Below are 72,089 nucleotides of genomic sequence, written 5' to 3' on the forward strand. Positions count from 1 at the left end.
AAAAAAAAATAGGATATCCTAGGTCCCTGATTGAATAGCTGATGCCAGCTTGTTGGCCCTCCCACCCCCTTAGTTGCCCTCACCCAAACCAAAGAAGTTTAGTCGAAGATGAAAGTGTACTAGCCTGCAAAATAGCTCATTTTTTCTGTTCTTATCAGCCTGCCTAGCTACTTAGCTCATAAGTCAAATACTTAAGGAACCCCTAAGCTAACTAGAATTGCAATGTATTGTGGGCTGCAACAAAATGACAAAGGACAACCCTTAAAAAAGCACCTAAAGCCCCTACCCAACAACTGATATGCAACATCCAGGAACACTGTGACCCCATAGTACTCAGCCCATGAGGAACCAGGGGAGGAAGCTGGGCCCTAGGGGATACATTGCATGTTGTAACCATGCTGGGTGTCCCTGCCCACCAAACACCCCATCTTTCAAGACCATCATTAAAAAGTCTTGCTTCTACTGTTCTCCAGATCTCTGAGTCCATTCTTTGGGTTTAGATGGGCAAGTCTGTTTCTCACCACCTGGTGGCCCATACAGGGATTTCTGCACCTGCATGCAGTAAGACTCTGGCCAAGAGGGGAGACACATCCCACTTGATTTAGGTGACCCACACTGTCCCAGTGTCCTTGTACCCCATAGAAGCCATCGACAAACCCAAGACTGTTATTCAGGAGGCAGCAAAACTGACACAGGGAGAAAAGCAGGCACCGTGGCAATCAGGCAACATCATGCATGAGCCAAGTTAGGAACACTGGACTGTATGTACTGCCTTGGTGGTTGAGCATTGTTGGAGGTCAAGTGTGTGTGACTGAGATGTATCTTAAAACACAAAGCTAGTGCAGAGTCTCAATCCACAGCTCCGTTCTGCATGAGGGAAATGGCCGGAGATAGATGAAGCGATTCTCAGGGTGTGCAAGAAACCTCCAGGTGTGGGAGCTGAGTACACAGGGAGAAGCTCAGACACACAGACTAACCATAAATGTGAAACAGGACTTCTCGGCCTAAGGAACAAAGGAAAGAGGGAACTAAAGAGACCCCCTCTGACATTCCCCCAGATATTCCGTTGGGAAGAATGCCACAGGTCTGGAGGGATAACCCTCAAACTAGGGACAAGGAAAAGCAAAAAATAATAAAGTATTACTGTTTTATCTGGCCCAAAGAGCCCATTTATCAGCCTTTGATCTTTCGGCTTATGTTTGGCTCAGATGAGGATTGGGTGTGCCAAGCTTTGATTCTCTATGTAAATGATAAAACCCCATCCTCAAGAGAGGAGATGTTCCCCCTTAAACAGGAAGAAGAACACAGTAGAGAACCCTCACCCAATGAAAAACCCTGGGATTCCTTAACATGCTCCTCCCAACCATACATCTCAGAAAGTAGAGGACAGGGAGATCAGGGAGCAACAGGAAGGCTAGAGGAAGAGAAATCTGGGGGTGATGAGCTAAACCCAATTCTCCCTTAAGTAGCTATCCAAACTTAAGAAAAAAATTAAAATAATGTAAGAAGGACATTGAGAATTTCCCTATTCCTTCTAAACAGCAGATGTCTAACATGTACCTTCTTAGAGAAGTTCCCATGGGACAGGGAGGAGTTGGATTTGTAAGTGTGTCTTTAACAAGTACCGAGGTTAGGAATTTGAAAAAGGAAGTAAGGCCACTCTTGGAAGATCCCCCACAGTTTAGCAAAGCAACTGAATCAATTTTTAGGACCCACTTTTTATACTTTTATACTTATAATGTCAATCATAAATATTCTGCTTACTGGGGAAGAGAGGGGAATGATTAGAAGGGCAGCCATGACCATTTGGGAAAGACAGAATCCTCCTGGGGAAGAGGTCCTGCCAGCGGATCCAAAAATCCCAAATGTGAATCCTGGATGCAATAATAATAACCCCAGGGACTGGGTCCAAATGCAAGACATTAGGGAGCTAATAATTAAAGGGATTAAAGAGTCCACTCTTGGGACACAGAATGTATCAAAAGCATTCACCATTCAATAAGAAAAAGAGGAGACTCCCTCTGCATTTCTGCAGAGGCTCAGGGATCAAAGGAGAAAATATTCAGGATTAAATCCAGAGGACCCAGTAGAGCAAGACGTTTTAAAGAAGGTTAATTATGTGACTAAAAGCTGGCCTTATATTACTAAGAAACTGCAAAAGATTAATGGATTTAATGAGAAACCGATTGAGGAATTAGTGAGGGAAGCTCAGAAGGTTTTTCTAAGAAGAGAGGAAGAGAGACAGAAACAAAAGTCAAAGATCATGGTTTCCACTGTAGAGGAGGTAGACAGAGATTAAACAAGGACCCCTCTCAGAGGAGATGAGGGAATACTAGGTCTCAACAAAGAGATCGGAGGGAAATGCAGGGAAAAACTCCTAAGACTGTAAGTGGATGTTACAAATGTGGGAAACCAGGACATTTTAAGAGAGAATGCCCAGAGTGGAAAAAGGAAGAGGAGGTGATCCCCCTTATGACTTTTGATGAAGAGTAGGGAAGTCAGCGGCTCCTTCTGAGTAGGTCCCACCAGGAACCTTTGATAAACCTGAGGGTGGAACCCAAAGGGGAAGAAATGACATTTTTTGGTCAACACTGGAGTGGCTCACTCCTCCCTAATATACTAACCAAGGGGCGTAGAACTCTCCAAGGAAAAGTTAATAGTATCAGGGGTAAAGGGGGAGGGAGTTCAGGTTCTGATATTCAAGAAAATGTTCATTAGGTAGGGATCAGAACAAATTAAGGGGTCATTCTTACGTTTTCCCAAAGCAGGAACTAACCTCCTGGGTGGAGACTGGATTATTAGATTAGGTTTAGGATTAGGAGTAGAGGAGGGACAAATAAAAGTAATGATGGGCCTCTTAACAGAGGAGGAATAAAGTAAAATTGATCCCCTAGTGTGGGTTAAGGAAGGCAACAGGGGAGGATTAAAAATCACACTCTTTTCTATAGAAGTTGTAGGGAACTGGCTTGTGGATGACGCTGCTAAGCAAGCCTCCCTGGAGGAAGAAGTTAGACTGTTTAGCCTAATCCCAGATATCTCTAAGGTGGTATTATGACCCCAATTTTCTAAAGAGGAGGAGGAAACACTGAGCAAGATAGGGGCCACTCAAACTGAGGATGGGAGGTGGGTGCTCCCTGATGGGAGAGAAATGATAAGCAAATTCGCAATGAGAGAACTGATGTCCATACTGCATAAGGGAAACCACTGGGGTCCTCAGGCCTTGTGTGATGCAATACTCAAGAATTATGGGTAGAGAGGGATTTATACCCTTGCTAAGCAAGTATGTGGGGGTTGTGTGACCTGCCAGAGAATAAACAAAAAGGTAGTTAGAAAACAGGCTACCAGAGGAAGACTTCCTGGGTTAAGTCCATTTCAAAGAATTCAAGTCAATTTTACAAAAATGCCTAAAATTGGGAGACTAAAGTATCTACTGGTAATGGTAGACCACTTCTTTAGCTGGGTGGAGGCCTCCCCCAGCAACTGCCACTGCCAGGAATGTGGTCAAAATAATCTTAGAACAAATTATACACATATTTGGCCTGATAGAAAATATTGGACAATGGGAGCCACTTTATCTCAAGGGTGCTAGGGGGAATTATGGAAGGTTTACACATTAGATGGGATTACCACACCCCTTGGCATCCTCCTTCCTCTGGAAAAGTAGAAAGAATGAATCAAACTCTCCAAAAGCATATTACTAAACTAATATTAAAAACTAAAGTGCCTTGGACCAAATGTCTCCCAGTAGCACTCCTTAGGATTAGGACAGCCTCAAGGAAAGACTTAGGACTGTCCACTTACAAGTTATTGTATGGACTCCTATTTTTAGGTAGGACTACTGACCTTGGAAACCAAAGATCAGTTTTTAAGAGATGATATACTGTCCATATTCTCCACCCTGTCATCCCTTAGGCTGAAAGGACTTCTAATTCAAACGCTGCCTCTTCAGTTCATGGGTCACCACTTGCAGCCTGGCAACTCAGTGCTAATTAAGACTTGGAAAGAAGACAAGCTCCGCCCAAGCTGGGAAGGTCCCTGTCTAGTGCTCCTGATCACTGAGACAGCCATACAAACAGCTGAATGGGGGTGGACATCTTACAGTAGGGTCAAGAGACTGGTAAAAGAACCCCTGGAAGAAAAGGAAAAGGGTGAATGGGAAGTGCATAGATCGCCTAAGGAACCCTTAAAGCTGACTCTAAGGAAAACCTAGAAGGAAGCTATAAGCAGGCTCTGTCATTGAGGGTGGATGTAATTAGAATTAATCCTACTACCAGGGGTGAGAGGGTACACAATTATTGGATGGAGCCTGTTGAAAGAAGAATATCCAATCAAACTAACAGTCAGCATAACCAGAACCTCCATCCCCCAAACCATAAAAGTTCGATGCCTCCCAAGCCTTAGGGACTTAGGGAACCAAACGCAGCTCTCCCGAGCAAACAAATATCTATGTCCTAAAACAGGCTGCTACTGGGGAAAGCCCTTTGCCAGCTGGAATGAAGTCTGGTGGACCACCTAATTGCGAGGCTGGGTGAGCCATTCTTCCAAAAACAAACCCTTAAAGAATAAAATACATTTGTATAAGGGCCCACGCCACTCAACTATAAAACTTTAGAATGCAATCCTATATTAATTACCATAAACAACCCAGCTACTCTAGACCAGGAACCTTGGAGGTATAGATTAGGAATAGATAGCTCAGGAAGCGATCCTGTGAGACAGTTAGCTTTCTCTACCCTGAGCACATCCCGGAGCCCCGAATCCACCAGAGCCACCTATAACTCCTGGCCCTATTACTTCCTTTAACCCACTAGATAATAACCCTAAGAGAATAAAAATAATTAAGGTAACTGACTTGAGGCAGACTTTAGAAATTGAGACTGGATATGGGGATATAAATGCCTGGGTTAAATGGGTCAAATTTTCAGTACTAGCTCTTAATTGAAGCAACTGCTATGTATGCTCTGCTGCATGGCCTCAGGCACAAGTGGTTCCATTTCCCCTAGGATGGGATACCAATCCTGAGGGAATGTGTCACATGTTGGCTGTATACCAGGACAGGGATGCATGGGGAAATAAGATTTGCCAAAACCTATCATTGCTGTTTCCTGCCTTGCAGAGATCAAACCGTAGAGCAATCCCTTCGTTCTCCATAGGGAATATAAAACACTCCTCTTGCTGCTCTAGGCAGGAGGCAGAATTCAATAAGCCAGCTAGGGAACTCTCTACTTGTACCCACATCCCAAATGTTACTGGTGAGTCAAACAAAGGCAACTACTCAGCTCTTTATATACCCTGGGCTGATGTCTGGTGGTATTGTGGAAAAAAGAACCTCTGTGACCTGTTACTGTCCAATTGGACTGGGACTTGTGCCTTAGTTCAATTGGTCATTCCATTCACCCTGGCATTCCATAAAATCTCCCAAAATCCACATGGCCACCAAAGTCAGAGAGATCTAACAAATTCTTTTAATTCCAACATTTATATTGACTCAATAGAAGTCCCTAGAGGAGTACCTAATGAATTTAAGGTCCCAAACCAAATAGCTGCTGGGTTTGGATCAGCACTCTTCTTGTGGTCAACTATTAACAAAAATGTGGATTGGATTAATTACATCTATTATAATCAACAAAGATTCATCAACTATACTCGAAATGTTTTCAAAGGAGTGGCTAGCCAGTTAGATGCCACCAGCTGAATGGCCTAAGAGAACAATTTGCACTAGACATGATCTTAGCAGAGAAAGGGGGCCTATGTGTCATGCTGGATGGAAAGTGTTACACTTTCATTCCTAACAATACTACCCTGGATGGAACCGTCACAAAGGTGTTACAAAGGTTAACAACTTTAGCCAATGAATTAGCAGAAAATACCAGAATACCTCATTTACTAATTGGCTAAAGAGCTGGTTCGGGAAATGGAAAGGAATGGTAGCCTCCATTCTAATGTCCCTTATAATAGTGACTGGAGTCTTAACAGCTGTAGGGTGTTGCATTTTCCCCTGTGTTAGAAGGTTAACCCAAAAATTAGTCGAAATAGCCATCAACAAACAAATGCCCATAACATATCAACTATTATTAGAAACCAAATCAGATCTACTCTCTTATAATGAAAAGTCAACAGCTCTTAAAACAATTTAAGGACCAAAGGATACAAAAATAAATGTGGAAATGGGACCAATAGGAGTAAAAAGAAGAGGAGGAGGGAATTGAAGGAAATAATGCATCGATGTGCATTGTAATCACCTGTAACTCTTGTTACAAATGCAAATTCCTAGAATCCCACCTTAGATATTTCTGACTCGGTAGACTTGAAATTTATACGTTATAACCACTAGCAGCCAATGATCCTTGTGGGACAGAAACACATACCAGGGAACAAGGAACAAGGAATGAAGCCAAAGGTCACAGCTTGCCTCCTTGGTTCAAATGGGAATCAAGCCCGAGAGTCTAACATTGTGGCATGCGCTCTGAGGATGAGATGGTTCATCCAAGTCTTTGTCTAAGGAATATGGAACCCTCCACGAAGCATATGATTTATACAATTTCAAAATGAAGTTTTATTATTTTAAACCCTGTAACTCTTTAAAGAATCTTTATTTTGCATCAGTGTACATGTATCTATATTTGGTTTTGCATACAGTTGTCCAGAAATGCATTTATATAATTGAAGTTTAAGTCCAAAAATGCTAAAAAGCTGGCAAGTGTTTAGTTTTTTTCACATTGTTTTCCTAGCTACTGTGTATACACCAGCATATTAAGCTTTATGTGCCATGAGAAACTGACTTGTCTCTTTAACAGTACTCTGATTGGGGATCAAATTACTACTTCTAGGTGAATGGCAGGACATTAAAAATGTATAGTTTCAATTAAATTGAGATAGTTACTCAGACGAATTAAACCAAATATCAGAATTATGTAAAGATTAAGAATAAGCTTCTATTTTTTCTTAAATTGTATGGGCAGAGGAAGGCAAACAAGCATGGCCTGCTTACTTCTGAAACAACTAGTGTGACTATGCTCAGCCTGTGTATTAACAGGCAAAGATATAGTTGAAGAATGTTAGCTCTTATTACTTTAAGGGAGGCATTTAGACAATGCCCTTGTGAAAAATAATTATGCTTAGCACAAAGCATGTGGAAAGTGCTTCTGAGTAGATAGGCAAATTATTATTTTTTAATGCCAGGGTTCTTCTGATGAATCCAAGTTATTTTTTAAGAGTGTAAATGATTTGCTTTATTATTATTATACTTTAATTTCTAGGGTATGTGTGCACAACATGCAGGTTTGATACATAGGTATACATGTGTTATGTTGGTTTGCTGCACCCATCAACTCATCATTTACATTAGGTATTTCTCCTAATGCTATCCCTTCCCCAAGACCCCCCAACCTCCCAACAGGCCCCGATGTGTGATGTTCCCTGCCCTGTGTCCTAGTGTTCTCATTGTTCAATTCCCACTTATGAGTGAGAACATGTGGTGTGTGGTTTTCTGTCCTTGTGATAGTCTGCTGAGAATGATGGTTTCCAGCTTCATCCATGTCCCTGCAAAGGACATGAACTCATCCTTTTTTATGGCTGCATAGTATTCCATGATGTATATGTGCTACATTTTCTTAATCCAGTTTATCATTGATGGGCATTTGGGGTTGGTTCCAAGTCTTTGCTATAGTGAACAGTGCCACAATATACATACATGTGCATGTGTCTTTATAGTAGCATGATTTATAATCCTTTGGGTATACACCCAGTAATGGGATGGCTGGGTCAAATGGTATTTCTAGTTCTAGATCCTTGAGGAATCGCCACACTGTCTTCCACAATGATTGAACTAATTTACACTCCCACCAACAGTGTATTTCTCCACATCCCCTCCAGCACCTGTTGTTTCCTGACTTTTTAACAATCGCCATTCTAACTGGTGTAAGATGGTATCTCATTGTGGTTTTGATTTCCATTTCTCTGATGACCAGTGATGAGCATTTTTTCATGTCTGTAGGCTGCATAAATGTCTTCTTTTGAGATGTGTCTGTTCGTAACTTTTACCCACGTTTTGATGTTTTTTTTTTCTTGTAAATTTGAGTTCTTTTTAGATTCTGTGTATTAGCCCTTTCTCATATGGGTAGAGAGCAAAAATTTTCTCCCATTCTATAGGTTGCCTCTTCACTCTGATGGTAGTTTCTTTTTCTGTGCAGAAGCTCTTTAGATTAATTAGATCCCTTTGTCTATTTTGGTTTTTGTTGCCATCGCTTTTGGTGTTTTAGTCATGAAGTCCTTGCCCGTGCCTATGTCCTGAATGGTATTGCCTAGGTTTTCTTCTAGGGTTTTTATGGTTTTAGGTCTAACATTTAAGTCTTTAATCCATCTTGAATTAATTTTTGTATAAGGTATAAGGAAGGGATCTAGTTTCAGCTTTCTACATATGGCTAGCCAGTTTTCCCAGTACCATTTATTAAATAGGGAATCCTTTTCCCCATTTCTTGTTTTTGTCAGGTTTGTCAAAGATCAGGTCATAGATGTGTGGTGTTATTTCTGAGGCCTCTGTTCTGTTCCATTGGCCTATATATCTGTTTTGGTGCCAGCATGATGCTTTTTTTTTTTTATTATTACTGTAGCCTTGTACTATAGTTTGAAGTTAGGTAGCATGATGCCTCCAGCTTTCTTTTTGCTTAGGATTGTCTTGGCAATGCTGGCTCTTTTTTGGTTCCATATGAACTTTAAAGTCGTTTTTTCCAATTCTGTGAAGAAAGTCATTGGTAGCTTGATGGGGATGGCATTGAATCTATAAATTACCTTGGGCAGCATGGCCATTTTTCATGATATTGATTCTGCCTATCCGTGAGCATGGAATGTTCTTCTATTTGTTTGTATCCTCTTTTATTTCGTTGAGCAGTGGTTTGTAGTTCTCCTTGAAGAGGTCCTTCACATCCCTTGTAAGTTGGATTCCTAGGTATTTTATTCTCTTTGTAGCAATTGTGAATGGGAGTTCACTTATAATTTGACTCTCTGTATGTCTGTTATTGGTGTATAGGAATGCTTGTGGTTTTTGCACATTGATTTTGTATCCTGAGACTTTGCTGAAGTTGCTTATCAGCTTAAGGAGATTTTGGGCTGAAACAATGGGGTTTTCTAAATATACAATCATGTCATCTGCAAACAGGGACAATTTGACTTCCTCTTTTCCTAATTAAATATCCTTTATTTCTTTCTGTTGCCTGATTGCCCTGGGCAGAACTTCCAACACTATGTCTAATAGGAGTGATGAGAGAGGGCATCCTTGTCATGCGCTTGTTTTCAAAGGGAAAGCTTCCAGTTTGGCAAATTATTTTTTAATGCATGTATTGATATATAATTTACATACATTAACATTCACCTTTTTTAAAGGTACAATTCAATAATTTTTGGCAAAGTTACTCGATTATACAACCATCACCAAAATCCAGTTTTTGAACGTTTTTATATCTCCATAAAATCCTTTGTACACATCTATAGTTAATCCCTATTTTCACCCCCATCTCTGAATACTACTAATCTAAAGCAAACTATTATTAAATACCTTTATTGAGAAAATGATACTCTTCTTTCAGGTTCTGTTGGCTCAGTCATTATGGCAAGGAATATTAGAAAAATACTGCAGGAGAGCATTCTATCTACAAGTATATCAGGATGCTTGCACCTAGTACCTAAATATGTTGAGAATAACAAATATTTGGTAATCTGTAAGTTTAATGGTTATATTTAAACCTAAAACAGAATGCGTGGGCTGAGAGCCAACATTGGCAGGAATCGCAATGCCTGAAAAGACATTTACTAGTAATTAAAACCCAGATGGAGTGTCAGCAGTTTGATAAATTTACCTGGAAGCAAACTGACCTCTGGTGAAGTTTGTAACCTGTTTCAAATTGAAGCAAAATTGTACCATGATGTGCAGTTGACCAGTGGTTAAATGGTCTATATTTCATTGACCTACTAGCTGCTTTCATGTTATGGACTGAGACTTTTAGAGACCTTGGGATAGGATAAATGTATTTTGCATGTGTGACAGAGGTGGATTTTTAGGAATTCAGAGGGTGGACTTAGAAGACAGGATAAAGACCTTCTCAAATATGTCCATCCTAACCTGTGATATGTTCCCTTACATGGCAAAAGGGAATTTGCAACTGTAACTAAGATGATAAACCCTGAGGACAGGGAGATTATCTGGGTGAGCCCAGCTAGTCACATTGAGTCCTTAAAAGAAGAAAACCTTTCCCCGCTGTGGTCAGAGATAATAGAGGGAAGGGTCAGAGAGATGCAAGGTAAGAATGCAGCAGGCAGCTGCAGGCTTTGAAGATGGAGAAAAGGGTCACAAGCCAAGGACTGTGGACAGCCAGTAGAAGCTAGAAACATGAAAAACAGACTATCCCACAGCACCAACAGAAAGGGCACACAATGCTGCCAACTCCTTGATTTAACCCAATTAGACCAATTTTGGGCTTACAAGCTATAAGACTCTAAGTTAACACATCTTGTTTAAGCACTAAGTTTGTGGCAATTTTTTATAGCAGCCATAGAAAACTAATACATTATATTAGGTGACTTAAAAACATCTCCAAAACCATTTCCCTTACCTGTAAAATTAGGATAATAGTACTGATAGAACTGCCGTGAGGATTTGATGTGATGACTGTAAATGTTAGGCACTGTGACTGGTGCCTAACGACTATTTAGCAATAGGCTCAAAAATGTATTCACCCAAGAGCTTCTAAAAAGAGGCAGAGTAAACAGTTCTTACCACAAGCCCGATGGCCCAGACTTTTATCTAGGGCCTGGTACCAACAAGATATATGTGAGCTTAGGCGACTCATATTCCCTCTCCCGGCTGCAGTTTTTCCAAATGAGGAATTTGAACAGAAGATTTATTTTTAAGGGTACCACCTTCTCTGACATGGATGAATAACATAAAAGAAAAGCCATAAAATTTTTGCGTTCAAGTATGAAGAAGTAAAAGATTATTATAGGAAGAATTCACTTTAATATTCAGAATGTAAAAAAGCCCTTTGAGGATAGGAGAGGCTTGAGCTAGCTGGCTGCTTCCACTCCACTCTAGAAGAGAAAATGGTGGGAGCTGAAATATCCACTCCAAAAGGCTCCAAACCCCACATCCCACATGTGTGCATTCCCCTGGAATTAAGATCCCAGGCAAAGCCCTGGGAAGACTTTCACATAATAATCCCTGGAGTTATTTCAAACATGAATCAGGACACTTAAAGCATAACAAAGAGATAAAAGGCCCTTTTCTAAGTACTATTTGGAAGCAGTTGCCAAATGGCAAAATACCTTTGACTATTTTCTGTTACAGAGTTCTGTCACTGGGGGCTGTCGTTGGAAAAAGCAATGAGCCAATGAGAGTGAGTCTGGAATTTTGAGTTGAAGGAAAAGTTGTGTCCACGGTAGGCCCTGGAATATTTCTGTTCAGCCTCTCTAAGAACAAACAGACTTTTTCCTTGACAGGTTATATCAACCCCAAAGTCTAAAGCAATGATCAGGTCTGAGGGCAAATGATAGCTTCCCACTGGAAACCAGGTTGTCTTAACAGGACAACCAGGGTTTGAGTAGGCTTTGGAAAATGTCCGGCCTCTGAAGAGGATCCTTTGGTAGTGGCAGAGTCGGCAGAGTCTGCCATAGGGGTCCCTCTGTGGGAACCAACCTGCAGGGAACAGGCTGCCGTGCTGGATAGAACAGGAGACTGGGCTTTTCCTTCTGCCGCTTTTCAGACTTTTTTCTCCCTTCCTGGCTTTAGGGAGTCCTGGACTGGGACATTCACACCAGGGATTTTTGTAGCTTGTCAAGCAATTTAGCTGTTTAATTTAGACTTGCCTATTCCTTGGGTTAGAAATATTTAACTTTTAGCTCTCTTCACTTCTTGTGATTTAAAAAAAAAAAAAGGAAAAGTAACTTGGGATTCTTAAGAAAAGTACATGAAAGGTGGGAGGAAAGGGGTTCTTTTCCTTATACACAATTATTGTGAATATAAATTCATAAAATTATTTGATGGGCAAACTGATAAAATTAGTTTTATTAACCGTATATATCCTTAACTTAGGAGTTCCCTAGGAATGCGCCCTAAGGAAATAATCATAAAAAGCATATTAATATGTGAAAAGGTATTCATTGCAACATGATTTATTTGAGTAGCAAAATGGCAATAACCTAAGTATTCATCATTAGAATGGCTAAATATATTTTAGCACAACCACACAAATAGAATATTAATCAGACATTTAAGATATGGAATATTTATGATACATACTATATGACAAATATATTAATATTTACATAAAGAGAGATTTGGAAAGATATCTAGTTTATAATTTAACTTAAAAGACATGTTGGACATTAATAAATATAAGCCACTTCCACAAGGAATACTTATATTTCTCTATTAGATAAAGCTATAAGGTAATCTCAAAAATGGTAAGCTGATTGACAAAAGGTAATCATTGTATGTATTACAATTTCAATCAGCAACAATTATACCACAGCAATAATAGATTAATTATATCATGTTCTCAGCCCTGGAAGAAGGTTTGGTTCTGGGTATTGGGTTGAGGAGGAGGAGAGAGAAGGCATGGGAGAGGTGGCTGTAGAGATAAGAGGATCTGCTAAAGAGGGTCTAGGGAATGGAGATGTACAGTAGCCAGCTCCCAAAAGGAGAGGATGTAAGATGATGCCTTAGAAACCTGCCAGGAGACAAAGGAAGGGGACAAGAAGACGCCTACCAAGTGTACCTGCCAGGAGCTAGTGGGTGCTGCTTCACCCTGACAGGATGGGGGATGGGACCAGGCCTGAAAGCTTTTTGACCCTTTGCAAGTTGAGTTCTTTTTATTCTTATATCACCAGGTGCCTTCCCTTAATCCTTTATGGTTTTTCTGGTGTGTAATCATGATGGATTAAAAATGGCCACAATTCTCTACCACTTCTCCCATCAAAAGGTGGAATCTAATTCTCCCGCTGTGTGATATTGAGCCAGCCACGTGACTCGCTTTGGCCAAAGGGCCATGAACAAACTTGTCTCAAGCAGAGGTAAATAGGTGCTTGCGCATTGAGGCATGTCCTCTTGGAGCTCTGCTTTGAGCTAGCCATGCTGTAAGGAAACTTCTAGCCCCCTGGAAGATGAAAGGCCATGTGGACAAGGACCAAGGAGCCCAGGCTGGTCTTTGTGCTGGTAGGGAGAGCCAGCACCCCCTACCACACATGTGAATGAGGTCACCTTAGACAATCCAGCATTTGATTCATCATCTGGCATCACAGAGGTGAGCCCAGGAGAGACCACAATACCCTAAAGTAGCAATAAATAATTTGTTTTAAAGCCAAAATTTGGAGTATTTTTATGCAGCCATAGATCATGGATATAGGGGTTATTAATGTTCCTTTTGTAAACTCCACTCAGTCTCAGTTGTACTATGAAATAACACTGGTCATACAAACAGAGATTAAAACAGGGAAACAGTGAGACTGAGGCCAGACCATTTTACATTTACCACCACTTCCCCAAACCTGGAAAGGGAATGCCCTTCCAGAGCTCCTTTCTGCTTGAAGCTTTAAATCTTTCAAAGAAATCTTACCTTACAAACCATTTTACCCTGTAAGGAGCTTATGAGAAGCCTTTTTGATGCATGAGCAGAGAAAAAAATGCCATTATTTAATAATGATAAAAATTGGATGACACTTCTTAATCACTTGCAATGCAGTAGGACTGGAATAGGCACTGTCATCCTCATTTTACAGATGGAGAAACCGAGCCTCAGAGAATTTGAGTAACTTGACCAAGCTCACACAGCCAGCAAATCGCAGAGCCAGGCTTCAAATTCAGATTCGCTGATGATAAAACCCTGACTGTAAAAGCCACTATCCAACCCTTCCTCTCAAGTTGTGTGCCAATTTCCTTTTATTTTCCTGAACAATCCACTCAGATGGGAAATGAGTCACTTAAGTTTCTGAATCTGCTTTCTCACATATATAATTGAAGCAGTGACACTGCTTATCTCATCGAGTTTTGATGAGGATTAAATGAGATGGCAAGTGAAAGCCCATAGACAGCGTACCTGGCGTGTCATCAGCAATTAGTGGTAAATAGTTGTAGTGACAACAATGGCAGCAGTGAGGGCAGTGGAACCAGCAGCATGATTAGTCTCGAAGGGAATGAGAACTCACTGGTCTGGTTACATCAGTTGCTGAAGGGAGACGGTGTTTCAGTCTTTGACTTAGATCCACAATTCAATGTCTACTGCAAATCCCTCAGATGTGCCTGATGCTTGTGGTGTAAATCACCAAGACTCACACTTCAGCTTCTGAGGATGAGGGGACAGGGAGGCACCAGGAATCACTCCCACTGCAATGAACAGACCTGCAGTTCTTTGCTTATCAGGGCCCTTGTGAGCTGCTGTAGGATCTAAATTCAATGTTTCTATTGGGCCAAGACAGGTAGGGGTCCCGTGCAGAGTAGTGCACTGTGGGCTCTGTTGACCATCACCTGGACCCCAAAATTGTGTTTTGGCTCTCACCTGTTCACTCCCTGCCACCTTTACATTTATGCTGTTCAGATGAGCAGCCAGATGAGAAGATAATCGGGTTTTGTCTCAGAGATTGTGATGTGTGCATTGACACCTTGCTTTTGTAACTGGGAACATTTTCTAACAGGAGGCAGAAGCCTAGAGTTTGCTAAGAGGCATGGGGTGCTTCCATAGCCCTGCCCTGCGGACAAAGTCCATGAATTTTAAATGCCATCCAGTTTCCTCTGCAGCAGACAATTATCCTGTCATCACCAAGAAAGCCTCAGCTGTCTGATACTCTCCCTCCCCCAAATATACAAGGCCTTTGGGAAACTGAAAGATTCCATTTATTTCCTAAAACACTATATTCCCTTTATCATCCACCTACAGCTCTTCATTCAGAAAATGTAGAGAGGGCGACTGTCAATGTATTGAGAATCAAATGTCTTTGGAATCTAAACAAAATTGGCTTTAACCTCTAGTCCTCATCCTAGGGAGGTTCAATCTTCACCCCAAGACACCTGCAAATTCCCAGGGGCTAACATTCCCAGGGCATCTCATTTTCATTTCCTTGTCCTTCTGAACCTCCTCTTTGCTGGGCTCTTGAATAGCGCTCCCTCCTCTGCTCTTCCCACTCTAATCATTCTCTTCTCTCCTACCCACTGATCCAAAATAGAACGTCACCACTTTTCCCTGATTTCCTCAATGTTGAACTCTTGAGACAGCTGTGTGTATTGAAATTTTCTTAAACTGCTGGGCTGGGAGTAGAGGGAGATCACATACAAACAACACAGATGATCAACTTAATATAGAACACTTAAACCTTCCTGTTCTTCAGAAACCCATCTGCCGAAACTTCCTTGGGGGACTTTCCACTGATGATATTTACGTCTAATGCCTCCCTACCTCTTACAAAGGATAGTCACCGTTTGGGGAGGTCACACACAACTGAAAATTCCCATCAGTATCTTCTGCAAGAAAGTCCAGTTTTCTTTTGGTCTCCTTCCTCCTGCCTCCTTGACCAAGGGGATCCAAATTCAGACTTGTCCATCCATATGTGTTTCTGAACAAAGGCATTTCTCCTCTGGAGAAGAATTCTAATGTCGTAAATTTTGGTTAATACTTTCTAGGGGAAGCTGCCTGGTGGAGTGAAAGAAGCTGTGAACTAGGAATCAGAAGACATTAGTTTGAATCCTGGCTCTGCTCTTTCCTAAGTTTTGGTTGAGAAAAATAACTTAATCTCTCTGAGCTTCTTTCTTCTTTGGAAAAATGCATCTAATGAATCCCTTACAGGGGTCATATTAGGGGGCAAGCAAAAGAGTGGCTATAGAACCTAATCACAGTGCAAGTCTGAGTGTGATTCAGAAATGATTGTTATATGCTAGACAGTTTGCTAGACACATATTACTATGTGTCTACTAATTAGACACATAGTAACTAATTAAATAATCTTGCCCCACTCTCATGAGCTCACACTTTAGTTGAGGAGAGCAGGAAACGGAGACCCTCTGCAAGGGGGCCAGGAGCCCAGAGGAAGGGGAGATCCCTGCAGGGTGGGAGGGGAAGAGGAGGCTTCCTCCAGGGATGGGTGGTGGCTCAAGCTGGGCGGTGAAGGGTATGATGAGGGGAGCAGCAAGACCATTTCAAAGCAAGAGGAAGATGAGACGTTGGGATCACATTTCCCATTTTCAGGAGATAAACTCAAGGTCTATGTGGGCTTCTTAAACTAGAGGGTCAACAACTTTTTTGAAATTCTGATGAAACCTCTGCATCCTGCACACAGAACATTTTGCACAGCATTTCAGGAGACTCACTGACTTTGACTCCAGGTGAAAGATCCTTGGTTTCAGAGCTTTGTTCCCCCACTTCCTTAACTCTCATGTTTCCCTCTTTGAATCTCAAATTTTTCAACCTTAGGATGCATCTCCATTGATTTTTTCCTGGACTGTTTCTATGCATAGGAGATATTGCAGTTTCACATAGCCTAAGAAATGAGACCCCTGTTTCATGCCCAAGTTCAGAACTAATTAAGAGAGAAAGGAAAAGGAACCACGTAGATGAAGACCAAATATTATCCTTATTAGTGAGAAAAGGTGTTTTGGATACTGTGGCTTAGAAACGTGTCAACCGTGAAGCTCCTAATACTGCCTGTCCCCAAGTTAGGCATTGGGCCAGCACACTGGAGGGAAATATTGAACCTACAGAGCACACAGGCTTATTCAGGATCACAACCATGCACTACTTGAGAAGAAAGCAAAAGGAGAGTGGATTCCTCTTGCTTGAGACATTTGATAAATTCTCTCTACCCAATCAAGAAACATACAATCACTGTTTCTTCCTTAAAAAAGGACTCTCTTCTTCATGTCCTTTGCAGGGACAGGGGATGAAGCTGGAAACCATCATCCTCAGCAAACTAACAGAGGAACAGAAAACAAAACACCGCATGTTCTCATCATAAGTAGGAGTTGAACAATGAGAATGCATGAACACAGGGAGGGGAATATCACACTCTGGGGCCTGTTGAGGGGTTGGGGGAAAGGGGAGGGAGAACATTGGGACCAACACCTAATGCATGCAGGGCTTAAAACCTAGACAGCAAGTTGATAGGTGCAGCAAACCACCATGGCACATGTATACCTATGTAACAAACCTGCAAGTTCAGCACATGTATGCCAGAACTTAAAGTAAAATTTAAAAAGTAAAAAAGAAAAAAAAAAAGAACTCATTTGACTTACTTAGGAAGGAATAAGCCTGGAGCAAGACAGCAGGAATATCTGGAAGAAGGTCTGGTCTTGGTTATTGGGCTGAAGAGGAGGAGGGGGAAGGAGTGGGAGAGGTGGCTGTAGAAATAAGAGGATCTGCTAGAAAGGGTCATTAAACAAACTCATTAGACAAAAGAGTCAGTAATAAATGCATCTACTCTAAAATGAGCCATTTTTTTCTTTTCGTCTTCTCTTCTTCCCTTTCATTCATTCATCTAATCATTCAACAGGTATGCATTGAGTTTCTAATATGTTGCAATTACCATGCTGGGGATAAAACGGTAAGGTAGGGACATGGTTTCTGCCTTCATGGAGTATTTTGTCAGAAGGATAAGGCAGACATTGAACAATTAACCCTACCAATAATACATACTACACAATGTAATGTCAGAGCAAGGGCTGGAGGCTGAAAGCTCTGAAGGTTGTGTGGTGCTATGAGAGTGTAGCAGGTGACCTGACAGAGGTAGGTCAGAGAAGACTTTCCCAAGTGACACTTTAGCAGACCAGAATTTCTGGGTCTTTCCCTTGTCTCCTTGGCTTTTTTACCCCATCACCCACAGTGGACGTGCAGCCCCAGAACTTGCCTCAGAATATCTCCAAACACAACCTCTGACATCTGCTGTAGCTCCAAGTAGGTGACCATCGTAAGTCTCAGAGAACATATGTGTCATGTCCCCCTTCACAGGAAAATGCTTCTCAGATGAGATGGATGACTTGCCCTAACTCACCTTCCAGAGACGATTTGACAGAAAGTGTGTATTTTTGATGAGTTTCTATGGCTTATAACAGAATAGCTAAAACTGAATAATTTGCAAAGTAAAGGAATTTATTTCTTACATTGATAGAGGCTGAGAAGTCCAAGGCTGAAGGGCCATGACTGGTGAGGGCCTTGTTACTGGTGGAGACTTTCTGAAGAGTCCAGAGGTGGTACAGGACATCACACATCAAGGGGGCCGAGGGTACCCATGTGCTAGCTCAGGTCTCGCTTCCTCCTCTTATAAATTCATCAGGTCTTCTCCCAAGATGACCCATTAATACATTAACCCACTAAGTTATTAATCCATTAATCCATGAGGGTAGAGCCTTCATGATTCAATCGCCTCTTAAAGGCCCCACCTCCCAATATAGCCACATTGAGGATTACGTTTCAGCATGACTTTGGAGGGTGCATTCAAACCATAGCACCACGTAACATAGAAGTGGTAGATTATGGAGAGAGAGAATTGTGTTCTTCTTGTCCTGGATGCAACATCTTGGATTCACAAATAAAGCCAGAAGGCAAGAGCATAGATGTACCAAATGAATTAATGGCATTGGAAAATACAAATGTTTAGTCAATAAAACACACACAAAGGGTAATAATAAACAGCTGCTGCCTAATAAGCTATCAGTGATTATAGAGCCAATATTTCACCAAAAACGTTGAAAATAATTTTATGCCAGTAGCTCAACAAAATATAGAATAGTGGATCAATGAACGACATGGATATGAAGCAGAGAGTTATGTGTGACAGTGCCTACTTGGTTATGAAATCTGAACTGCTCATAATTCTAGAAGAGATGATTCCAAGGAAATATAAAAGAGATTCAGCACAAACCTTCCCATACCTCCTTTTAATGGCAGAATCAAAGGTAGACAGAAAACTGGTAACAAAGGAGAATTGCCCAATCTAGGCTGGATAACAGGGCCAAGCTGTCCTGCACAGGCTCAGTGAGACAAAGACAGAGGCACTGTGCAGGCTGGCTGGCTGGGAAGGTAGCAGCACCCACTATGACCAGTGTGATCCAGGGCAGGCTATTGGTACGTCACCCTGAAGATGACATCACCCCACAGAGAAAATTCAAGAAGAAAGAGGATCCATGGAACAGCCTGGGTTCAAGATGAGGAGGAAAAAAACACCAAGTTTGGAAGTTAGATGCAGATATAAACGGTCCTGTGCAGTTTCATTTGACAGTGTTTGTTTATGTCAGCACCCTTTCAGAAACCCTTGGGCTCTTTTTACATTCCCACAAGTGCATCCGTAACACTTTCAAAAGAAAAGCATATTGCTTCTGGAGCTTGACAGATACCATCTGATAACACATGGGAGAAGACACTCCAGCGTGTCAAATAAAAAGAGTGCAGATACAAACAGATTTTTGGATACAACAAAAAAGAAGATACAGGAAAATGAAATTTATGGGATGTATTTCTGTAGCAAAATTGTAACCAAAGGAATAGGAACATCATGTTTCCATTTATACCTGAATTGGGAAACTATGAATCAAATAGACATGTGTGAGATGGTGAAGGGGATGGCAGTAGATAGGGAGTAAAAATGAAATCTATTGATCAAAACCACAAAGAATTAGCTGAAAAATGTATGTATGGCAGTAGGTCAATGAAATATAGAATTTCTAATTACATGCCTTTTGCCACACTGTCTTGAAAGTCTCCACTAGTATCTCCTGCTTCCCTTCTCACCCACGTATCCCACTGTATTTCAGTCTGACAAGTTCTTAAATCAGGGGCTGAGAAAGAGAATGTGGTTTATAGCTTCTCAATACCACCAAACCCAGTCATTATTCAGGAGTAACTACTGGGATATATTCTACTGTTGAGATATAAAAGGTTTTGAAAATAGAGTAGCATTCAATGCTCAAGCAGCTGGGATGTTTTATAACTGGAGAATAAAAATATCTATTACTTCCCTTGAAGAGACTCAGTAGCTGTATATATTGCCATATATTCTTAGTATCATAACTTGAAACTGTTTCACTAACTCAAAATTCCAGATAATTTCAGGATATATATCTTATAGAAATAAAAACTACTGAGGTTGCAGTTGGAAGAGACCTCCAATATCAAACTCCTCCAGTTTAGAAGGTAAAGCAATGAATTTATATGCATAGACTTTGGTAAGCCTATATAGTTTAAGATCTCCCCAAAATCTAAAAGAAATGCAATATGTTTTAGTTAATGACACTTGTAGACAATTGTCTTTGGGGAAGAAAAATGAGTGGACATAGAATAGCAGCTTTCTCCAGTTTATATTAAATCATGTAAGTACTTTAAGATTTCAACTTATTACCCCAATTTATTCTTAAACTAAAACAATTTTCATTAAAATGCCTTTGGTTCTGTTAATTTTGAAATTGAAAACTGCTTTTAAATGCTGTGGCTAGTAGCAGGTTAGATTGGCACAACCCATTTTCAGGTCATGAGACACTTAACTCTGACCTCTTACTCCCCTAGATGCAGAAGCTTTTCTTAAAGTGGATAGTTACTGGCTTGGGGATTGCATGTGCAATATGCCTAATATTTCAGTAAGATAAGATCCTCAGAATGCAATGCTAAGTAAGACCTAGCTTTGCACTAGAATCCAGAGGACTGGAGACCACAAAGAAGCTAACATGAAACTGCCAAATAAGAAAAGATAGTTATAAAGAAAAGGACCAACTGAGAGAAAACAAAGCAAAACAGAAGCAAATCAACAACTAAATTTAAACAAGCTTGTAAATCAAATGAAACCTGATGGTGTGAAGCCTTCCAAATTAACAATTTGAAAAAAAAAATTGCTCCAGATAAAATTAAGTTTATAAACAAATCCAAGAAAATATTAAAACACATATATTAGGATGCTTGAATTCATACACCAATGTCTTTGTTACCAAAAGTTCACCTTTTATCCAGAAAGGAAAAGAGAGAAGGAGCAGAGTAGAGGCATGGAGAGGGAGGGAGAAAGAAGAGAGAGGGAGAAAGAAGAGAAAGGGAGAAAGAAGAGAGAGGGAGAAAGGTTAGGAGAGACATATCAGAGCCAAGGCTGACACCTAGATGGCTGTCCTGAAACTTACCTAGCTGAATAATTTTATATCTTTTTGGCCAGAGACAATTCTAGAATATAAATGTCTAAGATAGATATTTGTAACAATAAGCATATGTTCTGAAATTATAGATACTATGTGTCATTATTTCATTGCATACACAGGACTTTGCATTCAAGGAGAATTATTTCTCTAGGAAGCTCAAGGCATTTTATAAAATCTAATTCCAAGCAACCACTAGAGTAGGCGTAATAATTCACTGTTAATAGAGAATACTCTCAGTTGGCAGGTAGAAATTTCTTTAAACTTTGAAAATAGCTATAGACCTCCCTTTCTCAGATAAACCCCTCTTTAAAATACAAGACTGTTGAATAAGCCATACTGCAGGAAACAATGCAAGCTTTGTTGAAATAGGAAAGAGCAAAACTCTGTCTCACAAAAAAAAAAAAAAAAAAAAGATTAAAAAAAGGAAAGAGAAATAGGACTCTGTTTAGATTTCTTACTACTATGAGTTTTCAGAAATCTTGGATACAGCAAAGTATCAAATGTCAAAGTAAACAAAATGAGAAGCACCGTTTTAAAAACAGCAGTGAATTTACCAAATTATCTCCTTTTCCATCCCCAGATCCGTTTCCACACTCTGCATCCTGCTCTGTGCCCTAGGAGGGCAATCTCTAGGGATGCATCTCTGGACCCCTTTGCCTTCCAGCTTCCTGTTGGGTTCAGCCACACAGGAAGGGGCTCCAGCAGGCTGTCATGGGGCAGAAGCAGAGAGATGTGGGATTTCATTACCCTGTTCCCTCCCCGTTGGGCCATTGTCTAGAAGTGGCTGCTCTCCCTACAGCCAGAGGTCCTGTCAGGTGGCCCCATCCATGCTTCAGCTCTCATCGAGCTGCAGTCCCCTTTAGCCTTTTTTTTTTTTTTTTTTTTTTTTTTTTTTTTTTGGCATGGCTTCACACTGCTGCCAGCCCTGCAGTGCTCACCATGCCTTATTACTATTTCTAACACTGCCTACTCACTGTGAAATGCGCTGGGTATTAATGACTTCTGAATTACTCCTTCAAGTTGGCCCTCTGTTTCCTGCCGTGGCTCTAATTGAAAGAATGACTTTGTTGTGTGTGTCTGAGTCTGTTTGGGCTACTATAACAGAATACCATAGACTCTGTGGCATGAAAACAACAGAATTTTGTTTCTCACAGTCCCAGAAGCCGGGAAGTCCAAGATCAAAATACTGGCAGATTTGCTGTCTGGCAAGGGCCCACTTTCTGGTTCACAAACAGGGTCTTCTTGCTGTGTCCTCACATGGTGAAAGGGACAAGGGAGTTCTCTGGGGCCTCTTTTCTAAGGGTGCTAATCCCATTCATGAAAGTTTTGTCCTCATGACCTAATCTCCTCCCAAAGGTCCCATCTCCTAATACTATCATATTGGGGATTAGATTTCAACACATGATTTGGGGGAGGGCACAAACGTTCAGTCTATAGCAATGCACTTTAATCTTATTACCAGGGTGTGCCAAGGGAAAAGCACCAGCAGTGTGCCCCGAGAGTGCTTATCTTTCTGAGATCAGCTTTTTCTTTTCCAAATGGGAAAACTATCTCATTGTGCAGAAATCAACGATGATCATGTCTACACCAGAGGAAAGGTGTTTGAAGTCTTGCAAACTCTGTGTGGTTGTAAGCAGTGAGAGATACAGAGTTTGATAGCTTGGAGGAGGCTCTGCAGAAGCAGTGGTGATGAGCAGGTGCACCCAGTGTGCAGAGAATAAGAAAAAGAGCAAAACAGGCTGGAGGGGAGGGAGATATTGGGAGCTTATGAGGACCAGAAGCAATGCCCTTGAAATCTTCTGCCAAAGGAGTCTGCAAGTCCACGCTATACATGCTCAGCAGTGGGAGAGACCCTGCCTGAGGTGAGAGCTGATTCATTCTGAGAGAACACTGGAGACAAGGAGGGAGCAACCTAAGCAGACAGAAGAGATGATAAAATGAATGTCAATGGCCCCTCTTGGTTGAAGGACAAACAATAATGCCTTAGGGAAGAGAAAGGACCACTTGAACTCAACTCGACATCATAAAGTTCACCTACAGGCAAAATGTCAGACATCTGTAGTTAGCAAAATCATGTAATTTAAATGTTCAGCAAATCTAGTTATAGTATGATCTGTAGCATCCTGACTGAGTCCTTCTCAAGCTGCACGGCTGGTCTTAATAGCTCCCTTTTTAAAACCCAGAGAGGCTATACTTTTGTATCTGAAAATATCTGAGGCCAGGTGGACTAGGCCAACCATCTGTTTATTTAATGGGTGCCCAGAAAGAGAAAGAATGTCCAACCCACTTGTCAGACAGAGGTGAGGGGACACAAAATTGGTCTCTGCATACGGTTATGCTTCCAGAAATAGGAAAGTAGGGAATACATAGAAGTGTAAAAGTTTAGAGCATGGAGAAGGCACAGATATCTCCTGTGCCAGCTTCCTCATCTGCCATTTTACAGATGAGGAAAGTGAGGTCCCAAAAGGATTAGAGACTTCTCCACTCTCACAAGATCAATGCTAGAATACACGTTTCTATATTCCCAGCACATTCCTGTCTAAGCAGGATAAATAGCCAGAATAACATATAATTCTCTGGGTCCACCCTCCACCCCCTGGAACAGTTGGAAGATTCTTGGATTCTTGCAAATATGAAGACCTCTAAGGTTGGTGAAGATGTCCACGTATCTTCAGTTCATATTGCTGCATGTACACACTGTTAACATTTCTTGAGAGTATATCAACTGAAGATACTTCACTTTTTTCTCCAAGACAAATCACAAGTTTATTGCAAGTAATAGAGCTTCCTTTGGATTTCTACACAAGGGAAAATAGCAATGGCTGGACTCAAACCTGGACCCTTTCATGGGGCCACCTAGTCAACTTGTTTGCTGCAAGCAGTTTGGCTGGTGGACTAGAGATTGTTTTGTGAAGTGAGACAACATTTAATAGTCACATTCTTGTTTCATGAAAACACTTTCCAAAATAGCTATTGAGAAAGGAAACCATTCTTACTGAATGTTTACAAATCAACTTCATGATCACTTCACTTGGCCTCCCTTGCCATCTGTTGGACCTCTGTGTGACCTCCCTCATCCTCGAGTCTGGGAAGAGAAGGCATTTGTTCCACATGTTCTATCTGAATGCTAGGAGCACTGTAGACGATAGGCAGGCTGAGCTGTTGAAAAAGAACATAACCAACCACTATGCTAGAGATTCCTGGGTTTTCCTCAAATTAAACACACACATACACACACACACGTGCACGCAGTTTTGAAGAGAGATATAACTCTTTAACCTCATAAACTAAATAGAAAGTCTAAAGTTTGCAAATACCAATGGCTGTCCTGGTGAAAATTGGCTAGCTAAACCAGGTGTCTATCAGGACCAGAATAGTGAGATAATAGTTGTAAAAGAACAGATCATACTGGTTAAGTCTAGAGTCAAATATCCAGGCAGACTCTTGGGACTGGATAAAGGCCAAGGACTTGGCTGAAGAATGAGGCTGTATAGCAGGCGAATGAGTTCAGAGGTAGGTCCAAAATACAGAAATAAGCCCATAGGGAAAAGACGACACATTCTAACATAGTTATCAAAACTTCCAAACGGAGAGTCCAAATTCTCTTCTATTTCTCTAAAGGGTCAAGGTCAGTCAGGGGTTATTGAAAGCACAAAAGGACTAGGGATAACTTTTTTAGAGAAACAGCAGGCAGCAGGTAGAAGAGAACTGGTCATGGGAAGACTTTATGCTTTGTAACTTTCTGGCAAGGAAAGAGGGAGACTAGACAGTTCCTAATGCCTTTTCTACTTTCAATCTTCTTTGCTTCCTTCTGTGGACTTCAGATTGTTCAGGCAGGTACTGATGACTGGATTCCACAGATTAGAAAACCAAGACCAAAGAGGCAGTGATTTGCTTCCAGCCACTCAGCTAAAGAATGGCTCCTCGTGAACTAGAGCCAAGCTCTTCTAGCAGCAGTGATGCCAAAAGAGAAGAAGAAGTTTGAAAGAATAAAATTGGTCCTGATTCTATTGCTTAAGTTAACCCCACCATCTCCCTGATTTCCTCATTTATAAAATAGAGTTAATAAAAGCTATTTTTAGGATGGTTGTAAAAATTAAATTATATGTGTATAAATTATAAAGCAACAAGGTATACAAATGTAATGTATGCTTATGTCTACCTCATTATAATAATTTTTTCAGAAGTCTTTAGTGAACAAAACTAGTTTCAACCTACCATAAAAATTTCCAGATAGATTACACCAGCAATTCTCACACATGCCTCAATTTGAAAACAAGTTTTTTTCTTCCACTCCAAAAAAAAAAACGACATTAACAAATAAAAAGATAATGACCACCTACTACATGCAGGCCCATCACGTGCTGCACAAACTCAGACAATCTCAGTGTCATAAATGGCCTCCTCCTTCTTAGAAACAGCTAGAATATGACCACTGAAGAAAAGCATAAGATGGCAGTAAAGAATTTTATCACAACAAGAAACATGACCCAAAGTCTTTGAATGTTTCTTGGAGTGGTGAGAATCAGCCTTCTCAGGCATTCCCAGGCTCAGATAAGTGATTCCCATGAATGTTCCTTAGACAGAGATCTATGACATAGCCCTTACATACAGCAGAGTATCTGTTGAGTTTCAAAAGGCTTAAACAAGGGATCTCAGTACTTTATAAATCTAAAGCTCAACAGGCACTATTTTTCATGTTTGCCTCAAGCCACATTATCACCACCATCACCATTAATCAAAGGTATCATATTGAGATGTGCTTTCTTTTGCATGGGGAACTTACATATTTCTAGTTATCAGGGAGCAAAAGATAAAAAGTGGTTTTGGTGTACCCCTCCATTTAGATACCAAAATGGTTCTATTTTTAGCTTGAGGATATAAGAGCCAGCTTGTCCAAATCCTCCAGCCTGTCATTGTGGCTTAGACGAATTAAGCAATCTCAACACTAGACACTTTAAGACATTTTTAAAATGTTTTATAAAGGCCAAAAAACAACTGGATGCCACATCCAAAAAGGGAAAACATAGAAGTGATGGCAATTGCCCATCTTTTTATTCTCTCATCCTGGACCCTGTGTTGAAAGATGCTCTTGTGATCTGAGCAGTTCTTCCTCACTGTGTGGAAGATGGAGGGGATATTTATGACCCCCTGAGCTGTGATTTGGTGGCTGCTGTGCTCCTCATATTTTTGGCTGCTGATTCCCCAGGTGAAGCCATTAGGGGTCCATTTGAGCCCCTCATGGCCACATGTACAGGTGGATACTTGACTTAGTCCTCTCATCACTATCCTGCCCTCAGCCTGAGCTCCTCCTTCATTGATCTCTTGCTGGATTATTTCCTTTTAAAGCTCAGTCTGAAGGGGAGGACCTAATCTCTACAGGTTCAATTGCTTTTTCTTACCTAAGAAGACAGTTTACTTTTGGTTATACTACAAAGGAAAATGTCTACCTTGTCAGGTCTTAGGAATTACCATAAAATTATCTCTAATTTATTGTACATTTTAAACCAAAACGACTTAGACTATAACCTTAAGCATTAGCAGCCTTACTTGGAACTTTCTTCCAAAAGGACGTACCCCTCACAATCACCTGTACAAATTTTTCCTATACAGGCTGACAAGTAATTTCCTTTTTCCCCACCAACTCCATCCTATGACATAACAACCAATGTAATTTTATAAAGCCCTCTAAGCAGAGAAAAAAATGTCAGTCATCACTTCTGCCTTAAACAAACAATGCACCCATGTAGCTGAATTCTTAGTCCTTTGATGTGTGGGTCAGATCTTGGCTACAAATGCTCAGAGCCTGGCCGGAAGTCAGCACTCCAGCTATGATAAAGGGATTAGACTTGGGGTGCAGGGAGGGCTTTCCCAGCTGTTCACTGTGATAGGGGTTTCTCAAATGGAAATAAAGCCGACAGGGACAGAGCTGCTGCAGTCACTCAGATTGTGCCCTCCACAAGGGTGCCTGACCAAGGGATAAGGGAGATGAAATCAAGACCATAAGCTGCCCACCTTAAGCCCGGAAAAGCTATCTTTTAAAATTCACCCAAAGCCCCATTCACTTGGCAAAGCTTTGGTTCACAGACTTGCCAGGCCATCCTCATTTAGGACCCAGGGAGGGTCACTGGACAGAACACAAGGCTCCCAGCCTACCTCCTTGCCTGACTGCCCCTACTCAGCTCAGCCACTCTCTCTGATCAGCCTTTCTAGAGGACTGGAGAGAAAGGAGGTAAGAAAAGAGGAGAGGAGGGTAAAAAAGGAAGCATTTTTGCTCAAAACTAAGAGATCATGACCAGCTGCATGCAGCCCACCCTGGACAGTTTCCTAGAGTGTGTACTCTTGACCTTGGCAAACCGACCTTCAACACCACATCTGTCTCCAACCAGAGGCTGAATGGGATGCTGCAGCTCTGGTTGCCAGTATCTAAGACCAGGCCATCAGTTCGATGTTCCATCCTCACCTTTCTCTGTGCCATTTCCGTGCATACACATAGCCCTCCCTCCCCAGCTATGCAGCCAATGCAGAAACCCAAGTAGGCTTTTAGAAAAGTTATAGCAAGAGGGAGAGCAGAAATTCTCTGATTGATGCAATATTCTTCTTCTCTGTCTACAGGAGGTATTTGTAAATGAGTACTCACCTCCTTGTCTTTCAGGGAGTGACAAAATGGGAATAGGCTTGTTTGGTTTGCAAAGCCTTTCTTGGTCTGCCATGACCAGCCTAACTCATCAGCCTGGAAAAAAGGTCTTCAAGTACAAGGAGGAAGTCAGAGCTTCCAGTATTTCTTTTCCACAACCCTCTTTCCCTGGGTCCTCATACCCAGGAACCACACAAGTTTCCTACCATGCATTTTCAGAAGCACTCATCCATTATAGTTGGATTCCCCAGTTATCAATTCTTTGACAGAAGCTGCAAGCACCAGCCTCCCTTACTATCATTTACAAGTTGTTACCACCTACTACAGTCTTTGGAATTCTGCTCCCTAACCTTCCCTGCACTGCGCTGATGCTCTGACAGCACTACATTGCTCTTCACTCCAGCTGTCCCATGGTTGAGTCAAAACCTGCATTCTTCTCTGGTCCTCCCTTGCCTCGATCTCATTGCAATGCTTATATCTACCTCCACATTACTCTACTGAAACTATAAGCTACTTAAGTACTTAAGGAAAAGTATCATATTTTATTCAACTCTGAATTCCCAGCACTGAGCACAGTGCCTAAGCACAATTTAGATTTGAATGAATTTAAATGAGAAGAACAAAGTGGTAGCTACAGGAGAATTTGCAATCAATAATGTTTTCTTCCTTGCTTCCTTCTTCCCTTCCTTTCTTCCTTCCGTCCCTCTTTCCCTTTTTTTTTTTTTTTTTTTTTTTTTTGAGACAGAGTCTTGCTCTGTCACCCAGGCTGGAGTGCAGTACCAAGCGATCTTGGCTCACTGCAAGCTCCACCTCCCAGGTTCACGCCATTCTCCTGTCTCAGCCTCCCGAGTAGCTGGGACTACAGATGCCCACCACCACACTGGGCTCTTTTCTTTCTTTTTTTTTTTGTATTTTTAGTAGAGATGGGGTTTCACCGTGTTAGCCAGGATGGTCTTGATCTCCTGACCTCGTGATCCACCCAGCTCGGCCTTCCAAAGTTCTGGGATTACAGGCGTGAGCCACCACGCCCAGTTTTTTTTTTTCCTTTTTCTTAAGAAATGCCTAAACTGACAAAGTAGATCCCTTTAGGCGGAATGAAAGACAGTAAAGATAGATGGCAACCTGGATAAAATGTTTATGGACGAGGAATACAAAATTGAGGGTTACCATAGTGTCTTACTTGTTGAAAACAAAATCAAGTCTACAGTAAGTAAGGAGCTTCTTTAGAGGGGCAGTAGAATCCTAAGACACCTACAAATTGTGGATCCTAGTAATAGAGTTATTCAAGTGTTCAACTACTCAGGACAGGCTGGGTAGATAAGGAAAGTAAGAAAAGGGGGAGCTGATTGGCAGGGAGCAGACAGATCAAGGAACTAGAGGTTTCTGGGAAACAGAAGAACAGGAGTTGTGAAACAAAACATTAGTTTCTTGAGAGGATGAGACTGTGACCAGATCTCTGACACAAAGTGGTTCCAAGTGATGCTAAAGAATGTGTGCTAAAATAAAAGAGAAAGGTAAGGCCACCAAGTGAGAAGGTAAAGGAATGTAGGGCCCAGGTACAGGTCACATCACTCACATGGATTGTGAAGTCACACAGGTCTTGTAAGGGAGAGGAAGCTATGGTACAGGCATTATGGTAAGAGAGCAGTATCTACCTATGGGGGAAGGAGAAAGGTCCAGTATGTACATGGAGGAAGTCAGAGCTTCCAGTATCTCTCTTCTACAACCTTCTTTCTGTGGGTCTTTATGCCCAGGAAATACACAAAAGTTTCCTACCATGTATTCTCAAAAGCTCTCATCCACTGCAGTTGGACTTCCTGGTTCTCAATTTTTCATTTAATAAAGGCTGCAGGCACCAGCCTTCTTATCTTTCATTTACCAGTCGTCATCATCTACTAGAGCCTTTGGAATTACGCTCCCTAAAATTCAGCTATGGAGGATCATGCTCTCATGCCACGCTAGCCTAGAATGCATGTGCTCTTGTGCCACAAAAGAACCCTGTTGAAACACTGGATCCCAGGCACCAACAGAGCAAAAAGGAAGAGGCATGGGAACATGTGTTGTACAGAGCAGCTCTATCAGAAAATAGCGTGTTACAGAGTTGACAACATGGAGAGATGTGATAGGCCTGGGTCACAGGAGTGAGAGTAGGAGCTCACACTGTTGATCACTTGATTGCAGCTCAAGGTCCTTCACTTCAACATGAGAATAAACATAGCTCACTTTTCGGAAGCTAACAATTTGATTAAAATATGGCAAACTATGCTGAGAAGGTCATCTGTTTTCAACTAAACTGAAAACACTGAAATTAAACATGTTGTTGGGAAAACGTTCTCAAAAAACGTCCAGATATTTTAGTTCTTAGGGGCTCGTTTCTGCGTCTTTGCCATGTCTTTGATGTGTGTGGGTTCTCAACTAACCTGTTCTGAGAGTTTATTAACAGCATCTCCTGGCTTTTACAGATGAGGAACTAATGCCAAAAGAGGGAAACTGGTTTGCTTCAGATCACAGAGCAGATGAGGAGCAGGAGCTGAACTAGACCCTATTCTCATAACCACTAATTCAGACTTTTTTCCAACAGAATGTGATCCCACTGGAGGGGAATAAATGATTCAGTTCTGCATAAGTGGCTCTTTCTCCCAAGTAATTTGACAGCATAATGTTTCTGTTATTATTGGACATTTGTATTAGTGTTAGTATAAAGGAATACAACAGAATAGAATGACCAGAAATAGATCAACACCTTTATGGACATTTGGTTACTACAAAGGCAACACTGAAGATCAATTAAAAGCGGGCAGTTTAAAATAAATGGTACTTTTTTCCACATAGAAAAAAGTAAATTTTGACCTTTATTACACACCATGCCCAAAATTCAATTACAGGCGATTGTGGGTTGACATTTAAAGAATAAAACAATAAAGCTTTAAAACACAACACAGGATGATACCTTTATGTCCATGGTTTAGGCAAAGATTTCCTTAAAAGGACACAAAAATCAATAACCTAAATGGCAAAAATGGATAAATTGGACTTCTTTAAAATTAATAAACTTTCATTTATTAAAGACACGAAGTCAGAGTACAAAATGTTTGAAACACATATAATTGACCAAGAACTCATATTCAGAATGAAGAAGTTCTATTATAAATCAATAAGACAAAGGCAAATAAGCCAATTATTTTTAAATTGTAAAGGATTTAACTAGGCACTTCATTAAAAAGGATATTCAAATGGTCAAGTATATAAAAATGATACTCAACATTACCAGTCATCAGGGAAATGCAAATTAAAACTCCAATAAGACACCACTGCATACTCACTAAAATGATGAAAATTTTAAAAATAGACAATACTAATATATTGTTAGAGGGAGTATAAAATTGATCAACCATTTTCAGCAAAATCAAAGTTATAGTTATGCATATCCTATTATCCCTAAGATATACACTCAAAAATTGTACACATTTACCAAGTACTTGTATAAGAATGTTCACAACAACATAGTAACATAAAACTGAAAAATTCAAATGTGTAGCAACAATAGATAGGATAAATTAGTCATGTTTTATAAAATTGAATACTTTTCAACAATAAAAATAAAAAATATTGTTGTATTTCCCAGGAGATCCTCATCACAACTGAGCACTTGAATTAATGAACAGCCAGCATATCCCACAAGACCTTCATAGGAGAACACCACAAGGAGGAGGTGACCTTGACTCCTGCCCATGACCCTGAAGTTGGGACTGGATTTGTGCCATGCCCCAACAAACTCATGAGGCCACCTTCCTCTGGGGAGGGCTCTGAAATCCCTGGGAGCTTGGCAGCCCCTAAGAATCTCAGAAATTTGGAAGACTTAGAGGTCATCTAATGCATACTTTCAGTTTATAGAAAGAAAAGATGAAGCTCAGGAAAAGAAAGAAAATGAGGGTCACAAGCTCACCAGTGGCACTACATTATAACTGTCTCCTTCTCTTGGACACATTTGCCATTTGCAATGAGCCAAAGTCATTACGAAGTCGAAGAACAATATTGGTAATGGATTCAACTCACATCTGTGGTTAAAAGAAATAGCCTGTTTGATGTTTTATGTTTCAATATTCTGTGTACCAATAAAAATGCATAACTGCAGAGAGACTCTATATTGCTGTATGAGGGCATAATAGAGATTTACAATCTGCAAAGAAAATACCAAGATTCCCTGGCACAGAAAAAATCAGAAATTAAAACAGCATCATCAAAATCAAACAAAGAAACTTCCCAGCTGTACTAGCCAACCAATCAGAAATTGAGATAGTCCTTAATTCATTTTTTAATTGCTTGATCAAGGACCTTGGGAATACATTTATGAAAACTTAGATCATTCCATGCTCTGATCTCGCGACCTTGGTAGTGCTTTCTGGGTACATAAAATTGCGTGATTAAATTTGCAGTCTGGTGTTCCTGCATCTGGAGATTCCACATGCTGGAACTCATCCCAGTTGAGCAAAATCTAGTAAGTTATTGACGGAGTAGAGCGTGGTGGCCAGGTTTCATTCTGCTCCCACATCTACAACACGGCTTCTCAACCTCGGCATTGTTGACTAGATAATGGACTGGATAGTTCTTTGCTATGGGGGCTGTCCTGTGCATTGTAGGCTGTTTAGGAGCATCCCTAGACTCTAGATGCCAGTTAACCTCACCCCCAGTTGTGACAATCAAAACTGTCTCCAGACATTACACAACACCCCCTGTGGGGCAATACTACCCAGTTGTATTAGTCCGTTCTCACATTGCTACAAAGAAATACCTAAGTGCCGGGCATGGTGTCTCACGCCTGTAATCCCAACACTTTGGGAGGCCGAGGTGGGTGGATCACGTGAGGTTGGGAGTTTGAGACCAGCCTGACCAACATGGAGAAACCCCCATCTCTACTAAAAATACAAAATTAGCCAGGCATGGTAGCACATGCCTATAATCCCAGCTATTCAGGAGGCTGAGGCAGGAGAATCGCTTGAACCCGGGAGGCGGAGGTTGTGGTGAGCCGAGATCGCACCATTGCACTCCAGCCTGGGCAACAAGAGTGGAACTCCGTCTTGAGAGAAAGAGAGAGAGAAAAAAAAAAAAAGAGAGAGAGAGAGAAATACATACCTGAGACTGAGCAGTTTATAAAGAAAAGAGGTTCAGTTGGCTCATGGTTCCACAGGCTCTATAGGAAGCATGGCTGGGGAGGCCTCAGGAAATTTGCAATCATGGCAGAAAGTAAATGGAAAGCAGGCATGTCTTGCATGGCCAGGGCAGAAGAGAGAGGAGAGGTGCCATATACTTTTAAACAACCAAATCTCATGACAACTCTATCACAAGAACAGCACCAAAGAGGAAACCCATACCACCAGTCGCATCACACCAGACACCACCTCCAACGTTGAGCATTACAATTTGACTCAAGATTTTGGCAGAAACACAGACCCAAACCATGTCATCAGAATTTAAATCCTTGGTCTATCTGCATGCAGCTGAGATTTGACTTTCACTCATGAGGTACCAAAGAAACACTGACAAGAAGGAATAGTAATAAAATAAACATTAAGAGCTACCATTTCCTTAGTGCAACCCACCTATATAAAAGGCACTGTGCCAGGTGCTTTACATGCATTATCTCATTTATCCCCATAATACCCTGAGAGGCAGTGGATCAGTCAATAGTCTCAGTTGCTAAAACAGTGCACATCCTAAGTGGTTTAAGCAGAAGTAAAATGTAATTTATGAGATAAATATAAATCTCACAAATGTAGATCTAAATCTCCAGGCATCCCAGAAGGTCAAACTAGAGCTTGGCAGCTGGGAATGAGACCCAAGCCACACTGCAGGAATGCTCCAATAGGCACCTCATTGCAGCCTCCCCAGGCACAGGCATCTAACACTATATTATGCCATGGCCTATACTGTGTACACTGAGTTGGACCAGAATAAGGTAGCCTCAAGAGTCAAAGCCTCTGCCACTATAATCTCTAGAAAATTCATTGCTCCTCCTGTCCTTTTTCTCATTAGTACAGTTTAAACCAGTACCTCTCCCCAGCCGTTTGATTGGCAGAACCTTTATCAGATGCCTATACCAGAGCTGTAAGAGAAGCTGGAATAATGATTTTCTCAGGGAATTATGAATGATGGAGATTCCTCAGACATGGAAGTGTATCCAAATCTCCTAAATGACTACACTACAGGTAGATGCCCATTTAATTTATGAGGAAACTAACTCAGAGAGTTTAAGTAATGTGCTTACCATCTTACCTACTATGTGAATTCAAAACAAGCTCTTCTATTCTTTAGCCAATATTATTTTCTATATAGTATCTATAGCCCAAGATCCCTATCTCTCCTTCAACCCCTGGCCTTGATTACTGGTTGAAGGAGAGGTAGGGACCTTGTCTGAGATGTTCTGAGGAGTCCCTAGTCTGAGATGTTCTGAGGTTTTTCCCAATCTAGATTTTTTGGTAAGCCATGAAAAAATGGTCTCTGGTTGGTTCCTCCCTAAATCTCCTGCAGGAACCAGGATGCGAATTGTGTTGGCTGTGGTAGAACTAGTAGTTTCAAGATGAATGAGGATGGGCTCTTCCCTACTTTCTTTGCCTGATGCCTTTAGAGAAAGCCCCTCTTCTACAGTGCAGAGGAAAAGAGGGTACAGCAAGCTGCTCAACTGTGATGGACAGCCTCTGCTTTCTCCTGGTACTCAAACTTTCGTACAGCACTTCCTTTGAATATGGACTAGAGCTGGTGACTCACTCCTAACAAATAGAATACAGCAAAGGTGAAGGAGAATCACTTCCAAGATTACGATACAATATACAATGATTTCTGTCTTGCTCTTTCTCTCTGGCTCTCTCTGGTTCTGTTACTTTCTTTCAGGCTCTCTTTGAGAAATCTAGCAACCATGTTGTCAACTGCCCTCTAGAGAAGTTCACATGGAAGGGAACTGAGGACAACCTCCATCCCATAACCAGCAAGGAATGGAGGTCCTCATCCAACAGCCCATGAAAAACTGAATCCTGCCAACCACTGCATGAACGACCTTGGAAGTGGATTCCTCCTCCCCTTCGAGCCTTGAGATAATCACAGCCCTAGATGACCCCCTGATTGCAGCCTTGTGAAAGACCCTGACCCAAAGGGATCAAACTAAGCCATGCTCAGATTCCTCCCCCACTGAAACTGTCAGATAATGCTTTAAGTTGCTAAATTTTGGGATAACTTGTTACACAGCAATAAATAACCAATATAGCTGCTGAAAAAATGATCTATGTCCTCATCTGTGACTAATATTGTTGATCATGCATTTCAACTATGTTTAATTGAACACATATTTATTGAACATCTACTAACAAGTATTAGATATTGAGCAATTTCTAGGCATTTATATGTTCCCACTATGTTCTTAGTTCCTTGAGGGTGGGGATAACGTCATTTCTTTCCCCAAACACTAATTTATGCCTAGCACTAGTAGTCAGGGCATGGTAGCTGTGTAAACAACTGAATTTACCCCACCTTTATGGCTTACCTTATTCCCATTCTACATTTCAGCTCCACTCAAGTTACCATGTTTTCCTCATGCTCCTTTTCTTATCCTCTAGGTCTATTATGTCCTCCTGCTTGCAATGCCCTTACACTATCATCACCCTGATTATTCTTTAAGATCCAGTTAAAGCCTCAATTGTCCAAAAAGGACCTTGCAAACCATCCTAGTCCTGAAGATCTCTTTCTCCTCTGAGATCTGTGGCACTCACAGGTTAAGACCTGATTGTTCTGATTCATAGATGTGCTAGATCAGAAGCTCTTCAAGGGAGCACCCTTTGCTTGTGCCCCTTCATATGTCCTCACTAGTATTTGGCACCATGCTGGGCTCACGAAGGCTCAAGAAATATTGAAGAAATGAGTGCCATTGAATCTGATAAGAGCTATGCTTGGCCAAACACTCAAATGCTTTTTTTGTTTTTCCTTCGTTCTTTTTCATTCACAAAACATTACTGAGCTCATTCATATACTCATCACTGTGCAAAGAATCAGGAATAGAAAGATTAGAATAGAAAGACAAATCAGACACAGTTTATGTTGTCACGCTATTTTTGTTTTCAATGCAGCAGCAACAAATTACTACCAACTTGGCAGCTTAAAGAATAAAAATTTATTATCTTACAGTTGTGGCTTAGAATTCTGACATGTATCTCAGTGGGATGAAGTCAATATCTTAGCAATATTACATTCCTTTTGATATGATTTGACTGTATCCCCACCTAAATCTCATCTTGAATTGTAATTCCCATAATCTCCCTGGGAGGGACCAGGTGGAGATAATTGAATCACAGGGGCAGGTTCCCCTATTCTGTTCTCATGATAGCGACTGAGTTCTCACAAGATCTGATGATTTTATAGTGCCCTTGGCTGGGCACTCATTCTCTCTCCTGCCACCCTGTGAAAAGATGCCTTTCGCCATAATTGTAAGTTACCTGAGACCTCCCCAGCCATGCGTAACTGTGAGCCAACCTCTTTTCTTCATAAATTACCCAGTCTTGGGTATGTCTTTAACAGCATGAAAATGGACTAATACACCTTTGTAGATGTGCCCTTGCCTTTTTCAGCTTCTAAAGGCTGCCTGTAATCCATGGCTCCATCTTCAAACCCAGCAATGGTAGGTTGAGTCTTTCTCATGCTGCTGTCCCTCTGGTTCTCTGAAACCTTAAATATTCTTTACTTTTAAGGATTTGGTGATTAGCCTGGGATCACGTGGATAACAGGATAATCTTCACCTATCCAGGTCCTTAACTATAAACACTTCTACAATGTTTATTTTGCCAAGTAAGATAACTTATTTCCAGGTTCCAGAGATTATGGTGTGGTCATGGTTGGAGGCCATTATTGAGGGGGGAAGTAGCATTATTCTTTGGGGGCTATCACTTAGGGGTTATTAACACCCCCTCTTTGTCACTGCACCAGGTCAACCAACTTATGAATGGGTTTCCTGTGCTCCAATGGTTGTCTTATGGCCAGCAAGAGGTATACTGAGACTTAGATGTGGACTTACCATTATGGAAAAGAAGAAAATAGAACTTAGCTTAAAATAAAAGCCATATATGATACAGATTTCAAGTTGGCTCCGCTTCTAATGAAAGCTGGAGTTGATATGCTTGTTCCTGCATCAGTTGGTTTTCACCTCACAGTGTCTTAGTTTGCCTCCCTTGAAAGGAGTGGATGTGTTATACCTTCTCTGCAGCATCATTCTCTCTGGCCACCATCACTCTTTTTCACTACACCCTAAAATCTTTTGTTGGACAGTTTAAACATTGTAGAGGAATCTCCTTGGTAATTCTATAGGAATCTACCTGGAGCTTCAGTAGGAGGTTGATCTTGAAGATGAGTCCCCTGAGCATCCTGGAAACAGGACTTATACTGGGAAGCCCAGTAGGGTCTTGGAAATGCAGTGTTTCTACAGCAAGAGGACATTGTTCCAGCCAACCCACCATCTGCCATCACTACTGTTCAGAATAGGGCACCCTCCTCACCTCTTGCTCACAAGAATGTCAGGGCTCTCATTTCTTGGCTACATCTCTAACTTCCAGAAAAGAAGGGGGATGATGCTTCTTATACGTACTAAAAAATTAAAGATACACAAGTTGTTCTCAATCCTGTACCCCACAAAGGTTGCCCAGAGTTCTAACAAACCTTCCCATTGTGATTGTTTCCATTTGTTCAGACCTGGGTCTTTTGGATTGCACATAAACTCACACTTCTTCCTGGACAAGACAGACGAAGCTCCTTTACTCCAACTCAACATTTGATGTAAGCACTGCTCTCCTCCCTCCCACTTCACCCTACCTCAAGTTCTCCACATTGCTATAGGTAGTCAGTAGACATCAATATTCTTCTAATTAAAGTGGAATGTAATCATACATGTCTGTAGGATTTAGAACTGAGGAATACCAAAATCTGGAAGCACCTTTGATACTCTCTCTTTTAATCTCCTAATAGAGAATGCCCCAGATATTTTATTCTAGTGGCTTTCTAAATTCAAAGACTGGAGCTTTTTAAGTTCACTACAATGAGTACATCCACACCTATGCTTCCCAAGCTCCTCATATGTTATGGAAATGTGACTAGATGAGGTTCTGTTCATTCAGTGAATTGAACCAATGTCAGTCTTCTCAGCACACAGGCTTCCTGCACATGCTCAGACTCATTTTGATTCAACCAATTAAAAAATAGAAGCCTAAAAGGCTTTGCATTAGCCTAAAGTTGTCTCCATTTCATAAATTCCTCCCTCTAATCAATAAGAAAACTGTTTTGGTGCAGCAGAAAGAGCTAGACTTTCTAGCCAGGCCTAGTAGCACGCACCTGTAGTCACAGCTACTTGGGAAGCTGAGGTGGGAGGTTTGCTCAAGCCTGGGAAATGGAGGTTGCAGGGAGCCAAGATTGTGCCACTGCACACCAGCCTGAGTAACCAAGTGAGACCTTGTCTTGAAAAGAAAAAGAAAAAAGGAAAAGAGCTAGACTTTGGTACTCTTAGTTTGGGTCTCACTTCTACATACTAGCTTCGCAATTTAGGACAAGTCATTTAGTCTCTCTGAGCCTCCGCTTCCCCCCTAGTAAGGCAAGGTTAGAAAACCTCATCTCACCTGGTGACTGTGATGGTTAAAGTTACAGCATGTACAGACAGAGCAGCTGCAGTGCATTTTCACAATGAGCACTCACTCCGTAGCAGCTATTATCAATATTGATTACTTTGCTTCTGTGGTGCTACAGAAACTAACGAAGCAGCTCCTCCACTTGATACTCAGTTACATCTAGGAAGGGATGTAACAGGGCCACCAGAAAAGACTCGACTTTGCTTTCCAAAAGCCTAAGAGGCCTTCAGGCAAGGCGAAATCTGGCAGAAACATTGTGATAAGGAACATGACTCTCTGCCTCCACCACCCTTAAAAAAATTAGAGGAACCTCCCTGGGACAAGCAATGGGGTGGGCACGAGCGATGGAGAAGGTGGTGAGAAAATAGAGCCGGGAGATCGGTGGGGCCCAGAGAGGAGAAGACCAAAAGGGGCCAGATGTGCTGGAAAAAAGACATTCTTAGCAAGGGCCATGGTAGAGGTTTGAGATCCCAGTACATGATCGCAAGATTCTACAAAAAGAAACAAAAAAACAGACTGTGTTTTCCTAAGTCCCAGCCCTTCTGAGTCTTACCTGTGACTTTTAAAAATGCACACAATTGGCCAGACGCGGTGGCTCACGTCCGTAATCCCAGCACTTTGGGTGGCCAAGGCAGGCAGACCACTATGTCAAGATATCGAGACCATCCTGGTCAACATGGCGAAATCCTGTCTCTACTAAAAATAAAAAAAAAAATAGCTGGGCCTGGTGGTGCATGCCTGTAGTCCCAGCTACGCAGGAGGCTGAGGCACAAGAATCGCTTGAACCCAGGAAGCAGAGGTTACAGTGAGCAGAGATCACGCCACTGCACTCCAGCCTGGGCTACAGAGCGAAAGTCTGTCTCAAAAAAAAAAAAAAAGAAGGCACACAATCTCTATGAGCCTTAATTTCTGCATGTGAAAATCGAGGGTTTGAGATAAGTGACTCCCTCCATCTCTGAGGTAATAAGTAGTAGTCATTATAATGTTATTGGGGTTTTTATATGTGTTACTTTAAAATCTTTCTAAGAGTCACATTTTCCACATAAGAAAACAGAGTCAAAGAAGACGAGGAACCTGGCAAAGCTCACGCAGCTAGAAAATAGTCGAACTAGGACACGGAAAAAGATCCATCTGACTTCAAAGCTCTTGGCCTTTTCATCCCAATGACCTGTAATAGAAACTAAAGAGGCAGCACCCCTACCTGAGTTCCGAGGATCCTGTGGTTCGTTCATATCCAGATACCCAGGAAGCAGCTGACACACGGAAAAGCTGACCCTTCCTGGAGTGAGGGTGGCACCCCTGGGCAAATGCCCACTGTGCCTCACTCTCGCTCAAGTAAGCAGATTGTCTGAGCCACCTGTGGAACTCAGGACTTTCCAGTTTACCTGAGGAGTGACCACCGGTGGCTGGAGAGAGCTGAAACCCCCAGCGCTTCTGGGTTTCTGACTGGAGCAGAGAGAATGATTCTTCCGGTGTTCCTGCCACACATCCTCCCTTTGTATCTGGATTGTGGTTCTACACTTGGGTGCGAAGCTATGGTTTGTGAAGACCTCTCACAGTTAAATAGAAACACCTTCTGAGAGGATGACCTGCTACTATCTAGGTGTGTGACATAAGAAAATTTAAAATACTCTCAGCTTCAGCTTATTTACAAAACAGAACGATTTCCACATTAATCACAGGTGATAAGGAAAATTCAATAAGGATAGAGTCAATGCCTGGTTCAGAGGGAGTGACCTCTGAACTTTCCTAGCTTTCCTAGCTTGTGTGTCAGAGCAAGCAAGGGAGTCAGCCTAAGGAGTGAGTGAGTGGAAGTGTCTCTTTCCGCTGGTATTCTTTCCGGTATTCTCCCCAGCCTCTGGTAGAACTGGCCCCTACCTTCATCGAGCTCCCATAGCATGGTCTCGAACTCATTTCTTGCTTCTCGCTTCTTATCTTCTCAGACAGATAAGTCTCTGCCATTGTATTGTGAGTCCTGAGGGTCAGGATCAAGTGGGTTCCTGTCTGAGTCTCCTACAGCCAAGCACGGGACCCAGCCAATGGGAAACATGAGCTACAGCAGTCTCCATTTAATCTCTGCAGGCCCACGTGCCCGGGGCCCAGAACCAGTGGGGCACTAAGAAGAACCCCACCTGAGGCTAGGCTGCTGCAGCAGGCACACCTGTTCTTCTAGGAGGCCACTGGATGCAGCACCCACCACATCAGCCCATCAGGCCTGGCTTCATGTGTCAGGTGAAACCCATCATCCCTCCTAATCAACACTGTCTCTAGGTTCCACCCCTTCCCCGATGTTTGCGAATAAGAACTTTTGAAAGCAAAATGTATAAAAATGGTTGTTATGCTAAGCAATCTATAGTAGCTGGAAGAACAAATCGAGAAAAATATCGTGCTTGTATCTTTTAACCTATATTTATATATTTACAGTGTTTGCTTTTGTCTGGAAAAGATACAAAATATATGTTGTAAGCTGAACTGTGTCTCCCAAAATCCACTTATTAAAATCCTGACCCCCAATACTTCAGAATGTGACTATTTGGAGATAAGGTCTTTAAAACATACCTGCATACCCAATCACCTGGGCCACCCCAAAACAGCAGGTAAAAAGCAGAGTTGTTTAAGGTCTTTAAAAGGTAATTAGGTTAAAATGAAAACATTAACGTGGGTTCTCCTGCCCTCATCAGAAGAGGAGACTAGGACACAGACCCATACAGAGGGAAGAGCATATGAAGACACAGGGGAAGGGTGGGGCCATCTAAAGCCAAGGAGAGTGGCCCAGGAGAAACCAACCCACCAGCACCATGAGCTTGGACTTCAAGCCTCCAGAACTATAAGAAAATACATTTCTATTTGTTAAGCCACCCAGTCTGTGGTTCTTGGTTATGGCAGCTCAAGCAGGGTAATACAGTACAGCATGTAAAATGTTTCTTGCAAAAATGCATCCATCCATAAATATACCCTCACAGAATACTGATGTTCACTTTCTGTTGCTGTTTGCAAACACTGTGAAATATTTTAATTTGGGAAACAAATGGACTATGTATACATTTGTGTACCGACTAATAAACAAAAATGCATTCCAGTATAGCCAGAATTATTTTTGGTGTTGAGAACCCAAGCACCAAACCCCTATTAACCCTGACTAATCCATTATAGTGATAAGCCTGGATACAGAAGGACTTGGGAGGAACACTGGTCCAGTTTCCAGAAATGTTGGATGAGGAAGAAAAGGGAAGGTGGTGGTGGTGGTGGTAGCGTCCTACACCAAGATAACAAAGCCAGAGAAGGTGAAGATTTTCTGAGGACTTGTTAAGGAAATCATCTTGTCCAGTGTCCCCCTTGAACTGCACAGAGAGGGTGGTACAGTGTCATGAAAGCCACGGGGGTGGAATGTTTTGAGGAGGGCATGTTAGCAGCATCGAATGCTCAGTTCCCAGAGAGATAGGTTGGAGGAGGGCCAAAGGAAGATTTAATAGTCTCAGAGAGGCCTGGCAGTCTGGGGGCAGGGAGTGGCTGGAATGTGCCCTGAGGCACATGACTTAATCTTGAGCCATAGTTTCCCTCATTATGAAACAGTTCATAATCTCACCTGTCACACAAGGCTTCTGAGATGATCAAATGATGTAAATCCCCTGTGAACAAATCATTAGACTGAGAGTACAGTAGTCCTCCCTTATTCATGGGGGATAGGTGTCAAGACCCCCAGTGGATATCTGAAACCACATAGAGTACGAGATCCTACATACACTATGTGCGAATTTCTTTTTCCATCTTCACAATTTCTCAAATAGATTTGTTCTTACTGCAGTTCTTCACAAACTCAGCATACGATTTTTTTTCTTTATTAAGTTGAGACCTTTCACCTTTCACTTAAAGAAAGCACTTCTCTTTGACATATTCAAATTGCCAGCATCACTACTTTTGCACATTGGGCCATTATTAAATAAAATAAAGGTGACTTGAACACAAACATTGCCATACTGTGACAGCTGATATGACAACCTAGAGGGCTACAAAGTGACAGGAGGGAAGTGTAGACAGCATGGAGACACTGGACAAAAAGGATTCATGTCCCTGGCAGGACAGAGCGGGACTACACGAGATTTCATCATGCTATGCAAAATGAGGGACAGTTTAAAACTGATAAATCGTTTATTTCTGGAATTTTCCACTTAATATTTTCAGACTGCCGTTGACCATGGGTAACTGAAACCTCAGAAAGCAAAACCAGAATGCGTTAACAGAGTAGGTCTATGTTAGGCACAGCTGCAAGCACAGCTGACTCCTTGGGCCACCATGAGGACAATCAGTTAATTAGCCCTAGGGCTGACCTAACATAATATGACCTAATTTAGCCCTCTGTGCCGCCAAATGAAATCAGCTGCTTGCTTTTTGCTTTTATGAAACTGCTTGAAGCACTTTGAAATTATTTGGGATAAAGAAGCAAACAAGCTCTGGGTGGGCTTGTATTTGATAGAATTTCTCCTCTGGTTTAAAGCAGGATGGCCAGGTGACGCTTAGGCAAGAGACAACCTGTGCTGTCAGCATTCCAGAGACACACGGACGGACACACACATCCAGTGGCACTCACTCCCAGGCAGCACTACCTCCTCAGCTCCCCATCAACACCTGTGCCGCCCCAAAATTGCAGGTAAAAGGCAGAGTTGGTTGAAAGATTGAGCAGTGAGCCCAGGATAAGGGCCCAGTCCACAGAGGCAAGGAGAGCTCTTGTGAAAGCTCAAAACATGAATCCAGAAGAGGCAGCCGCCAGACCACTGAGCATCTGCACTTCTTGGAAGGAGCTCGCATTCTGCTTGGAAGGCTTAGTCAAGAGTGTAATTAACTTGCCAAGTGACCCTGAGTGAATCATTTCCCCTTCCTGGGCTCCTCTGTGGTGACAGAGGGCTACAACCCAGTCCCAGAATATCAGGACTGCCCACTCCATTGGTAGCTGTCCCTTGAGCCATATTCTATCTCCCCTGGGATTCCCACCGTGGCCTCTGTGTAAGGGCCAAGTTCTGGTTTATTTTGACCACAAATGTTATTTAGTTTCTAAGACATGGCCATGGAATACCAGGTCAACCCATTCTGTCAATTTGAAACTGAAAATGCCTCTCCATCTATCTCTTCCTCTCCATCCCCCATACCCACTGCCACTTCCACAGGCTGAATAGCGTCATCTCTCTCCTAGACTGCGGCATCACCTCCCGAATGGCTTTTCTGCCTCCAAGCTCACTCTTTCCAATCAATTCTCTGCGTAAGCATCCAGAGGGATATTTCTGAAACAGAAATTTAATGCTATAATTTTCCTGCCTAAAAGTATCATATAAATAGCTATTAACTACAGGATCAAGTCCAAGTATGCCATCCATACCCTCCAAATTTTGCATAATTCTCCAGTTCCCCTTCTATGTTGTACTCACTGCATCTTGAGCTCTGCCCAACTTCAGTTTTTCACCATTTTCACACAAGAACAGGACTTATCTACTGATCCCTTTGACTCAAGTGAACCAATAAACAGCATTTTATTTGTTAAGCAAAGTAAACTTCCATTTTCCTGTACCCATTAGTTCCAGAATTTTAATGGTAAAGGCCACCTTACTGAAGTTAGCAAGACGGCCACCAGTCTGGGTCAATGGTTTGTCCCACTGCAGCACAAGACACATAATCAGAAGTTAATGAGCCCATCATTTTCTCATTAATTAGTCACAGTACATAGTATAAATGCAGTTATATCAAAGTTCATTGTTTTGGGGCTCTTCTCTTGTGCATGTATGAAATTTAATCTTTAGAGAACAAATCTGTAAGATTCAAAGTCCAAATATTTCTTAATAACGGCTCCATTTCTTCAAAGAAAGGGATTGAATTCTCACAATGTACATCTTGAATATCAAATTCCTCCTTGCACACCCCATAAATAATCTCCTTTCAAACCACCTTTTATTTATTTAACAGACTTATCTTGAGATTTATTATGCAAAAGATTCCATCTTCAGTACAGCCTTTGTCTTCTATTATATTTAAGAAGAGCAGTGAGCAATTGCAGAGACTGCACTTAACCTCTGTGAGATGCTGATCTGTGGGAGTGTCTGTCCCATAGAAAGAAAAGCATTTGCCTCATTTTCAAGAAAATCGTTTCCAATGAACTCCAGTGCCAATTTTGCCATCTTGTCCAAACTCCCCTGAGCAAAGTATCAGAGCAATGCAGACAAAGCTATGCAGTCAGGCTCTCTTGAAGCCAAGCCATAGAGGCCAGGCCCTGAGCCTCAGAGAAAGATGGCAGAGCCTCACTAAGGCAAGAGGCCATCTCACCATGGGCGAGAGTGCAGATCTCCAGGAAGCCCAAACTGAAGCATCTCCGGTCAGACACAAGATTTGATGTAACACAGCTTACCTGGTACATACATCACCAGTGTATGAGAGGGTCTCAGGAAAGCAGACAACTTCAAGTTACATTCACAGAAAGACAAGCCTTTGAATCCAATTTACCTTTAATTTGGGGTCACTTAATGCCTTTCATGAACTCCCATTGTCTTAGTTTAACAAATGGAATCATAAATTATACAATCGACAGCAATTGCACTTATTCGCAATTAGAATTTGTCAGTGCTCTGCCCATGAATAATTAATACTAGGATAACCTTGATAAAGCAAGTGCACTTTGGAGGGGTGTACTGAATATTTAGGAAGTCTCCATTGTGATCTCCATTTTAGGTTGAAATGATCAGCTGGTAAATCTCTCCAACAGCAAGTCTACAGTGTCTTGAGCTAGAAACAAGAGCCAAGGCACAAATAATTCCAAAAATTTGTGGCTGGAAATATTGTCAACAGAAGTATTGTGTTCTTGTGCATACTCACTGAATAAAACTCCCCATTTGATTCTGAACCAAGTTGGGGGAACTGTCTTTGGGAATCACATCTTCTTTCATCTGTAAAGTGAGAATAAAGAAATTTGTGACTCTTAAGTTCCGTTTTGGATTTTAAATTTTTGAGACACCCAACTTTTTTTTTTTTTTTTTTTTTTTTTTTTTTTTTTTTGAGACAGAGTCTCACTCTGTCACCAGGCTGGGGTGAAGTGGCGCAATCTCAGCTCACTGCAACCTCCACCTCCCAGGTTCAAGCAATTCTCCTGCCTAAGCCTCCTGAGTGGATGGAACTACAGGCATGCACCACCACATCCAGCTGATTTTTGTATTTTTAGTAGAGATGGGGTTTCACCACGTTGGCCAGGGAGGTGGTGAATTCTTCATAGTAAAATAACCAAAATGACTCATTTTCCAGGCAGATGACAGAAATTGCCAAAACCATTCCTACGTCCCCATCTGAGGTAAGAATGCATTGTCTGAGATCCTGGGGCCACCACAACAAAACGTAGTGTAACAACTGAGTCACCATCTTCTACAGATGCAAAGAAATGCTTTAATTCTCAGCATTTCTGTGATATGTTTCTCAAACGAAGTCTTGATCAGAAGTTCTAACTTATAAGAAAATGAATTTTAAACACTTGATTCTTGCTGAACTCAGCCTGTGATACAAAGGGCTGACCTCTGAGGACTGAGGGGATCTAAGGCTCAGAACATTCCAACTCAAGGCACACAGAAGAGTTCAATCCAACAACTTAGTGGCTGCCTACTACAGAACAGCAAGAATATGCCAAGTGCTGAGCTCCGCACCCTGAAAGGGTAGGAATAAGATATAAACTCATAGGCCAGGAAAGAAATAAACACATAAAAAAATAATTGCAATACAAGACAGGATGTGCCAAGGCTAATGCAGGAACACACCAAGGAAACAGAGATTCATTTTGACTGGTAAAATAGATGAAGGATTCATGGACTGGGGACCTGGGAAATACCCCACAAATATATCCCCTTCCCTTCATTTCCACCACCAAGTGAGGTATAAGAAGAGGGTAAAGGAGGGCCAGGCGCGGTGGCTCAAGCCTGTAATCCCAGCACTTTGGGAGGCCGAGACGGGCGGATCACGAGGTCAGGAGATCGAGACCGTCCTGGCTAACCCGGTGAAACCCCGTCTCTACTAAAAAAATACAAAAAACTAGCCAGGCGAGGTGGTGGGCGCCTGTAGTCCCAGCTACTCGGGAGGCTGAGGCAGGAGAATGGCGTGAACCCGGGAGGCGGAGCTTGCAGTGAGCTGAGATCCGGCCACTGCACTCCAGCCTGGGCTACAGAGTGGGACTCCGTCTCAAAAAAAAAAAAAAAAAAAAAGAAGAGGGTAAAGGATACACTGCAAACATGCAGAGATGTCTCAGGGAAGAGGGGAGGTACAAATTCAGGGAGGGAATTGCAGGCAGGCCTAAACAGATGACCGCGCTGTCGCAAAGGACCAGATACAGCAAGAGAAGGAGTTCACACCATACCTCATTGCTGACAAGGAACCAACTGACATTTTAAATAGAAGACAGACATTTTAAATAGAAGATTCACAAAATCTAATTTTTTAGAAAAGTATTTGGGAAGGATGGTGGGGCTGAGGAATTAGAAGCATAGGGGCCACTTAGTAATGAAGTCAGTTAGGAATGGACTTGCTAAGAGCCCGACATTCAGCAGCAGCTGGGAGACCATTGCAGATTTATTATATTGAATCCAAAGCTGCCTCCTGGTAACTTTAATGAAGGTATTTTTTCTGAAATTTTATTCAGCAAAAAAGAAACTAATGTTTTATTGAGTTACACTTGCTACTTCTTAGGTCCTTAATATAGAAGAAAAATGCAAACCATAAAGTAAATACTTATGTCAATCATCTGGAAATTTCAGTCCTCCAAATGTTTTTAACAGTAATGGCTATTCCATGTGGAAAAATGGACTTTAGCCTGAAGTACACATGGCATGTCTTAAAACTTAATGAAGCCAATCCTGGGTCATTATTTTGTGGAAATATCTAACTTCAGTCATGCTACTCAGTCTTTAATTGCGCACTGTACAAAAAATGAAAGAGAGGGAGAGTGTGGGGGAATGGAAAAGGAGGAGGAGAAGAAAAAGGAAGAGAAAGAGGAAAAAGAGGAGGAAAGAAAGAAACTAAGAGATAGAGACAGAGAGAGAGAAAGAGGGAGTGAGGAAGACAGAGAATGGACCGATGGACCAGGGTGCTAATATGAGAACAAGAGGCTTAGAAGAACAAGGCAGAAGGTGAGGGTTTATGGGCTTGACACCAATGGCCATCTGAACACTTAAAAGTTTCCAATTGCTAAAATCATCATCCAGTATCTGCTACATACTTGCCTGAAGAAGAAACAGCTGATAAAGTGAGATTGTTTCCCTTGTTACTTGCCCTACTTCAGAGGATTTTATGTATGGCACAGTGTGGGGTCGGTGGCAATATGAACAGGTAAGATACCTTTACTCCACTACATAGAGTAAACTATTCCATTTTCCCCCCTTTCCATTCATACAGTAAGCACCCTACTGAGACATTTGTTACATTCCAGGGATAGTAGCAGTCTCTGAAAATAAAAATGAATGAATAAGGAAATGAAATAATGAAGGAAGGAGCAAAAGAATAAATAAAATTATCCAGTTTGCATGCCTAGCATTTGTTTTGCTTTGGTTCCATATCATTAGAAATGGAGTAAATCTCTGAAGAATCAGAATAGAACGAACTGACTGATCTTTGACTGTGTGGCCTTATATAAGTCACCTAATGCCTCAGACTCTGCATTTTCTCATCTGTGAAACAGAGATAAGGAAACTTCCCTGCTCACCTCATAAAGTTATTGGAAAGACAAAAGGAGCCCATATATAACTTTGTAATCACTAAAACACAGCATGCGATACCATTATAATAAGGGAAACATCTCAAAGTTTAATTTGTGACCACTAAATGTAATTTAAGTTAGAGGTTTGAAGTTCACCTTCTATTCTTTGAAGTGTCAGTTCATTAAATTAGTAATGTAAACAAGATGAGGGAGGGGAAGCAGGCATTTAAGCCACTTAATTATTTTTAACCACAATTGGTGTGCTAATTATGGATCTAATTTGGCTATTCACCAAAGCAAGGTCTTTAAGGACAATGCTATTCATCTTGGCTAGGTAGTTTGCATATTTGAAAGAAATGAAAATAAATTTCTTTTAAAAATAGACTAATTCAGATTTCTTTTATTTGAGGTTGTCTTGTTCACCAAAGATCCCTCATCCTCCACCCCTACAAGGGTAGCCTCATGAGGTTTGATATGTAGGACTTCAGAAAAAAAGATGGATAACCAGCAGTTCATTGACTCTACAAGTGGCATTTTCTAGGCTGTGAACCACTTGCCCTACATTATCTCATTTGATTCTTATCACAAGCCTCTTCTTCCTTGATGTACACATTGAACTTTGGTTAGAGTTGAAAGGAGATGTCTCAATTATGTAAGGGAAAGGATTTCTAGAGACCCTGTGTTCTTTCATTTTCTCTTATAGGGAGAGCCATTTTATGAGAAACAGAGTGGTAGCATGGAAAAGGTCAAGAACCAAAGGTTGACTTGGGTTCTAATAAAGCTGAACTCCCACTGATAGGCTTGAAAGCTTGGTTTCTCATTCTTCAAAACATTGATAAGAATGTATGACAGAGGTATTTTAAGGGTTAAATGTGTATAAACTGTGCAGAACAATTCCTAACAGAAAATCAACATTTAATAAGTGGGAGTTATTTTCCCTTTCTGTCTATCTTCAGGGAAAGTTTAAGGATCAAATAGTCATTTAACAAATGTTTGTTGAATGCTTGCTCCCTGGCACACACTGCTCCAGGATTGGAGGATATACAGGAAAAATGCTTAAATCTCTATAGAAGTACCACATAAATGTGAGTTGTGTAATTAAGAGGAATCAACACTACATGACTCTATCTGTCCCAAGAGCTGGTTAAGGTTAGGATCCAGAGGAAGACCAAAATGAAATTGTAGAATGGTCTTATGGAAATGAAAACTTGTTCTGTTCAGTCACATGAAAGTTATTATGGGAACTATCATCCTTAGAATTTCTCTATACTATGGTAACTGCTGAAATTGTCAGGCATGGTAAATAGGGATTTTTTTTAATTACACAACCCTACTGTGTCTGTTTATGATGTAGAAAGTCACAAGTTTTTTTCTCACTCTAACAAACAAAACAAACCAGATAAGTTGCATCACTGTTTTTTCAAATATACCAGTTCAAGACACAAAGAAACACAAATTAACTACATTTCAGAAAAGCACAAGTGCTTTATAAGAGAGAAGAGACCTTAGCTGTTCACATCCCTGGAAGAGTTCTGAGAGGACTTAAAAACAAAAACAAGAAAAGAAAAACACACCATAGTTTGGGATAGGAAGAATCCAGCTGAAATTAAAAAAATAAGAGTGTATATGGACTGGCATGACACATTAATATTCTGAAGAACCCCAGGTACAAAGTGAGGTTGAATCCACCTGCCAAATCTTTCTAATGGTCTTCACTGAGTGCTCAGAGATAGTGTGCCAACAGCTTGGGACAGGTAAGGAGAGATCACCCATGAGATATATGGTACTTCCTCAAGTTACAAAGCAGCCCACCTCCAGAGGTAAGGAGCATGACAAGAGAGCTAAAAGATATTCATCAGAGGCACCAAAGATCAGAAGAAATGCCAGATATCTTGCACACATCTTAAAATATAAGTCATTTCAAGGCTTCAAACAATAAAGTTGCCCACAGAAGGTTTGGGCAAGCCAACAGGGGAAAAAAAACAAAAAAACAAAAAACTCCCAAGCCATGAAAACTCAGGAGCTGTACTGGAGAGCAAAGACAACCCTCTAGCAACTTATAAATCTGGCAGGCAGGCTATAAAGCAGAGAGTTTTCACACAGTTTGGAAAGCTGTCAACTCTACTGAAATTCATAAAAAGAATCAAATAAGAAGAAATTCAAATAAAGAATCCACAATATTGGCAGTTCCAGAGCATAAATCCTGCAAAAGGGAGAATCCCAAACAATCCTCAAAATAACTAAAGCCTGCAGTGAGTGAAACAAACTAAAGCTGCAACAAAGCCCAGACCCAGTTCAATAACTGATCAGATTAATTTTGGCCTTCATTCTAAAAAAAACTGATAGAAGAAAAGGGATGCTTTTTCCTAGAAGTTATTATTGTTTGCCTCAGTCTTTACTATTCTTTTATACGAAATGTCTATGCTATGACCAAAGATTACAAGATACATATAGAAGCAAGAAAATGTGACTCATAGACAAGAGAAGAAACAGTTAATAAAAGCAGAACCAGAGATAGCCTAGATAATGAACTATAAGACTGGGTCTTGAAGGTATTTAGGATTAAAATGCTAAAGGAGCCTATGGAAAATGTATACAACATGCTTTAAGACAGGGACCAGAACTGGTTTGTGGCCTGTTAGGAACCAGTCCACACAATAGGAGGTGAGTGGTAGGCAGATGAACATTACTTCCTGAGCTCCACCTCCTGCCAGATCAACAGCATCATTAGATTCTCATAGAAGCACAAACTGTATTATGAACTGTGCATGCAAGGGATCTAAGTTGTGTGTTCCTGGTGAGAATCTAATGCCTGATGATCTGAAGTGGAACAGTTTCATCATGAAACAATTCCCTCCACCCACATCCATGGAAAATCTGTCTTCCATGAAACCAATCCCTGGTGCCAAAAAAGGCTGGGCAGTGCTGCTTTAGGAGCTAAGTGGTTATAGCAGAAAAACACACTATTTATTAAGCCAAATGAAAACACTAGAAATTAGAAATACTACATCAAAATAAAGAATCCAAGAGAAAACCTTAAGTGCAAAATGCACACAGCAGAGGAAAGGACCAATGAACTTGAAGACAGATTAATATAAAGTAACAAAAATGAAACTCAAAGACAAAAATTATTGAAAATGAAAAAAGCAAGCACCTGTGGCACAAGATGAAAAGCTGTGAGATAATATGAAAAGTTCCAAAACACATGGAATGAGAGTCCTAGGAGTAGAAGAAAAAGAAGAGTGCAGAAAAAATATTTAAAAACAAAATAGCTGCAAACTTTTCAAAATTGATGAAGGACATTGACCCACAAATTGAAAAAACCCCAAGAAGGACAAATACAAAGAAAACTGTACCTAACACAAGTGTGAAAACATGCAAAGTCAAAGACAAAGAAAATTCTAAATGGAGCTAAAGCAACAAAAAGAACAACAATAAGAATAACAGTTGTCTTCTGATCAGAAACAGTAGAGACCAAAATTAATAGAATAATAATTCTGAAGTGTTGAAAAGGAAAGAAGGCAGTCAACACATAATTCCATATACAATGAAAATATCCTTCAGAAATAAAGACTAAATAGGCATTTTTATTCACACATATGGGCTATGTTTGGTTCTGCTTTTATTAACTATTTCTTTTCTTGTCTGTGTGAGTCACATTTTCTTGCTTCTATATGTATCTTGTAATTTTTGGTCATAGCATAGACATTTTGTATAAGACAATAGTAAAGACTGAGACAAACAATAATTACTTCTAGGAAAAAGCACACCTTTTCTTCTATTAGTTTTTTAGAATTAGTCTTGAAAAACTAATCTCAATTTAAAAAATAAAATGTTTCCTACAACTGATGGAAAGTTAAACCAGATGAAATTCTAGAACTATGGGAAAGAATAATGAACCAAAAAGGATAAATACCTAAGCAAAGATAAAAGCCTTTTTTCGTTAGCTTCTTGAAATATTTTGATGGCTATTAACAGTTTAAAATATAAATAATAACAATATAACTGGTGCACAGCACATGCAGAGAAAATATATAAGACAAGAGGATAAAAAGCAGAAGAGTGAATAGAAATATATAGTTATAAGTTTCTTAAACATTTGTTTGAAAGTATAATTTTACTTGAAGGTTAACTGTGATAACTTAAAGATCTATGTTGTGATATCTAAAACAACCAGTAAAATAAGTCAGAAAAGACACGTTTCTAAAAGATCAATACAGACTTTTGCTCCTGGCCAAAACTGAGTAATGAGATAGAATTTTCCTTCCCATTTGAAGTAGTAAAAAAAAAGCAGGGGACAAAATATATGGAATAAAAATTTTCAGGCAATGCAGGAAAGCTATCGCTCTGCCCAACAACAAAAAAAATCACAGCAGAGCTCTACTATTGCTAAGCTTGAGATCTGGAGAGAATTTCCAGGCTGCTGTGCAGGAAAATGATCTGTAGAGGAGCTTGTCTCTAGAAGACAAAACAGAGGAGGGAGTCTGGAGAGATTTTTGTAGCTGGAGTTCACAGGGCAGGCCTCCAAAGGGGAAAGATCTGCACAGATTGCTCTGGAGAACTACAGAAATGAGAAATTATTTAAACGTGTGTGTAAGGAAACTACAAGAGGAAGAATGAGCTAGAAGAGTAGAAGGAAGAATCATAAGAAAGAGAGCTTACATAGGAGTAGGAAAATTCATTTTTCCACCAAAGTGAAGAAACCTCGGTATTTCCAGAGCACTGGGTAAAATGCTTAGATGTGTATGTCTTAGTAGTGGAATAAAATTGGCCCCAAACTAAAGGCTGCCCTGGCCCAGACTAATGAAACTTAAAAGCAGGACTTGAAGGATTAAATGTTGCCAAATAACAAGTACATTCTAGAACAAAATGCAAGATTATTCTTTAAACTAATGAATGCCCAGCATCCAACAAGGTCAAATTCACCATGTTTGACATTCAATATAAAATTGCTAGACATTCAAAAAACCAAGACACTACAATCCATAAAGTTGGGAAAAGTCAATCAATTGAAAAAGACCTTGAAATAACACACGTAATAGAATTAGTAAACAAGAACATTTTAAAAGCTAGCGTAGAAACAATGACCCAGTTACAAAATGAGTTAAGGATTTGAATAGACATCTCTCCAAAGGAGATTTACAAATGTCCAATAAGCACATGAAAAGATGTTCAACATCAAGGAAATGCATATCAAAACCACAATGGGAACCACTTTGCACCCACTAAAATGATTATAAGAAATTGGGGAGGAAGGAAGGCAAATAACAAGCAAAGGTGGAGAGAAACTGGAACCTTCATGCAAAAATACTAAAAACCATTGAATTGTATACTTTAATGAGGTGAATTTTCTAGTAAGTGAAATTTGTCACAAGTTTTTTTGAAAAATCATTCCCAATTTGAGTTCTTGAACAATGTGGCTTTTCAAGCGAGTAGTCTTCTTTCTAGAATTCACATTAGATTGGAAGATGAATCACAAATAGCTTGAAAAAAGCATTGCATTATTAATATGCCAAGCCAGAATTACTTAAAATTGCCAATCATAATTCTGAAAATAACAATCCCAAATGCCATAATCCAAATGTTGAAATCCCAAAAGATCAAAAGTCATCCATAAAGATCAAAATCCCTAAAGTCTAAAATACATAATGTCTAATTGAACCCCCAAACCATAATGACAGATTTGGAACTGAGTATGATCAAAACCTCTAAAATAAATTTCAAGGTGTTACTAATAAAATTTGTTTTATCCATTCAGCCCTATGCATTTGACAGAAAATTCAGATGAGTGGATTGGCCATGCAATAGAGCAATAACAAAAACTTCAAGTTTAAAAATGTGTCATTTTCTGCACTGACATTCCTTCCAGCTGATGATATTCTAGGATCGTTTAGTGAATTAAAGTCACATTTACCTGCAGAAGCCAAGGCAGTTACTGACTAGTTCAAAAATAGTTACATACATGGTAAGGTAAGAAGACACTCAACGGTGTTGCTGTTCCATCACCAGCATTGTTTCCTCCAAATTTACAGTTTGTATTTTAGTGCATGTGAAATAGATTTTTGCATATGTAAAACAACATGAAAGCAAGGCAGAGAAGATGAAAAATTTTGATAGGGAATGTTCATGTCACAATATATTAAATCATAGCAGAATTTCAAAAAGATCAGTACCACATAGAAAATGAAGTGAACATATTCCCTGAGGAAAGCATGCCCTAAAACAAACAAACAAAAAAACAGCTATTCACCACTATACAAGACATCAAAATATAGTTAATGATCATGAAAGCTGGCCAGCTCTTATGGACTATCTCCATGCAGTTGTCCATGATCTATCCCTGTAATACATCTTTTATTCATATGTCAAATTTTCTTTCAGGTTTATCTTTTAGTTTTATTTTCATCACTATTTTAAATTGTCAGCATTATTTTTTACAATTTGCTATGCCATGTATTTTATCTTTATATCATTTCCAGTACTGGAGGTACAGATAAATTTAAGACTTTTAGAGAATTCTAATTTGTTTTATGCATTCTTTGCAAATTTGACTCCATAAAAATGCATTACCACAATACTGACTTTGTGTGCAAGCATTATACATACATATAAAAATGTTGAAACTTCCTCAGTAAATGAAGAGATATCTTTTCTGCATATCTACATGTGTGAAAGATAAAATTTCTCCAGGTCTCAGATCTTCAGGCAACTGAATATGTGATAGTGGCCCATTGCAGTTTTTTATCAGTCTCATCAAGGCATTTAGGTTGTCCTTTATAGTATTTCAGATCACTGCAGGTACAAAGCTGGGTGCACACAATTAATGATGAAAGTGCCTATAATGTGCCTATAAGGTAATGTGCCTATACCTTTCCCACTTTGACCCATTTCTTTATGAATGTGGTTCATCTGCTCAAAACTTATATCTATGTAACTGTTGTTAGTATACTGTTTATCCTTGCAAAAATGTGTAATTATTATCTATTTATTTGTGTAAAGTGTCCTATGAAGTATTCTGCCATGTTTTATGTTTGTCAAATAAATCCTCTTTAAAAGTGTAAATAAATGTTTTTCAAAGTATTTTTTAAATTACCTTTTTTCAGAATTATATTTTTGGGATATTGATTTTTCAAGATTATGATTTTTAGATTTTAGACATTAGGGACTTTTATCTTTCAGGAGTTCAACATTCATGATTATAGCATTAGGAATTGAATCTTTTAGGACTATGGCCCAAACCCAGTTAAATCAACAATGTATTTTTGAGTTAATACTCAGATGTGAAAATGGCAAGATGAATAAGATTTCATCATATAAACTGCAGACCAATTTCACATCTGTAATGTGGCTATTCAAATGTTATGGTCATTTACACTTACACTGATAAATAAATTTTAAGCATGCATTCTTCTCCAACTCTGGAAGTGGTAAGATACGAGTATAGTAACACAGTCACTGCTAAATATGGATTAGAAGCACAGGGCACAGAGTTGGAGAAGAATGTAGAAGAGAGATAGAAAAACTGGGGACTCCAGATACCTTGGAGTAGAACTTATAATCCAGATCCCAATTTTTTGTCTCTAAATTAAGAAGGTGACAGTATTATTGTACTAATAAATATTTGTGTGATTAACTCTAAAAAGGTTATTATAAATGTATTCCATATTTATAGAAAGTAGAGGAAACATTAGCATGTAGAGCAAAATTGAGCAAGTAGAGACATGAGAGAATGTTTTTAAGACACAAACATCAAGAGATGAAAAATAAAATAGCTGAAATGAAAAATACATTGACCAGCGTTAACAGCAGAATAGACTCTGTAGAAGAAGAAAGGATGATCGAAGTTGAAGACATAGCCATAGAAATTATCCAAATAAATCAGAGGGAAAACATTCAAAACAAAAAAAGAACAGGTCATCGGTGAACTATGAGACAATTTTAAGTAGCTGAATATACTTGTAATTGGAGTCCTCTAGAGTAGTAAGAGTGGATAAATAAAAACTGCCAAAATTTTTTCCAAACTTCATGAAAACTATAAAGTCATAGACCCAAGAAGCTCAATGAATACTAAGCAAAAGAAATATGAAAAATAACTACACAAAGGCATATAAAAATCAAATTACTTAGAACGTGTGATAAGTCTTGGAAGCTGCCAAAGGCAAAAGACACCCTAGGTAGAGAGAAAGAAAAAATTGACAGCAGACTTCTCATTAGGAACAATGTAAAATAGAAGATAGTGAACCAACTCTAAAATACTAAAAGAAAAAAACTATCAACCACTAATTCTATATCAAGTACAAGTACATTTTTAAAATGAAAGCAAACTAGAGCTGTTTTTAGAAATACAAATAGTTAAGAGTTCATCACTAGCAAATCTGAAGTAAAGAAAGAAGAAAAATAATACCAAATAGAAATCTACACCCACACAAAGAAATGAAGAGTACTAGAAATGCTCAAAATATGAGTACATGTAAAATTTTTTGTAATTTCTGTAACTCTTTTAAAGATAACTGAATATTAGAAGTAATAACAATGTAGAGTGAGATTTATCTAAAATTAAAATGAGTAACAACAATAACACAACAATCAGGAGGAAGGGATGAAAATACATCTTTGTAAGGATCTTGTGCTATACCCAAAAAGGTATGACATCTGAAAATGGTACAAGATATATGAGTCCCAAACAAAAGGAAAGAAAGAAAAAGAGAGAAAGAGGTGGTGAGGGGCGGGAGAGAGAAGGAAAAGAAAGAAAGGAAAAAAAAGAAAGGAGGGAAGGAAAAAATGAAGAAAGGAAGGGAGGGAGGGAGCAACAAAGAAAGACAAGAAAAAGAGAAAAGAGGGAAGGGAAAGAGGAAAGAAAGTGACAAACTATGGCAAATAACACAACAAGGAAAATTAAAATGGAATCATAGAGTATGTTCAATTATCCCAAAGATAGGCAAACAGGAAAGGTAAATAAGTAACAGAGGGAACAGATGTTTTAAAAAACAGATAGACTGATGATAAACTTAACTCCAATCATATCAATAATCACTTTTCATCTATATGTGCTAAATGCCCTTAATTAATTGGCAGATTAAATAAAAAAGACAAGACCTAAGTATATGCTGCTAACAAGAAACACGTTCTAAATACAATGACTCACATTTAAATATTTAATCCAAATTTAGTTGATTTTATATATGGTAAAATATAAAGACCAAGTTTCATTATCCTGCGTAAGAATATCCAATTTACCCAGCACCATTTATTGAAGAGTGTGTCTTTTCCCCCAGTTCTAGTTCCTAGTGCCTTTGTCAAAAATCAGTTGGTTGTAAATACATGGATTTATTTCTGGGTTCTCCATTATATTCCTTTGTTCTATATGTCTATTTTCATACCAATACCATGCTGTTGTAATATATTTTGAAGTCAAGTAGAGTAATGCCTCCTGCATTATTCTTTTTGTTCATGATTGTTTGGGCTATTAGGATGCTTTTGGGTTTCCAAGTAAATTTTAGAATTTTTTTCTATTTTTCTGAAAAATAATATTTGTATTTTGATAGGGATTGCACTGAATCTATATATTGTTTTGGACAGTACATTTTTTTTTTTTTGAGACAGGGTCTTGCTCTGTTGCCCAGACTGGAGTGCAGTGGCACGATCTCAGCTTATTGCAACCTCTGCCTCCTGGGTTCAAGCAATTCCCTGCCTCAGTCTCCTGAGTGGCCGGGATTACAGATGCCCACCACCAAGCTCAGCGAATTTTTGTATTTTCAGTAGAGATGAGGTTTCACCATCTTGGCCAGGCTGATCTTGAACTCCTGACCTCGTGATCCACATGCCTCAAACTCCCAAAGTGCTGGGATTACAGGTGTGAGCCATCACGCCCAGCCAGTACAATCATTTTAACAGTAGAATCTTTAGGTTTTTCTAGATATAATTTTATATCATTTGCAGAGGGATAATTTCATAATAGTCTCTGATGATCTTTTGTATTTCTGTCGTATCTGTTGTAATATCTTCTTTCTCATTTCTGATTTTGTTTATTTGGGTCTTCTCTTTTTTTCTTGGTTAGTGTAGCTAACAGTTTTCAATTTTGTTTATCTTATTTAAAAAACTTTTTTGTTTTGTTGTTCTTTGTAAACTTTTTTAGTCTTTATTTTGTTTAGTTCTGCTCTGAACTTCATCACTCTTTTCCTTCTGGGGAAACACTTTAGGACATTGGTCTTGGCAAAGATTTTATGGCTAAGATCTCAAAAGCACAGGTAAGAAAAACAAAAATAGACAAATGGAACTGTATTAAAGTTAAAAGTGTCTGCACAGCAAAGGAAACAATCAACAGAATAAAGAGACAACCTGTTAAATGGGAGAAAATGTAGGCAATTAATTATCCAACAAGTGACTAGTATTCAGACTATACAAGAAACTCAAATAATTCAAGAGTAAAAAAATAACAATAATAATCTCACTATAAAGTAGGCAAATGATATGAATAGACATTTCTCAAAAGAAGACATACAAATGGCCAACAAGTATACGAAAAAAATCACTAATCAATCATCATGGAAATGCAAATCAAAACCACAGTGAGATATCACCTTACCCCGCTAGAAAAGCTATTATTAAAAAGACAATAGACTGGTCCCAGTGATTCACTTCTATAATCCCAGCACTCTGGGAGGCCAAGGCAGGCAGATTGCTCAAGCTCAGGAGTTTGAGGTCAGCCTGAGCAACATAGTGAAACCCTGTCTCTACAAAAAAAAAAAAGCCAGGTGTGGTGACATGCACCTGTAGTCCCAGCTGCTTGGGAAGCTGAGGCAGCAGGATTGTTTAAGTACAGGTAGGTCAAGGCAACAGTGAGCCATGATCACACCACTGCACTCCAGCCTGGGGGACAGAGTGAGACTCTGTCTCAAAAAAAAAAAAAAATTAGTACAACACTATGGAAAACAGTATGGAGATTTCTCAAAAACCTAAAAATAGAACTACCATGTAATCCAGCCATCCCCCACTGAATATTTGCTCAAAAAAAAAAAAAAAAGAAATCAGTATATCAAAGTGATACTTGCACTTTTATGTTTATTGCAGCACTATTCACAATAAAGAAGATATAGATTCAACCCAAGTGTTCATCAACAAATGAATTAATAAAGAAAATGTGGTATATATACATTATGAAATACTATTCAGCCATAAAAAGGAATAAAATTATGTCATTTACAGAAACAAGGATGGAACTGGAAGTCATTCTATCAAGTGAAAAAAGCTAGGCACAGAAAGCAAATATCACAAGTCCTCACTCGTATATAAAAGCTAAAAAAGGTAATCTCATGGAAGTACAAAGTAGAATGATGGATACCAGAAATTGAGAAGGGTATGTGGGTGAGGAAAGGGGGGGTGATAAAAAGAGGCTGGTTAATGGGTACACACACACAGTTAGATAGAAGGAATAAGAGCTAATGTTTGATGGCAGAGTAAGGTGGCTATAGTTAACAACAATATATTGCATACTTCAAATGGCAAGAAGAGAGGACTTGAAATGTTCCCAACACATAAAAATGGTAAATACTCAAAGTAATGAACACCACAAATACACAGACATAATCATTACATTGTCTATGAATCTAATAAAATTATCATATGCACCTCACAGATATGTACAAATGTTATGTATCCATTTAAAAAACAAATAATGAAGACTAAAATATTTTAAAAATGAAATGTTAAAAAATATACCCTACAAATACTAATCAAATGAAAGCTGAAGTGGCTGTAGTAAAATCAGTTAAAGGAGATTTTGAAGCAGAAAACAATATATTAAAATTGTTAATTCTCCCCAACTAACCTATAAATTTAATTAAGTTCCAACTAAAATTCAAGGAGGCTTTTCCATAGAAAGTGAAAAGCTGATTCTAAAATTCATATGGAATTCAAAAGACACAGAATAGTCAAAATATTTGAAAAAGAACACAATAGGAAGGCTAAGAGTAGCTAATTTCATGACTTATTAAAAACCTATAGTGATCAAGAGTAATTTATTGACTTAAAGATAGACAAGCGGATCAGTAGAACAGAGTGGGCTTCAGCAGTTAACCCACACATATATAGACAACTGATTTCTGACAAAGACCCAAAGACAATTAAGTGAAGAAACGGTATACTTTTCAAAAAAATGGGTGATGAAAATATTGGCTTTCCATATATACACAAATAAAGGTTTTAGATCCATACCCCACACTATATGCAAAAATTAATTCAAACATGGATCTAAGAACAAAATTAGAACCCAAAACTAATAAACATCAAGAAAAACATGGGATAAAAATCTTGTTAACTTTATGTGCTTGTATAATTTCACTTATATGTGGAATCTAAAAAGGATGATCCCATAGAATCCAAACAGAAAGGTGGTTACCAATTCTACTATAAAGACACATGCACACGTAGGTTTATTGCAGCACAATTTACAATAGCAAAGACTTGGAACCAACCCAAATGCCCATAAATGATAGAATGGATAAAGAAAATGTAGCACATATACATGTGGGATACTATGCAGCCATAAAAAAGAATGAGTTCATGTCCTCTGCAGGGACATGGATGAAGCTGGAGGCCATCATTCTCAGCAAACTCACACAGGAACAGAAAACCAAACACCAAATGTTCTCAGTCATAAGTGGGAGTTGAACAATGAGAACACATGGAAACAGGAAGGGGAATATCACACACCAGGGTCTGTCAGGGGATGGGGGGGCAAGGGAAGGGAGGGCATTAGGACAAACACCTAATGCATGAGAGGCTTAAAACCTAGATGACAGGTTGACAGGTGCAGCAAACCACCATGGCACATGTACATCTGTAACAAACCTGCACGTTCTGCATATGTATCCCAGAACTTAAAGTAAAATTTAAAAAAAAGAAGAAATTCAAAAAATAATAACAACAACAATAATAATAATAATGGTTTGTGCTCTTGGGTTGGAGATAATCCTCACAGAAACACAGACACGAGAAGTAAAAGTATGGCACAGAGATCAACATTAATTTAATGCAGTAAGATGGTAATTCGAGGCATTCCTTTATGGTCTTCCCCACTCCTGAGTCCACGATCCTCCAATCTCTGAGGGTTTTCTCCTTTAACCCAGTTAGCCTTCAATGCCCACTTCTAAGCATAACATGGCACAGGGGCTCAGATATAAACTTGCAGAGCAAGTCTTTCCTGCCCTTAAACCAAATAAAAGGCACCACAACCATCTAGAAAGGAGCAGAGTAAAGACAAGAGGTCTCCAGCCACCACAGGCACAAGCACCAAATCAGTGTCCAGTTGCCCTTCTCTCTATGGTCCAGTGAGCAGCCTGTTTGTTGACTTGAATTGTCTGCCGGAATGACAGTCATCTCTGCCTCAACACATTGCTTAGCACCCCCATCTGACCCACTCATGGAGGCAACCTCTCCATTCACCAGCCCTGTACATGAGGTGAAGGGGGGTCCTGGAAACCTGGCTGGGAGTTGTAGCCTGGAATGGAGACCTACCCCTCACACATCTGATCATGGTGAAACTAGACAGAACCAGATGTCCTACCTCATCTGAATAGCCGCGGACCCCTACTTCTATTACATTAATATAATAATTTAGACACTCTATATAAGTACCTAACTGATGGGGTTCAAAACATACTATCCAAAACATTGAAACTTGGCATATTATTTTAACCTGAAGGTATTTGAAAAACAGCCTGTGCAGGAAGGTCTCTCTGACCTTCTCCTCACCATATATCTTAAAGCAGGTCAGTAAACAACAAAAAGAAAAGAAAAGGAAGGGGGGGGGGGGAGGGAGGGAGGGAGGAAGGAAGGAAGGAAGGAAGGAAGGAAGGAAGGAAGGAAGGAAGGAAGGAAGGAAGGAAGGGAGAGAAAGAAAAGAAAAAGAAAGAAGAAAAAGAAAGGAAGGAAGGAAGGAAGGAAGGAAGGAAGGAAGGAAGGAAGGAAGGAAGGAAGGAAGGAAGGAAGGAAGGAAGGAAGGAAAGGAAGGAAGGAAGGAAGGAAGGAAGGAAGGAAGGAAGGAAGGAAGGAAGGAAGGAAGGAAGGAAGGTTGTTACCAGAGGCTGGAGGGGAAGGGAAGGAGTGGAGAAAGGGGAAATGTTGATCAAGGGGTACTAACTTTCAGTTAAATCAGAGAAGTAAGTTTCGATTTTTTATTTCACTGTATTTTGACCACAGTTAATAATAATGTATTGTACATTTAAAAATTGCTAAAAGAATAGATTTTTAATGTCCTCACCACAAAAAACTTAGTGAAGTGACAGGTATGTTAATTAGATTGACTGAATCTTCCTACAATGTATATGTAGATCAAAACATCACAATGTACCCCATACATATACACAATTACTATTTGTCAATTAAACATAAATCAAAAAAATATCAAAACTATCAAAGACATGAAAAACAAGGAAAGACTGAGAAAGCATCACAGATTAGAGAGGATTAAAAAGCAAAACAATTAAATGTAGGTAGTATTCTACATTGATTCCCGGAACAGAAAAAAAAAAAAAAAAAAAAGACATTAGTACAAAAACTGAATGTCATCTGAAATGTCAGATGTCATCTGGTGACAGATGTCAGATGTCACCAGGTGATATCTGAATTGTCTTTAATTAATAGTGTCATACCAATGTTAGTTTCCTAATTTTGAGAAATGTACTATGGTCATATAATGTTTACATGAGGGGAAGTTGGGTGAAGAATATACTGGAACTCTCTGTATTGTCTTTGCAACTCCTTTGTAAATATAAATTTATTTCAAAATAGAAGTTTTTAAAAAGCAATAAAGAAACATAAATAATCTTATGCAAATAAATTCAGTAACTTAGATAAAAAGGAAAATCCTTGACAATATATTTTTATTAAATCACAAAAATAAAACATAAAATAACATATCTATCAACAAAATTAATAATAAATTTAGAAAAATTACAGGTTAAAAAGCCTAAACACTAGCAATAAACAACTGGAAATCAAAACTAAAAAAATACAATTTACAACAGGTTTTAAAAACTTCAAAAACTTGAACTAAAACTAAAAATATACAAGCACTTTTTACTGAAAACTACAATATATTGCTGAGAAAAAACAGAAGACTGAAATAAATGAATAATGCTTATCGATTAGAAGACTCAATATTGTTAAGATACACAGTCTCTGTAAACTGGGATACATGTTCAATGCAATCCCTATCAAAATTCTGCAGGTTTTTTTGGAGAAATTGATGATTTGATTAAATAATTTATATGAAATGACCAAAATAGATAACACAACTTTGAAATAAAAGTAACAAAGAGAATATATAGTTCTTGGTTTTAAGACCTGTAAAATTAAAATAATCAGGAAAATAGGGAGGGAGGCAAGATGGTCAACTAGACATAGCCAAGAAATTCCCCCACCAGGACAAGCCAGAATATCAAGTAGACTGCCATACTCCAAACAGATCATCTGAGAGAACGCACTGAAAATGGTTAAAGAGATAATCCAGATGCTAGGGCTTAACCAAGAGGAAGCTAGGACACCTGCACAGAGTTGTCAAGTGCTAGGACATGCTCTAGGCCCTAAATGACTCCTAAGAAAAAGGGGAGTAGTGAAATAAATGTGTAGCAGCCCACTCTTGCCACTGACCTCTGGAATCATAGCTGCAGGAAGCCCCAAAACCCCATGGACATCTTAGTGGGCAGAGTGAACTGCCTGGAGAGTAGTCAGAGACAACCTGAATCTGCGTAAAGCCTAGGTGGTCTGTGTGGGGATGGCTGCAGACGAGAACAGCCATAGGCACCCATCCCCCAAGGTTCTCCATACTCCTCCAAGTGACTCTGATCTGTTTAATCTGCCTGACCTGGAAAAAGCAGGGCTGCATTTCCCATGGTACTGGGGTGAGTCCGATCTGCATGCCCTGCTGTTCATCAGCCCCTCCTGGAGTCCATATCTGGCTGTGCTGACATGCAGCACAGCCTTGGGTAACCTACCTGAGTGGTTTTTGCCGGCAAAGACCACCATAGAGCTCTTACTTGAGGCCCCCATCATCCCACTAGAGTGTTTTTGCTGATAGTCTCCTGCTGGAGTGAGTTTCCTCACCATCCCACCACTGCCCCACCAGAGCACATTCACCTGTGATGCTCTGCCACCCTGCCTGATATGGTTTGGCTGTGTCCCCACCCAAATTTCATGTTAAATTGTAGCTCCCATAATCCTCATGTGTCACGGGAGGGACCCAGTGGGAGGTAATTGAAATATGAGGGTGAGTTTTTCCCATGCTGTTTTCATGATAGTGAGTAAGTCTCATGAGATCTGATGGTTTTATAAAAAGCAGTTCCCCTGCATGTACTCGCTTGCCTGCCACCACGTAAGACTGGCCTTTGCTCCTCTTTTGCCTTCCACCATGATTGTGAGGCCTCCCCAGCCATGTGGAACTGAGTCCGTTAAATCTCTTTTTCTTTATAAACTACCCAGTATTGGGTGTTTCTTCATAGCTCATGAAAATGGACTAATACAGTAAATTGGTATCAGTAGAGTGGAGTACTGCTATTAAGATACCTGAAAATGTGGAAGCGGCTTTGAAACTGGGTAATAAGCAGAGGTTGGAACCATTTGGAGAGTTCAGAAGAAGATAACAAAATGTGGAAAAGTTAGGAACTTCCTAGAGACTTGGAGAGCTCAGAAGACAGAAAAATGTGGGGAAGTTTGGAACGTCCTAGAGACTTGTTGAACGGCTTTGACCAAAATGCTGATAGTGATATGGACAATGAAATGCAGGCTGAGGTAGTCTCAGAAGGAGATGCGGGACTCATTGGGAACTGAAGCAAAGGTGATTCTTGTTATGCTTTAGCAAAGAGACTGGTGGCATTTTGCTCCTGCCCTAGAGATCTGTGAAACTTTTAACTTGAGAGAGATGATTTAGGGTATCTGGTGGAAGAAATTTCTAAGCAGTAAAGCATTCAAAAGAAAGGAGACCATAAAGGTTTGAAAAATCTGCAGCCTGATGATGCAATAAAAAAGAAAATCTCATTTTCTGGGGAGAAATTCAAGCCTGCTGCAGAATTTGCATAAGTAACAAGTCTTGGTTAATCACCAGGACAATGGAAAAAATGTCTCCAGGCCATGTCAGAGATCTTCACAGCAGCCCCTCCCATCACAGGCCTGGAGGCCAAGGAGGGCAAATTGTTTCCTGGGCTGAGCCAGGGTCCCCTGCTGTGTGCAGCCTAGGGACTTGGTGCCCTGCCTCCCAGCCACTCCAGCCATGGCTAAAAGGGACCAAGATACAGGTTGGGCCATGACTCCAAAGGGTGCAAGTCCCAGACCTTGGTAGCTTCCACATGGTGTTGAGCCTGCAGTTGCACAGAAGTCTAGAATTGAGGTTTGGAAACCTCCACATAGATTTCAGAGTACATATGGAAATGCCTGCATGTCCAGGCAGAAGTTTGCTTCAGGGGTGGGGCCCTTATAGCAAACCTCTGCTAGGGCAATGCAGCAAGGAAATGTAGGGTTGGGACCCCCACACAGAGTCCTTCCTGGGGCACTGCCTTAGTGGAGCTGTGAGAAGAGGGCCACCATGCTCCAGACCCCAGAATGGTAGATTTCCTGACATCTTGCACCATGCCCCTGAAATAGCTGCAGACACTCAATTTCAGCCAATGAAAGCTGTCAGGAGGGGGGTTATACCCTGCAAAGTCACAGGGCCAGAGCTTCCCAAAACCATGGGAGTCCATCTCTTGCATCAGTATGACCTAGATGTGAGATATGGAGTCAAAGGCAATCATTTTAGAGCTTTAAGATTTGACTGCTCTGCTGGATTTTAGACTTGCATGGGACCTGTAGCTTCTTCATTTTTGTCAATTTTTCCCATTTGGAATAGGTGTTTTTACCCAATGCCTGTATCCCCATTGTACCTTGGAAGTAACTAACTTGCTTTTAATTTTACAGGCTCATAGGTGAAAGGGACTTGCCTTGTCTCAGATAAGACTTTGGACTGTGGACTTTTCAGTTAATGCTGAAATGAGTTAAGATTTTAGGGGACTGTTGGGAAAAGAGGATTGGTTTTGAAATGTGAGGATATGAGATTTGGGAGGGACCAGGGGTGGAATAATATGGCTTGGTTGTGTCCCTACCCAAATCTCATCTTGAATTGTAGCTCCCATAATCCCCATGTGTCATGGGAGGGACCTAGTGGGAGGTAATTGAATCATGGGGATGGGTTTTTTCCCATGCTGTTCTCGTGATAGTGAAGAAGTCTCATGAGATCTGATGGTTTTATAAAAAGCAGTTCTCCTGCACATGGTTTCCTGCCTGCTGCCATGTGAGACATACCTTTGCCCCTCCTTCATCTTCTGCCATGACTGTGAGGCCTTCCCAACCATGTGGAACTCTGAGTCGATTAAACCTCTTTTCTTTAAAAATTAATCAGTTTCTGGAATTTCTTCATAGCAGTATGAAAATGGACTAATACATTACCAGAGTGTTCCCTACACACAGCAACCAAGCTGCCCATACCAGAGCACTTCCTGCCTGTGGATCCCCTGCTGACCCTGCCAGAGCACTTTTGCTAACCACCTTCTGCCAGAGCATATTTGCTTGAGACCCTGCCATTGCCCCCTTAGGAAAGTGTTTTCCAGCTCCCTGCTGGAGCACTTCCCATCCTTAGCATGCCCACTGCCCCTCCACCACCAACAGAGTACTGTTGTAAGTGGTCTAGGAGTACCTTGGCTCCTCCAGCCCAACCAGGGCTCAATCTTGAGAGACAAGAGGACAAAGCTATGGGCCCAGTCCCAGCCACCCAGGGTTAGAGGACATAGCCCAGAAGTGGAGTACTGAGACTTAGCCATATGAAAGTATCCAGAAACAAAGTCATTCAACTATACCCAATTTGTACCATATTCAAATCTTCAAGGGCAATATGGAACATAGAAACAAAAAACCCCATCCAAAGGACAGCAACTAAAAAGGATAAAAAAAAAAATCAGCCCTCATGGATGAGAAAGAACAAGCTCAAGAATTCTGGCAACTCTAAAAGCCAGAATGTCTTCTTACCTTTAAAGATCACACTAGCTCCCCATCTATAGTTCTTAGCCAGATTTAAATGGCTGAAATGTCAGACATAGAATTCAGAATCTGGATATCAAGAAAGCTTATTGCAATACAAAAGAAAGTTAAAATCCAATTCAAGGAAATAGTAAAACTATCTGAAGAAGACATACCATTTTAAGATAAGACTAAAATGAACTTCTGAAAACGAAAAATTCACTATGTGATTTCAAAATACAATTGGAATCATTAACAACAAAATAGGCTGAGGAAAGTATCTCAGAGCTTGAATTCTGTTCCTTTGAAGCGATAGGCATACAAAAGTAAAGAAAAAAGACTTTTAAAAAATAAGCAAAATCACCGGGAGCGGTGGCTCACACCTGTAATCCCAGCACTTTGGGAGGCTGAGGTGGGTGGATCACCTGAGGTCGGGAGTTCAAGACCACCTGACCAACATGGAGAAACCCCGTCTCTACTAAAAATACAAAATTAGCCACTCATGGTGGCGCATGCCTGTAATCCCAGCTACTCGGGAGGCTGAGGCAGGAGAATCGCTTGAACCCGGGAGGCAGAGGTTGCCGTGAGCTGAGATCATGCCATTGCACTCCAGCCTGGGCAAAAAGAGCAAAACTCCATCTCAAAAAAATAAATAAATAAATAAAAACAAGTAAAATCTCTGAGAAATATTGGATTTTATAAAGAGACCAAACCTACAACTCATTGACATTCCTGCAAGAGGAGAGAGATCAGGCAACTTAGAAAACATTTGAGCATACAATCCACTAAAATTTTCCCAATTTCACTAGCAATGTCAACATGCAACTTCAAGAAATTCAGAGAATCCTAGAAGTTACTATGCAAGACAACCATCCCCTAGACACATAGGTGTCAGATTCTCCAAGGCCACTGTGAAAGAAAAAATGTTACAGGCAGCTAGTGAAAAGAGGAAGGTCACTTACAAATGGAACTCCATAAGACTAACTGTGGACCTTTCAGTTGAAATTCTAAAAGCCAGAAGAGATTGTGGACCTATCTTCAACAGCCTTAAATAAAAGAAATAACATCAGCACAGACTCTTTACGGGTGTTGGGCTGGGTGATGGTCAGGTCTTTCCCTTCTCAAGAGGCCATATCTCAGGCTATCACATGGGGAGAAACCTTGGACAGTACCTGGCTTTCCTAGGCAGAGGTCCCTGTGGCCTTCCACAGTTTATTGTGTCCCTGGGTACTTGAGATTAGAGAATGGCGATGACTTTTAACAAGCATACTGCCTTCAAGCACTTTTTCAACAAAGCACAGCCTGCATAGCCCTAAATCCATTAAACATTGAGTCAACACAGCACATGTCTCTGCAAGCGCGGGGTTGGGGCTAGGGTTACAGATTAACAGCATATCAAGGCAGAAGAATTTCTCTTAGTACAGAACAAAATGGAATCTCTTATGTCTACTTCTTTCTACATAGGCAGTAACAGTCTGATCTCTCTTTTTCCCCCACATTTTCCCCTTTTCTTTTTGACAAATTGCCATCATCATCATGGCCCATTCTCGATGGTCGCTGTCTCTTCGGAGCTGGTGGGTACACCTGCAGACTAACAACAGACAGAACAGGCACACAAGGATTAATATGAAATTTACAATAGTAGTACTTTTGACGGTCTTAACCCAAGAGACAGAGTTAAGATTTGTGAGACCATCAGCAGCTCTTGCTATTGCCTCAGTTTCTGGTACAAAGTTTAAATGGGCTTTTGATACTTTGAAAATTTGTTCTTTTAATTTGGAAATGTTTAAAGTGAGATTATCTTCTCTTCCCTGTAGATGGCGTCTAACCATGTCCCAGTGATGCTCAGACTCATTATAAACTTAGGGTGTAATACAAAAATCTGACATATTCCAGTCACACTATAACTGGAAACAGTGTTCTAAGCTCATGAGCCTATCTCCCATCCAAATGACAGTTTGTCTAAGATCATTAATTTGATTTGCCAATTTTTGATCAATACCAGATTGTGAATTCCACAATCTTGTAGAATTCTTTTGCCAATTGTTAACAGTTTACTGTCTGAACAGAAGAGCTCAATGCAATTCCTGCCACAGCAGCCATAGCTGTGACTGCAATTAATCCCATAATCACTGCAATTAAAGTAAAAATGAATCTTATAGATCTATTTAAAATGTCTTTTAATACTTCAGTCAAAATATGGACAGATGGTGAGGCCTCCCACGGTTGGTCCATGGACACAGGGATCCACATGCCTTCTCTTGCTCTCACTAGCAGAATATGGTGCTGCCAATTAAAAGTGGAATCAATGCAAGTAAACAATCTGCAATTTTCACAGGTTATAACTTGGGTGTCTGGTTTAGTAAGTATATTTCCTACAACTAGCATATAAGGGGGCTTTATACAACTTTGCAAAGGGACCGTTAGACTGGAATTTAGGTCAATAGTATAAAATGGCTTACGATCTCTTGTTTCTATAGTTTGATTTCCAAATCAAATTCTAATGCGGTATGAAGCCACAGTAAGCCTCCATATGCAGAAGATTGAAATTGGACTCATTTCGTTCACCATATACAAAATTTAACTTAAGATGGATTAAAGACTTAAATGTAAAACCTAAAACTAAAAACCCTAGAAGAAAACCTAGGAAATACCATTGTGAACATTAGCCTTGGCAAGGAATTTATGACTAAGTCCTCAAAAGCAACTGCAACAAAAATAAAAATTGACACATGGGACCTAACTAAACTAAAGAGCTTCTGCATAGCAAAAGCAACTTTCAGTAGAGTGAACAGACAATCTACAGAATGAGAGAAAATACAAGCTATGCATCTGAAAAAGATCTAATATCAAGAATCTATAAGTCACTTAAACAAATTAACAAGAAAAAAACCCATTTAAGAAACTGGGCAACAGATATGAACAGACTCTTCTCAAAAGAAGACATATGTGCAGCCAACAAATATATGAAAAAAAGTTCATCATCACAAATCATTAGAAAAATGCAAATCAAAACCACAATGAGACACTATTTCATAAAAGTTAGAATGGCTGTTATTTAAAAGTCAAAAAATGACAGATATTGGTGAGGCTGCAGAGAAAATGTAACACTTATACACCGCTAGTGCGAATGTAAATTAGTTCAGCTGCTGTGGAAAGTAGTGTGGATATTTCTTAAAGAACTTAAAACATAGCTACCATTTGACCCAGCAATCCCACTAGTGGGTATATACTCAAAGGAAAATAAATTGTTATATTGAAAAGTCACATGTATTTATATGTTCCTCACAGCACTATTCACAATAGAAAAGACAGAATCAACCAAGATGCTCATCAACAGTGGACTAAATAAATAAAAATGTTCATCAGTGGTGGACTGGTACACACATACACCATGGAATACTATGCAGCCATAAAAAAGAATGAAATCACGCCCTTTGCAGCAACAGGGATACAGCTGGAGGCCCTCATTTTAAGTGAACTAATATAAGAACAGAAAACCAAATACTGCACATTCTCACTTATAAATATCAGCTAAATATCGAATACACATGGACACAAAGATAAAAACAATAGACACTGAGGACCACTTGAGGAGGGAGGGTGGGAGGGGGGTTTGTGGGTTGGAAGGCTACCTCTCAGGTGCTATGCTCACTACCTGGATAATGGGATCATTTTTACACCAAGCCTCACTGACACGCAATTTACCTATGTAACAAACCTGCACATATATCCCCAAACCTAAAATAAAAATAGAAAAGAAAAATAATGTCATTTTGTTGAAAAGAAAAAAAAGCAAACAGATCTTCTGATTTTAACCATCCTTGATGAAAACTTGCCATTGTCAAAAGAAAAGCATAAACCAACATTTTCTAGATGAAATCATTGAGGATAACTACCTTGAGAGCCTTTCACCACTTGCAAAAGGGTGGCAGTAAGGGAGAGCTGTGATGGAGGTAAGCACTGGATAGTCCTAAGATGCTAACTTTCTAGTTTATTCATTAAACAAAACTTTATTGTATGCCTTTACTGAAAGATAGTCTTTTATATAAGACAAAATACAAGAAAGAGGACGAGAATACGGGGTAATAATAAATAAATTAGACATGTGGTTTCTGGTCCTGTATAAGATATTGTATGCATATCATATGAAACATTACCATCCCCATTTCACAGAAGAGGATCCCGCAGTTTGGAGAGTTTAGGTAACTTACAGCTACATAGGTAGTCATGTGAAAAGGTGAAAATTAAATCTAGGTTTAACCTGACTTCTAAATTCTGGCTTTTTTTCCCCACACTACATTGCCTTCCAGGCCAGTCTAGCAGGGGAGGTGGATAACAGGAAAATACAATGCAATGTGATGAGTGCTAGATAACCAAGATAATTAATTCTCCCTGAAGGAGCTTTGGAAGTCTCAAGAAAGAGGTGACATTTGAGTCAGGTTTTATTAATGATTAGGAACTCACCAGGTAGAGCCCAGAAAAAGCATGCTTGGAAGCCTGTGAAATGGACTTGAGGTTGTACAGAGAATGACAAGGAGTTAGGGTGGTCTGGAATACAGAATTGGTAGGGTTGTTCAATTTCCAGAGATAAGGGTAAACAGTCCATTTTGAGTCTAGATTGAGAAATGCTGTAGATGTCAAACAAAGGAGTTTATATTTAATTTTACAGACAATGGGGAGTCACTGGAATGCTTGAACAATGTGACTTTAAGATGATTTTGACAATGTATGGAGACTAGATCAAAGGAGAGAGATGGTAAGTGGGAAGATCTGGTAGACATATGGCGGTAACCCACTTGAGAACTAGATTTCCAGAAATGGAAGAGCATCAGTAGAAATGGATTGATGCAATGGAGTGAATACAATGTAGGGCATGAACTTGACTGGTCATAGTAAATATCT

The sequence above is a fragment of the Macaca fascicularis genome, chromosome 13 (genome assembly GCF_037993035.2).
Source record: "Macaca fascicularis isolate 582-1 chromosome 13, T2T-MFA8v1.1".
Classification (NCBI taxonomy): domain Eukaryota; kingdom Metazoa; phylum Chordata; class Mammalia; order Primates; family Cercopithecidae; genus Macaca; species Macaca fascicularis.